Consider the following 72,089-nt stretch of genomic DNA (forward strand, 5'->3'; position numbering starts at 1 on the left):
TTTCGATCTCTCTCCCAGGTTCTTCCGAGTTCCTCGTCGAAGGAAGCATGGGCCGGATCGTGGTCTACTGGATGCGAGCGGCGGCAGTAGTTCAGGGGCTCCTCACGTCACATTACGCTCGCCGACGATGACACAAATGTCTTATTTAACACCAAGTTAACTAGTCGCTTGCCACCACGATGCTACTATAACGTAGAATTACCGGAATTAACGGTATTACAGGCATATAAAACACCGACGGAATTGATAGTGGGACATTTCACGATTAATTTTTATGGGTTTTATGATACCGGACGTTGATTCGCTTGTTTGTTTTTTCTGCGACTTAGGAGCGATTTTTAATGTTGGCGGGATATTTTAGTAGGCTATTAGAAACTCATTAATATATAATAGCCAACCAAAATTCAAATCAAATTCCACATATCTTCAGGGTGTAATCTGATTCCATTAGTTCAATAATTAGGTTATTTAAATATTTCACAACACATGAGTCATGAATATATTTTTGACCTTTGGATATGACCTGGAAAGGAAAGCTTCAAATATTTATATTTTTGTATTTCATATTCACACGAAAAGACGAAAAGTTCACCATGTTTTTTACCTTTTGTTGTTTTTATATGAATGAAATCTTGATTGTCACTATTTTTCGTGTTAGGAAACAGCTAACTATTTCATATTTTATAATAGTTTCGAAAACGTTTCGGAGAAAAAAATTGTAGCACTATTTTTTTCCAGAAATGTTTTCAATGTGTTTATAAGACAGGTATAAGTAGAAAATTGGCACCGTTTTATAAAACATTATAGTATTTATTGATATTTTGTAGGGCCTTTTGCAAATACCACAAAACAGGTTTATAAACATTTGTGCATATAATTTTTCTAACACTCCTAAAAAGTAGTTTTGTAAAGATATGAAATAATTGAAATACAATTTCATAATAGTTTTATAGTAGTCACATGCGTTATAAAATTTAATGCAGCCTAAAACGATAACGATAAAATAAAAGATACTTCAAAATGTTTTCTCAAAGGCGCAAGAAGTAATTTTGTATTGGGCACTAGAAAAATATATAGATATGTCACCAACTGAAATCTAACAAATAGAAAGGTTGAAGCCATTTTATTAATTTCACTTTTGTACTTATAAAACTGTTAAAGACATTGTTTATGCTTCGAAGATTGATATTTTTACTGCGAATGAAGTTTTATTGACAAAATTTAAGGGCGCCACTCTTTTATTAATATTTTTGTAAAACAATATTGATTATACAAAAATTCATTCTCTCGACATATTAATTTTCGGATCGCAAACTTAACTCTTTTGTAAATAATATAATCTCATAATATTTATGTACTTTTCAGTTGTAAATACGTACGGTATTTCATATTTTCAACTTATCTAATGTCAGTATTCCGAATTGCCATCATTTTAAAATGACCCCGTTCTAAAAAATAATTTATTATCAATAGCAAGCATTTCAACGTATTTTAGCTACTATGTTACTCCTATAAAACTGTTGAGAAACACTTAGTTCTGGGAGTGATTGTATTACGATAGAGCCGGACTACTTTCAAAGCTATAGATTTCTACAAAAGTGTTTGTATGATGATAGGATTTCTCACGTATAGTTTGGATGAACATTATCTGTCGGGATGTTTTGCCTAAGAAGCTTCTTTCATCGATCATGAAGGCTGGATTTCGAAGGAGTTTTGAGCTAGCAATTTGAGGGTACCTATATATACATGGCGCTCCACTTATAAAACTTATAAGAAAATATGTTTCATAAGTTAGTTTTAAAAACATTTCTGTGATAATTTCGTGACTATTTCATAACGGTTTAAAAACTTAATTTCATAAACGTTTTTATGACAAATTTATAAAACACTTTCATTGCCTACGACTGTACTGTGTTCACGTCTCGTCTTGTATAATCAACTGGCATTTTGGAAGTAATTATAAAATACTAACAAAATAAAACTGTTGCAGAACCATGAAATTATAAAACGATTTTGCTGGTTGGAAAGACCCTGGATTTTTTGAATGTCTTCCTGGCGTTTCGCTGGCGTGGGTGGCTACTTTCCTCAGAGGTTTATACATTCCGAAAATCAGCGACTCTGAAAACCTCGGCCGCGAAAACCTTAATCATTTTGTCTAAATCTTGATTAAGAGATTAGTCATTTGAAAACGGTATTTTGAACTGAAGCTACTGAATCTGTAAAACGAATATCTGAGACCCAGCAGTTGAAGATAGAAACTTTCTTATTCTCAACATTGTTTCGAAGAATACTGAGAGGTTGCTGAAAATCTAACAACAGATCAACAAAAATTATAAAATAATAGCTTTTTACTAAGGGCAGAACGGGTCAAACAAGAGTTCAAGAAAAAGAAGCGTTAGCACCCGGATTGCTCAACTGGTAGTAAGCTGTAAGAAACAAAAATAAAATAATTGCACCTTTCTAATTTTTTCGGGTAAAATAACTTTTTTAGTAAACCTTTCCTATGCTAGAACGTAATGTTCCTATTATAAAAGTATATAATTTTTTTGTGTAGTTGAAAATAAGAGAATTATGAAGGGTGAATCAATCAAATCGATTCATAACAAAATAGTTAATATTGCTTCAGTTGCTTCTCAAAGATGATAACCTCTATTGAACTTTTGTGCCCATTTTTGACATTTTAGAGCGGTCCTGTCAGCGGTAGATTGCACCCGTTGCATTATTTTTCTCTGTTCACATCAGCTTAGCGTTGCTTCCAAATCTTAATTTTTCAAATAGTCCTGCAGAAAAAATCAAAAAGAATAATGTCAGTTAGCCAATCAGTCAGTACGCATTTGTTTTACAGGCGGAAGTGTGGAAATCCTTAAATGTTCAAAGAGCAATAATTGAAGCATAACGAAATGAGAGAGTCTATTTGTTTCAAAAAGCCTGGAAGTTAATTTTCGAATCTCTCTTTCGTAACGTGTGGTCAGGTCCTGAGAAATTGGTATTCTTGAAATACTATTGAAACCGCGCGAACAACGAATGGGTTGAAGAACTTTGGATCCCTGTGCTTGATATGTGAGAATGATTGCGAATGATTTGAGCATGAACTCAAGAATACAAAATTAAGGAACCGTTCGCTCAAAAAACTTCGCAGCGTATCCGCAGCACGAGTGATTCAAGAATAAAGCCCCTGGTATGGATGAACCGAAGAGTAACATGGAGACCGATATGGGAACACTCTGAACAATTGAAGAATCTGTGACGGGCTGGAATAGATTGACTCTATACTAAGTTACTCGTCAACTCCCTAAAATGAGTCTTAAACCAGGTGTGGGGATACCAAATTGATTTGTTCGGAATTAGAAAATGAGTCAAAAAACAATACTGTGAAACATACTGAGTAATACACATGGGAACACTTTCATGAAGGGACCATCTGAAGAAGACAATAAATGAACGGATCCAACCGAGCGTGGATCAGCGTGGACACCTCAACTTTGGAGACTTTCGCTGTGAACAATGCAACAAACGGACCAAGATAGCTCGTTATGTTATGTAAAACTCTTATGCTAATGAAAGGCACCGGATCACAGAAGGTGAGCAATTTGTTAACAACAAAATCCAATTATGATTGAACAATTCCACCAAAAGTAACGGTACAGTATTGAAAGATTTAGAAAATGTGATGAGAAAGAAGTAACGTCTTTGTTTTTTTCCTTATCAAATAATTGCAAAAGATGGTGTTTACAGCACATCTGAACAAAACAATCATCAATGGTGTCCCAGTAGCAGAAGACACCTGAACTAATTGAGAATTACGTACTTATTCTTACTTATCATTTTAGAATTCGTTGGAATTTTCTAGGTGATTTACGGAACAGTTTAGGGAATATTTAAAACTTAAGAAGTATTTCGAAGGCCAATTCATAAATATTTCATTGAAATCGAATAACAATCATGAGAGCCTTTTTATTTATTTCATTTCTTATTCTTTGCATTTTGGTACGTGGTTATTAGTCATATCCTAGGACACCTGATACCTTCAACAATTGTTCACTTTATATTTTTTGTACAGAAACTTTATATGCCTGAACTCTTTTGGGTTCGTATGTAAATTTTGATTATTTGTGTACTCGGTTTCCGGTTTAACGAGAAATTCTGAAGATTGTTTGAATTCACAGAACAGTACTGGACGTCGGAATAAATAATAGAAAAGCGTTAAAACGTGCAACAACCGATACGCCACTTTACCGCAGAGAAGAGAATCAAAGTGAGCATAACAAAGTGTAAATAAAACCGTGTTCGAGCGTGTAAGTGATTGACTTGGACGATGGTTAATTCTAAAATCAAGCTCTTCTAATACCACTATTAGCCCGGTTAGTGAAAGTACATCCCGAGAAAAATCCTTTTTCAGAAATGGCTTTTGAAAATTTGAGTTATACAATTTTTATAACATTGATGGAAAACGTCCCTTAAAAGGACGATTATATTATGTAGATACAACAACTGATACAACAACAAAAGAATATCTTGCTTTGAAAAATCTTTTAAGAAATCCATAAAATAAAAAAAAATTCATTTTAGGAGCAGCTTTAGTGAGGTAAACTCAGAAATTGTTCACAAAACAGAATCAAATTTAAGGCTAACAGATATATCCGTGCCGTTTGCACAAAGAAAGGCTCGCAAGTGAGTGAGAGTGGAATATTGATAAATCCGAAACGAATGGTTATTGCGAACTTCTTTTGTTCATCTCAATCATTTTTGAAAGAGAAAGATATACTTAAAGGAAGATTGAAAATTCTAAGATACACACGTCTGCCTAACTAAGTCTAAAGACAACTTAGAGAGTCAAAAATGAAGAAAGCACAATCTGTTAACAAGTATTGCTATACTGATTCATAAGAATCAAAGATGTGCTAAGAGGTCAGAATCTATTTGAGCCTTAAAGAATTAGATCAGATAAGGTATCACTATAATATATTTTGTTGAAATAAAGTCAATGACAAAAGACTCTTTCTATCGTCAAAAAAAGAACTTGACACTGAAATAGTGCTGCAAAACATTGGGCTGAAAGATATCACTTCAATTAAATATCTCATTAAATAGATTGTCAATTTATTACTTCAGCTACTTTGCTTGTGTCAAACGTGGGTGAGAGAGACAAAGTACTGAATCATTTTTGCTGTTTCTTGTTGAATGTTGTAAATTCGGGCTTCGAATAGCTAAATCTTTTGACAGTATTGTAAGCTAGAGATCGACCATTTCACCATGGCTCATAAGAAGTATGGCTTATAAGTTCAAGCGATCCATTTGGGCTACCGATTAAAGGAACTTTCCGTTCTCTGTCTCTGTAGCACATTATCTTTCTACACATTTCAGATTTCAAGCTTGTTGAAGTCTGAATTTTCAGTATCCAAAATCAACTTCGAGAGATGACTCACTTATGCTGAATTTGGGCGCGGTCGATGTCTACATTGGATTAACTGCATTTGTTGTTATTCGTATATATGAGGTTTCTTACCGATGACTGGCAAATTGCCGAAAAGGCAGAGCCATAAAAAGAAGAAGAGGTTTCTTCAGTTTGAACCAGAGTTTCTAATTTTGCTTTAGATCTCTGGAGGTGTTGCTAAGCCCAAACGTGCTTCCTGTTTTTCTTGTTATTATTGATTCGGACATTGAATGGACTCAGTTTCACAATGTGTACTTCACAATACGAAATTGTCAAGGATAGTTGGTGACTGGATTAGGAATTCACGCATTATCCTTTGTGAGTTATTTCCGATGAAAAAAATAATTTCACCTTGTTGTTGATCTTATCAACTTTCACCTCTAATATCAGTAAATCATTTTGGGATTTTTTCTCCACTGTGAATTTTATAGAAGATGATCGCCAATCAGCTGTAACCTCTTGTCAAATTCTTCGATGATCAGCGCATCCATGTAGGTATATATTTGCCAGAACCAATGACCATGATGATCTGATTGGTGTTCAACGTCCTACTTGAAGAAATCGTAACCCACTTAAAAGTTGCAGTTACGAAACTAGTAGTCCAACTAGTCTATATTCCCTGCCACTGAAAATTTCGTGCTTGGTGCAAGATTTCTATTCTTCAACAGCTTCTTTCGGTTAATTCAAAGTGCTTCTACTTTGGCCGTCTGAACATTGGTTGTTTAATTTCTTTCTATTGTGGCTTCAATTTTCTCCACGACGTCTACGAATACTTCGAATTCTTCATGGAGGACATAGTTTTTTGTGGCGGCTGTATTAGTGGAACTGGAAATCAAGCTTATTTATGTGTTGTAGAATTTCAAGAACTGCTGATGATCTTACAAGAAGCTCTTGCTTATCGATCTTTTGTAGGTATTCCAAACAGTTGAAGCGGCTTGCTTTGGTGTGATGACAATTCTTCATCCTTACTTGTGAAGTGAAGTTGACATTTATTTGAAATTTGATACTCCTTCCTATTTTTCTACTGGTAGAGATTGTGTTTATACTAACTCTAGCGTTCCCTTTGTCACCAGATATATTCTTTATGACGTTATCTTTCTGTAGAATATACAGTTGATGTTGGTTGTTACAGGGATGATTGAAATTGTAGATTTTATAGTATTGATGATTTTCATAAGTAGCTGTGATGCACTGTTTGGAACCTTTGGTGTAGTAATGAATATTACTGGAGTTTTATCCCTATATCACGAGTGGTCATCTTCCTCTTGAAGATGATCATTTGGTGAATGAAACACGGGTTAAGGTTAAGGTGTTAAAAATAACGGTTTGGTGTTGGAATAAAACGCCAGTAATATTCACAAGTAACCTCTGTTACACAGTAACGACGAAGTTCCGTTTTTCTTTGTTATACTTCAATAACATACGTCTATTTTACCATTTCATTTAATTTATAAATGAAAAAGAAAATGTTCTTGAAAACAATAATTGGAAAATATTTGTTCATTAAAAATCAACTCAGTATATGGTGCAGTACTTGAATTTCAATTCAATAACTCAGCTATCTATAAAAGTCTGACAAAGTACGCTTATTGGCCATTCATTCAGTTGTGATAATGAAAGTTTAAATAAGGATCTAGACTGCATCATGAGGAGACATCAACAGAACGAGCACTGTGGGATGGAAATGATACAGAAATATTAGTATTAGTGCCACTATTTTTATTTGGGTTTGAAAGGCGTCGATTTCTGGAATTTCTTGCAAACGTTTCTTTGGCACGAGTAGCTAGGAGGAAATTCCAAAAATTGACGGCCTTTAAACCCAAAAAATGGTGACACTGGAAACCTCGGCTGCGAAAGCCTTAACCATTTTGTCAATATTAGTATTAGTTGGAATATTGAAATATCTTGCTAATTTTGAAGAGTGGAATAAAAAAATTCAAATTGGATTGTAGGAAATTTGGTCGGCGACTTGAAATCTGCATTGAACTGAATATATTACATTTCTGGATCTGAAGATAAATGTTACAGTGTAATGCTTATTGTTAACTTCTTCAAATAAGAAAATACTCCTTGACTTGAATGTCACCTATACATATTAATTTCACGGAGAGAGGATAGGGTTGAAGGTCACTACTTCTTATTTGATTTCAACATTGACTAGAACTGAATTCGTAATACTGATTAACATTTTTGAATTTGACTGTCTGTAAAATCAATATTTGTGCTTGATTTTTCACTTACGTGATAAGCTAAAATGACTCAGCTTAATATATTTGGAAAAACGTTCTCAGGAAGTTTATTCCACATAAACGCAGTTCTCCAAATGAAAGAGTTCTTGAACAGTGAAGTTCGAAGTGTATTGAGTTGGATCTCAAAACGATGAGTAGCCAAAACGATGAGCAGCCACAGTTCGTCTCGTATTTCTGATATGTACCGCTCTTGGTGGAATTAAAAGTGCCAAGTCACTTGAACACCTCCCGTGAGAGTATCTTTGGAAGAGAGACAACTCTCCAACCTTTCTTTGTTGTTTCAGGCTATCAAGGTTGCACGTGATGTTCGCGTCTCCAATCGGATGGCCCTTTTCTGGATAGAATCCTGCAACTTCAGGGTATGTTTTGAGGCAGAGCTCCATACATGAGAACAATACTCCAAAGAAGGTTTGATCTGAGCTTTATAAAGCATCAAAAGTTGCTGAGGTATCAATAGTTTTCTGGTTCGGAACAGTGTTCCAAGCTTTCGAGAAGCAGCTTTTGTAATTCCAGCGACATGATTGTGCCAAGACATATTGGTGTCCATTTTAACCTCCAAACAAACTCGCAGCAGAAGATGGAATTGTCTGACCTAACATTATTATATCAGGTTGGAGACATTCACCTTTTTGGGGAAAACGGATGCCTGGGTTGTTGTGGCATTGAATTGAACCTGGTTACCTTTACCCCAATTCGAAATTACTTCTAGATCCTCGTCACGATATGCAATCTCGTGCTGCCGGTGAAGATGTGTATCCGTCGCAGATGTGCTGGAATCCAAATGGAATGACGAAACAAGTATGCTGTCGTCAAAAAAGCAATCAATTGGATTCTTGGTTTTTTCCAATAAGTCGTTGATATACAATATGGATATACAAAGTTTTTCATAGGTAGTGTTTTCACGTTTTTAGTTATGAATAGTACTTTGAAACTACTAGACTGAGAGTCCAAAATAAGGACGGAATGACGGAAACTCCGATCAGTTTCGGAGTTATCCGAAAAGAACCGGAATGAGGCAAATATTGAGTTAATTTTTTCTTGTCATCATTAAAGGAGAAACCAAAAAAAAACTTTTTCATTGTTTTTCCAAGCTCCACTTACATATTTTTAATTCAACTTTTCGTCTCTGAAAAACCATCACCAATTTTTTATATGGTCTGGAAAAAAAATCACCTCTTATAAGTTGACTTTTTTGGCGACAATTTCACTGATGTAGCATACATACTAGGAATTTCCCGTTTTCAAACGTCACAAGCTACAGCATGAGCAACTTTTTCCTAATTTATCCGACTATGTTTGTCTACGGATTCCGATTTTCCCATGCTAGCCCTCCTTATCTTGGACACAGTATATTCACTAATTATCACTTTTTCATATTTCGTGATATGGCTATTATTTAGCCAGTTTTCCATTTTGGGGAATTGGAATAATCTCTTTTCAGATCGAGAATGTCAGTAGTTGTATTTGGAATATTCGCCAAAAACTAGAGTTGTCGGCTTCCGTTTTTTGCCTCTAACGCCAATACTGTTTCATATTTGTTATAACGTGATATAATTCAATTTGCAATGTGACGTTTCGTTCATTAGATTTCATGAACAACTTTACTATACAGACTTCTAGTTTTTTCAACGATTTTTGTAGCCACTGTCATAACTAATACAGCTATGTATTGCAATACATATATTTGTTTTCGAGAAAACATTGTCAATATTTGTGTAGTCTCAAACAGGTAGAAGCCAATATATCTTAGAAATCGAAAACACGTCAGCTCCACACATCTTACACAAAATCGTAAGTAGAGGTGAATGCCCATGCCTTTCAGGGTTTTTTTTTGTAACAAATGTTTGTTTCTAATGTTTTCTGGCAAACAAAAATAGTGGAGAGAAAATGGATAAGAGTACTGAAATTAATTGATTTGTTCAACGAGGGCTATGAATTAACAGAACATGTATAATCGTAAATTTTACTGTAGGTACGTTTACCTCACCTGAACCTTCTTGACTTTTCATTGTGCATTATTGAAGACAAGGTAGTCGACTCAACTTTTGAGAATATTGATGAATTGAAAGAGAAATAATAATGAGGGCTTGCATGGCTATGACTCCACAAATGCTGGATTTTTTTTTAAAATACTATTGCAAACGCGAATATGTGTTTCAGGATAGACGCCTATTTGAATATTAGCTCATAGTGAACGACGTAGATGGTTAGGAGTATTTTGGCATTTTTTTGTCTGTCACTTGGTATAATATAACATGTTCCTCAGATATGTGGAGTTTGAGTATAGCTTTAAGTTTTAGACAAAAAAAATTGGTCCCAACTTTTTTTGAGGTAGCTCTGACCGGGAATTGCATGAACATACAGTGTTTATTAGAAAAACGTCGGGAAACACATGTATTGCAATACATTGCTGTGTTTTTATTTTGTTATTACAGTGGCTACAAACATCAATGAAAAAACTAGAGGTCCGTATTTCAAAAAAAAAGTTGATGATGAATTGTAACGAACTAAACGTCGTATTACAAACTGATTTATATCAGTTTCTCTGCCTGTTTTTGTATCATCCGATATGGAGGCGGTGGAGGCAAAAAACAAAATTCGATAATTTTAGTTTTTGGCGAATATTTCAAAATCAATCATTGCTATTCTCCATATGAAAAGTGTTTATTCTAGTTTCCCATAATAGAAAAATTTTGTCCAATTTAACCGACCTCGGAGGTCTTAGTGTTTCTGAGATATCAATAGTGGAATCAGCAAAAAAATACGGCCTGTAGAATATATTAATGAATCTGATAAAAACACTTTCGCTGACCAATCAGGAAGTGACAAAAACCAATTAGCTTTAGTGTTTTCGTTAAAATCATTTGATGTCAAAGATTCCAATTCACCCATTGAAAGAATTGATGTTCATTTCACATATTTATCGAAAAAGTGTTTCTAAAATAGTCCGCTTTTTATTTTCGAGTTTCAACTTGCTGTTTTCACATGAATATTTGACCAGATATTCATTCCGTATCCCATGAGTGTCTGTTCTGAATTCTAACTTTTCGACTGAAATGACTGGTCTATAATATTCTTCAAAGAAAGAGAAGTTCATGGGTAGGCAAGGTACGGAGGCAAAAAACAGTCACGTATCACCATAGCACGTGTACCAAGTGTGCTGAGCTTGTGTTGGAATGCTCAGTTATTTTCTATACAGACTAGTTGGTTCTTTTCTAGCAATAAGATTGACGTAGACATGATGATCGTACTGCAAAATTAATTCATCGATAAATTAGTCGGTTTGGATACGGCGAGAAGAATTCAAAAGTTATTCGCACTTTACCGCATGTACATGAAATGTGGGAGTGGCTATTGATTAACATACAGGGTGGACCAATAAAAAACTAATTCGATTTGTCACAGTTGGAGTTGAAGAAAAAATCTCCCTACTCCACCCAATCGGCAGGGTGAGATAAAATCCTTAAAAAATAGGGTCAAGTGATACCTTGTCGAAAGTCAATAATTTATCTTTTCAACTCTACCTAAAGGGTACCCAGCGACTTGGAAAACCTGGAAAATATGGAATAGTCAAATAAAAATTTGTAAAAAGCTGGGGTGAAGTCAGGGAATTACGTTCCTTATACACAAGAGTTTTAAATTATTTATTATATCAGTATCAAATCGAAAGTATTTGAACTCATGATTTATTTTCTGTAATTTTTTTTTTCATCTGACTTCTGAATTCAGTCGTGAAATGTTTGGAGGCTTTGTATTCTGGTTCCACATTAGACAAAATTTTGAAGAATATTCAATATATTTTCAAATATTCTGAAGATAAAAGAGCCATGTGTAACCAGCTACTTCTTTAAAAAAAGTGTGACTCAATAGACAATGCATCTGCCACATAAAGGACCTGGAGCAATCAATATTGAAAACAAAGGGCACTGACACATAACTAAGTACAAACCAAGTGATCAAGACAATGGGCTCTGCTTTTTTTGAAACTGCGTGGTTCACATTTTCTTGTACCTGACGTTTCGTCTGCTACTGCGACATACATTATCAAAGACGAAGCGGCAACGGTGGATATGATCTACCTTACTTCGAGGCTAATCTGCAAATGGCCCAGGTGCGTTTGTAATTATAATGGGACTAGGTGTCGGACGGCCGACTACTCATGTACCTGTTTGGTCCAACCATTTTTCAATTATTGGAAGAATCTTCGTGTAATGAAATGCCGGTATCCAATGTTTGTTGATGTTTAGGCTCTCTTTCTTGCCATGCCATTGCCATTGAACGCACTTTCGTGCGTTCAGACGCAATGCATGGCTGTCCTCTGAGCAAATTGCCAAAAACGACTTTCCTCGATTGGAAAACTCAACAGATTGTCTCTGGTCTGGATTCCTAGCTGTACTGGCCTGGAAGGTATTGAGGCTGCTGACTCCTTTCCAAAGGAGGGTACTGCAAGCAGCTTCATCGGGCCAGAACCTGTCATTGGCATCGCTTTATGCTTTGCCAAACAAAGATTGAACACCTGGATGGCAAGAAGATTTATGGACTTCTGGCAGAATCTTCCAGGATTGGCCCACTCCAAGCCCACCCTTCGAAGCTTGATACCAAACAGTTGTTGGACTACAGTAGGGATGAACTACGATATCTAACAGGACTTCTTACACTGTCGTTTGAATCATCATATGCAGAGACTCGGACTGTCAAAAGACAGTGTGTGCCGCCTCTGTTTGGAAAATGATGAAACAGCAGAGTACATATTTTGTGCCTGCCCCGCTGGGGATCGAATCAGGTTTTCAGAGTTCGGCAGAGCCGTACTCTTACCATCTAACCTGAAATACCAATTACCATACAAACTAATTGGCTTCGTTAAAAAGCTGGGTTTATTTGGTCGAGTGTAAATAAGTGTGACCCACAATAAATCTTTGCGGGTTGCACTTCAGACCTACCCTAACCTAACCTCTGAGACAGCCACGAGAGCGTGTTCTGCATCTGCTAATTTACCTAATTGTCCACAGCGGCAACATCTTGTATGCTCAGTCAAGCGCGATTAACGCTTCTTTTCGTCTTTTCGTGGTTCCGATGTGGAACGAACCATGACTACACGATATTCGGTATATAGCTGAAGTACTCAATAGATCACTGGGGTATTTTGCTGACCTAAGACTATTTATTCTCTTTCGTTTTTATGTTCTCCCATTGACCGTTCGCTCCAGTATTACCGTGGAGTATCTCTGTGTGGGTCGTAAGACTCGAATGATTTCAACCTCGTAATATCCATTACCTAGTATCGCATTCTCCAGATTTGCCTTTGTACGTCTTGCGTTTTCTACCAGTGTCATACTAACCCCATTCTCTCGTCTTTTCACTAATACATCCAGAAAAGCGATTCTCTCTTCATCTTCTTTCTCAATTGTGAACTGAACTTTCGGATTCCTAGATTTCAACTCTCCTTTCATCATTAACATATCGTAGCCAGCAAGAGGGTCGGACCTAATGTTCTAGAGCACGTCGTTCGAATTTTTCCATGGAGAAGTTGGAAACTACTGGACTTAGTGGTCTTTCCATTGCAACTCCTTTCCACTGGAAGTATGTTGATGAAAAGCAATGTTCAAAAGAGGCGGTAATGTCTGCTTATGGGTTTCAAGGTTTCACTAACTGGAAACATTGTGAATAGAAATAGGACATCAATACTCACCAACACTCTTCTCAATAAAGTGAGCTGAGTCTCTAACGAATGAGTTTGTTTACCTATTAGTTGCCGTAGCGGACTTGATAAGTACTTGCGATCTCATTCGTCGGACACCCTATGGCACTGATGATCAGTCTCAGTGGGACATCTAGCAGTAGTCCATTTAAACGAGGTGGTAATGATCCCTTCACATCCTGGTTATTAGATGATGCACGAATTAACTGGTTAGTCTTTCTCAAGACGCAGTTGGTCGTATCTCGCTTGAGCACGTTATGTGTTGGGGTCCAGTAGATAAACTATATTTTTCTATAGTCGTGATCGTTCATCACAACGGTGGTATTTCCTTTGTGTCAGTACGTAAGATCAGGATATTATCATCATTGTTCAGAGCTTTCAAGACCGCTCTTTCTGTACGTGTCGTTTTGGGCTCAGAAGGTTTAACTTTCGTTTCAGGACCCTCTTTGTTTCGATACGGATTTACTCCACTACCGCGATCGGTAACCCTCGGTTTTCTTCTTCATTGGTGATAATATCCTCTTTTGGAATTATGGGTGGTGTGAGAGCGAAATATTTTCCTTTAGCTGAAATCCTGGTTTCTTCCAGGGATAGTTTTCTAATGGAGAGATTGACTTCTGTTCTCCCGATCTTTCGCTATGTTGGTGACCTGCCCGTTCTATATACTAGCAAACTTCTTTTTGTGTCTTTCAGTGGTTGATGACTTGACAGCTTGTATGTATGGTGAGTGGTCTTTCAGGTGGATGGTAAGAGTACGGCTCTGCTGAACTTTAAAAACCTGATTTGGTCCCCAGCGGGGCAGGCACAAAGTATATGCTCTGCTGTTTCATCGTTAATGGGGTAGTGCAAGATTCCCACCTTGATACCCGCGACAATCTTCCCATATGAAGGTTTTTGAATGTCAGCTACACCTGACGATGCCTTAGATTCAACCGTGCAGGGTTTTTTTGCCTCTGATTTTGGTGAATCATCACTTGAGCGCAAACGTTTGCCAATCTGCTCATGGGGGGTTTATTCCTCCACCTGAGACAGATTCTGCGTACGCCGCTCAAGAATTTGATACAAGGCGGTTTCATAAGGTACCCCGCTCTCGAGGAGACGACTCAGTCGTTTCCTGGCTGCACCACCTAACCTTTTTTTTAGGTTCAGTTATTGGATCAGGAGTTGAAGAGTTAAGAAGCTCTCGCTCCTGATCTAAATTTACAGGGAGGTCAGTTGGAGTCGTAAGCTCGACATCCATCTCCTTTGTAGACTCAGCGTCACAAATAATTTTTAAGTTTACTCTGTCCATAAAAGTCCCACAAGTAGCGAGGGAAACAAGGTCAATCACGGCAGAGCCCCGCATTACCGTGACAAGGCGATGTTACGACGAGAGGGCGCCCTGTTTCTCGAAGGTTCCGTAGAGACAGCTGATAGGCTCAGTGTCATTCATTCTCTCGGCACGAATAAACACACCTTAGGATTAAGCCACCGTTGGAATGCCATTTAGTTAGGGAATAACAGAACCACAAGTGATTCTGTCATTCCCGTATCCAGCGGGGCTACGTGGAAGCAGGCATCCGATGGCCGGTTTGCTCAACCCCCACATCCCAAGCCAATGCACTCACCAAAAACAGCATGCACAGTAGTTCAGGCGGTGAAAGAAGGACAGCCAACTCGCCGACTTGACAGCTTCTATAATGTTGTGGTTTAGATGGTCAATCTTTCCCAAATCACTCCAGTGTAATGCATTTCCTAATCTCAAATTCATATAAAAGTAGAGGGTAGTATACGAGGTTAGTCAGAGAGGCTGTAGAAATATATAAACATAAGAAGACCATTTTCAGTTGGCGCATCTACCGCAATACCTACCTACCGCAATAGCTGGCAGGTATTAAGATCTGCAGACCACAGCTAATAAACTCACAAACATCGGACAATTTGTTCAGACACCGGTCGTGAAAGTCTAAACACCATGATCACTTATAATTTCTGGTAGCTACAAGTCCACTGGTATTGGTCAAATCCTTTTTGTTAAGCTTCACATAGTCATAGTCATAAGTGTCATAATAGTTTTTGAAACGTAAATATACAATGTTATTTTACAAGATTGCCTATAGATTTAGATGATAGATGCCTATAGATCGATGAAAGCCAGTTACTTTCTTCTTGTAATTTGTTTCATAACCATATAAAGAAGATGACTTTCTATTTTCAACGAGGAAAAAATACTTATCGATCCATTATGTTTAAGAAAATCACAAGGAGTATGATTATGAGACGAACATAAAAATGATAATTTAGCTATAACAAACGAACTTTGGTCCTACCCACGATCTGAAGAAAGTTTAACTGTGGAGTATAATAAATAATTTGTGGTTTATAATGATCATCATTCGAGATTTGAAAAATGATTATGGAAAAATCGTGAAGTAAGCTAATTAGTTATCCTTCATCAATTATTGAATTTGATGAAGGCACTTAACTTTAATATTAATTGAAAACTATTACTCAATCAATTTCAACTAGGATGAAGTAAACATGTATGAGCATTCAGTGGAAGAACGTAGAAACGGTTTGAGCGGCACACCGTGATTCGGAGGCTTTGAATAAGGATACATTTTAAAAATTTCAATTAACAAACTTGCGAACATTTGTTTGATGTATCACTGATTTTACAAATTGTTAAATTTGACTGATGATTTGAACTATGATTTGTGAAACGTGGTTTTCCTTTAGATTTCTTATAACTAATCATGTCAATTAATTTTTGGAGTAAGGACATACAAAACAAATGAAAGAAGAAGAAAGAAACGATTTTAGATGAAACTGTAGGTCTACATTATCAGTTATATTACCAACATGTGAAACAACGATGAGTGAAAAAGGTATTTTGAAAATCTGTACTACGTACTTCGTCAACAGATGCCAATTTCATAATTTTTTCGGCTCAAATGAATCATCACAGAATGTATTCGAAATGCTCTTATTTTTGACCATCATGAAGGAAAACATGTCGTCCCGAATATCAGGTTTCCAACGTGAGATTCTTGTATTCGTTCTTTAAGATCGTCCACAGAGAATTTCCATGAGGAACTGAATTTGATAATACATTGCAGTATATATCAACATGATTCATCACATTCCCAATAAAAAACTATTGAAACAGGTCATTAAACCTACATCTACAAAATACTCACATATATCGAAAAAGCATAAAAAAATAAAAAAAGATTACTTGACTAGACATAACATTTAAAATAGCATACACGACTGATAACACCATGGCTAGACATATGAAGAACAACAAGTCAAACGTTGAATATTACTGGGGTTTTATCCCAACACCAAACCGTTTTTTTTAAGTGATAACTCCTTATGGGAGGGTAAATAGCTTCGTTACGTAACGCATAACGGCGCCAGTCTGTCTGGCTTCACTTTCTCCTCACTATAACCCACAGCGCTAGCCGTATTTCGGACTCTCCGCATGACTCAGTGTTCAGTGTGCGATCAACATATACTGTTGACACTGAGTATATAACTTAAAACTATCACCGTTGTAAGTGATTAGGAAAAATTTGATGAAACAAGCAGAAGGTGGTCCTCGGAACATTACAGAATCTCCTAATGAAAGGTAAGTGGCTCAAAGATGATGATACTGATTTTGTGTATGTACATTATTAGTATCATTATTTAATCCTACAAAAGGAACAATGGCCTTATGGTAACTATAATATATGTACATACACAAAATAATCAATGAAATATTTTGTCATTAAATTTAGCTAATAGCCTAAGCTTGTCTTGAGTTAAACAATGTCGATATTAAATATTAAAAGATGAATAGTTCAACTTAGATTAGTTTAAGTTATCATTTTTGTCGGGCGTCCTGAGATGCATACGTTTTTCAAACCTCGAAACGTGGTTCGAGGAAAATTAAAGTTTAATTGTCCTACTGAAGATGATCACTTGATGATTGAAACACGTCTCGAGGTTTGAAAAAAAATTACGGTTTGGTGTAGCGATAAAACTCCAGTAATATTCATTAATTACTACACCAAAGGTTCTGAACAGTGCATCAAACGTTGACAAGGTGTCTACAAGCTAACATGTGGAATGTGCTAAATAGTTTATATAGGAAGAACGTCTTGAAATTTCAAAACGATAATTTTAGAACACGAAAGGAGTTTTGAACTGAAGGACACCAATGAAATCTGCTGAAATCCCTGAAAATGAATAAACAAAAACAATCAAATTTCATATTAGAACAAGAAGTTGACTATCATTGAACTTTTTTTCATGAAATATCGAGAAAGTATCATAATTATCCACAGAATTTATATGCTTACCTATAAATAACATTGTATTGTAATTACTTTCTCCTGAAATTTAATTGTTTTCCATCGATAACTAAGTTCTGTAACTACTCTTGTATAAAATACTTTTTTGAATAGTTTAATGTATCAGTTCAACTGATGAAAGTACTATGTAATAAAAATTCAATTTAACCTGTTCCTAGTGGACTTGACAACGTAGTAGGAAATTTATTTTGGTCCATTTGGACAAGTGATTCAATGGAACCATGGTACAAGTAAAATATCACAGAAAGTCCAAGAATATTCTCACAGAAAAATTTCCAAAACTCAATAAGATTATTTGCCAGAAATTGTATAACGTTGAGTTCACTGAAACCACTTCTCATCTACATTCGATCATAGAATATTGGTTTGCAATGATACACTTGAAGAAGTAAAACAACAAGAACTTTCTCAATTGGTTCATGACAAGTGTTCTTGAAAAGTGATCCACCGGAACGTCGTTTACGGTTGTGTTAATTTTGCAAAATTTATTTATAGGTAACATAATTCGATTCTCGAAGATATTCATTACTTGGTGTAGTGGACATATTTTTTCAGTTACTTCAGTTTTAAAGTAAAAATATAAATTATTAGCTATTGCCCGCTACAATATTTTTTATCAACCCAAAATTTCAGGTTTCCAACTTCAAAACTGACAAAATTCAATACAATCTTCCACCCTTTATGGGTGGAAATTCCTGATTCCCTATCTCGATGCTTATTTGAGCTCTACAAAGAACCTACCTGCATATTTCAATATTCTAGGTTCAGTAACTTCGGCTGTACGTTAATATGAGAGTGTCAGTCAATCAATAAGGTACGTGAAAAAGTATAAAACGTAAATACATACACTACATTCATCCATCCTCACAAACTTTACGCATTTATAATATTAGTAGGAGTAGGATTACTAGTATTACCGATATACTTCATTCTGATTCATTCCGTTTTCTTTCTGTTGATGCCATTCAATATTGTATTAGTGGGTACCTATTGATTGACTGACAACCTCATATTAACGTACAGCCCAAGCTACTGAACCTATAATCTTGAAATATGCAGGTAGGTTCTTTGTATAGAGTAAATAAACATAAAAAAGGGGAATCAATGAGGAATTTCTAACTCCAAGAGGAAAAATTGGGGTTTAAAGATTGTATTGAATTTCGTCCGTTTTGAAGTTGGAAACCAAAAGTTTTGGGTTAATAAAAAATATTGTAACTATTTGTTTAAAATGGTTTGTCACGAAACTTAATGTGACGAACCAAATTCTACGCGGGCGAGCCGCGGGCAACATCTAGTTTTATATGAAACGAAATACTTATACTACTATGGATCTGCTAATATTTAATCAAAAATATATTACGAAATAATGACATTTAGCAGCTCATATTTTTTTCAACTAACAGTCGAATCAAGTCTATTTTTGACATCACTATTTATATTGAAAACCGACTCAATCATATTTCCATATTTGATGAAGGCATCACAGTTCAATTATATCCGTATTCAGTTTTTTCCAAAGCACAACAAGCGAATTCTAGTTCTGAAACGAGTTCTAGCTGAAATTGTGTTTCTCAACAATCGCTCTGACGTTTATAAAAAACGATAATTGAATTTTGAATAAAAACTGGTACTGATGGCAGTGGCGGACGTAGAATGAACTTGTAATACTTTGGTAATTTTCCGATGGAAAATGAACTTCAGTAGATTTTTTCTGAAATCGAGTCATGTTATTGTATGTTTTCGGCCGGTAGCCGGTTGGTTCGACGTGGGTGTTTTGTTCACTCACACAAATCGACCGCCGTGTAGGTCGGTGGTTGAAGCCCCAGGCTGAACGATCGATTTTCACTTGCTATCGTCCAACCTGTGTTAGGGATCACACGTTAAAAGGTAAGACCTCATTAGTCCTTAGATCGCACAAGTTTCGACTTCTGAGGGTTGTCGTTAGTACAGGTGCGACAGCTGGTTAACGGAAAAACAGATTTTTAAACTAATTTCTGAATGTCTGGTTGAACAGGTCATTTCTTATGTTAAATTCTTTTTTTTTGAATGAAATACATATATCATTGAAAATTGAACAATACCTATCACTAATGAAAGAATAAAATAATTCATTGAAACCAAAAAAAATATCAAATTCAATAAAACTAAAAATAGAAATTCCGTAAGATTCCAGACGCTGAACTCTACGTAAAAGTAGCAACCTTATTTAGATAGGATCATATCGCTTCTCCTGTAGAACAGCAAATAAGGAACTCGCGTTCTCTGGGGTTTCAATACGTCTTCTTTTTGCATGGTCTTGACCGAAGAATCGTCGTACCTGATCCAGCAATTGTAGCCGACGTGGAAGGCATCGGTCACGTAGTGTCCAATGTTGGCATTTTTGCCTTCGTGGTAAACGACGGCGAATAGCTTGTATTGTCTCTCTATTGGAGACTGTGTTTCCGACGATATCAAAGTCGAATCAAACTTCAAGTCGAATTCAAAATCAAAAGCATTGATAACCATCGTGCAACGGTCGTTGCTGTATTTGAAAAACTTCAGATGCAAAATAAGGATAACGGGAAGTTTGCAGAGCGTAATTTGCTCCCAAGCTTCGACCTTCTTGTTTGTTTTCGACGAAGTCACTCCCTCTAAAATGTTCTTGGAGACAAGTACCTTAAGCGCTTCTCTGACGGTCTTCACTTTCTCAAGTGTTGAGTGGCAGAGTGAGGAAAGGCTGGGTATTCTCGGTAATGTGGTCCACGTTGCGATGAATGTTCGACTTTAGTTGCCCTCCGAAGATGTCACTTATCGGTGTATTGGTGAAGTCGATCCTTCTGGTTGGATGTCCTTTATTTCTCGCACAGTCAACGAGAGGCTTTTCATCTTTAATATAATATTCAACCAACTCCTTTAGGTCAAACATTTCATCATTGAGTCCATTTAAAAGAAAACCTAGAAACTCTTCTGCATCTTGTTGTCTACCATCGATCCAGTCAGTCTGCATGTTATGCAACATTTTTGTCTTGCCATAGTTTTATATGCAAAACTGGCACTGTTGTTTATAGATGTCAATCTAGTCAATTCCAACAAAATGTCATTTTGACGGTATTCATATACCTACAAACAACATAATTATCCTATTTTGTTATTCAATTGGATGAATTATGTTATTAGTTTGACAAGTATACATTAGATCTTGCATTAACAATGCTGATATATGGTGATAGATCTCGATAATTACAAAAAAAAACTAGTGTCGATCGGTTCAAAACACAATCTTGTTATCTTGAAAGTGAAATATATCATCTGCACTGGTAGATTACTTCCTCTGAAGACATAACTGTTTGAGTTCACCCATTAAAAAAGTACTCTAGATAGATCGTTTTCTAAATTTGAAAGTGTCCAATAAAATGTAATTTTGACTGTACTCATATACCTACGAACATTATACTTATGCTATTTTGTTATTCAATTGGATGCATTATTATATTAGTTTGACAAGTATACGTTAGATCTTGCATTAACAGTTGATATATGGTGATGGATTCCGATAATTACAAAAAATACTAGTGTCTATCGGTTCAAAATACAATATTGTTATCTTAAAAGTGGAATATATCATTTAGCCTGATAGAGTACTTTCTCTGAAGTCGGAACTCCATTGAGTTCACCCATTGAAAAAGTACTCTAAATAGAGAGCCTTCTTAATTTGAAAGTGTCCATTTATCGACCACTTGGACCACATATCAATTTATCACGGAGGTTTGGGAAAGAAACTTCACTGAATCTAGTATACCTCCAGTTTCAGCCCCAAACTTGGATAGTTCTTTCAGAACTTCAATCTTCAGCCAATTCAAATTGTTATCATTCTTCCGCATTTCAGTACAATGCAGAAATCAAAAGATTGTAACTATGAGTTATGATTGTAGGCTGACCTGGGAGTTTTGACTTCCTTCGGTGTAAATAATTCTTTGAAAATAGATCTCGTAGAATATCAATTTTTTCCAGCAGAATAATTGAAGAGAGTTGTTACCATAGCTATAGAATTTTAATCGTTCTTCATTTCCAGGGATGCACTTAGTGATTGCTGATATAAAGCTGTGTATCTTATTCAACAAAATTTTGGGATGTAGAATACATGTTGAAAGATTGGTGTATGTTATTTTTGCCTAATAACTCATGTTCCGAATGCTTCTTCATCAGGTTATCCAAAAAAACAGCTCTGAATTTTCAACTAGCCCAATCAATCTATCAGGATTTGCACTCCGATATGTTTGATCAATAGCTGTGGTATTCAGTGGTAGAACAGTTCTGCTGTAGGAAAATCTCAGCCCCTAATATTGATTTTTTTGCGAAAGATGATTGAATATTCTTTTTCATCTTATATACTACCTAGCCATCCAACTTGGATACTTTATGTTGTAAATCTTATATTTCTCCAACACCCAGAATTTCACAATTTATACTCTACAACAAATTACCTGAAATTCATCAGACCTCTGCTATTTTCTCAAATGAATCATTGACATCTAGTCAAATTCTATATTGTTTATTTTGGTTATTTTTATTCATTTTACCGTTAGGTATACAAATATAAGTATATGTTCGAAGCGATTGATGGAATAGGTGGAGTTCTGAACTAAAACCGATTCATTTGGTGAAATTTTGAAAGGATTCTTTCTGTGCCTGGTTTCATATAGAGAGCGCGCAGTGGTGATTTAATTAGAAATTTCTAGAATCATCCATCAGAATAAATTCCAACGTACAAGGTATATAAAGATATTAATTCGAAAGCGGGTTACATAAAATTATATTAACAATTTGTTAATTGTAAATAGTTATACAGTTGTTAGGAATGTTTACAACATTTTTTTATATTATTGTTCTGCCAGGTGAAAGCATAAAAACCAGTGAAACATAAAAACCAAAGCATAAAAACAACTAATTGCATGAAAACGGGAATAAACTTATTACATTGAACACAACGAGATAATCGTCTTGGACGTGTTTGGCTGCACTGTAAAACCTGGCTCTGAGGAGGCTACTGCTGGGGACTACCAGAATGCCGGAATCTCAAAAATCAGAGTAAAACAAAAGCCATGAGTTTTCTTGATGGTTTGTGGAAATAGGATTTCAATGAGGAGTTGTAAGGTTTGGTGCATTAAACCCTAGGGTATTTTTTTTCTTTTCCTATTGAAGGAACCGTTCAAAGGTGTAAAACATTTCAGAACTTGGACACTAAAATTTCTTGAACGATCATGTAGAGTCAAGAGCTGTTGCCCTTGATATTTCTAAGGCCTTTGACCGTGTGTGTCATGAGGATTTGCTGGCCAAACTTCGATGCTATGGCTTGTCGTATCGTTTTTGTGAATGGTTCTTCAACTTCCTGAAAACACTTTCTCTGCAAGTGGCTGTCGATGTATCCCTGTTTCCCAGGGATCCATATTGTCTCCAACTCTCTGTTTTTATTATATATCAACGAATTATTGGAAAAACCAAGAATCCAATATATTGCTTTTCCGACGACGGCACACTTATCTCGTCAATACATTTGGATCTCAGGACATCGGCTGCGGAAGCTCATCTTCACCGGCAGCAGGAGGTTGAATATCTCAATGAGGATCTAGAAGTAATTTCGAATGGGGGTGAAAGTAACCAGGTTCAAATCAATGCCACAAAACCCAGGCATCGGCTTTCTCCAAATGGACTTGATCTCCAGCTTGTGAAATAATGAGTCCATTGGATAAACAAGTTTCAAAATTTCATTGGCGTGCTTGAAGTGTCCAATATCCTAGTGTAACTGAGTTGGTCCATAGTGACAAGTATTGAAAAGAGGTACAGTGTTTCTAGAAACTTCTGTATATAGCGTCCGAATAAGAGCTTTCAATTTGATATTTCTTTTAAGCATTTATAATTGAATGTATATGAAAAATCAAGACCTGGTCTATGCCCTTGTCTACGCAAGTCAAGAGCTAGTCTTTCCAACTGGGCACAGGTACTGCTTTCTTGCTCTAAATCAAGAAACAAGAAAGTACGGAAACGTTACAAGGTCAACATATGAAAAACAGTTTGCAGAGATCACAGCAGGTACCAGGTAAGCTCATTTGAAACTCAATAACGATTCGTTCCCAAAATTTTCATCTGTTTGGCTTAGTGAAAAAAAGAGAAAAGCAAAGAGTTTTAATTAAGTAAATAAAGCTGAATAGATTATCGTCTCGCATTTGGAGAATAAATTATTTGAATAGACGCCATCTATGGCATCGAGAGAGAACCCACTCGTCGAATATCAAAAATAAACTAGGATCCAAAAGGCGATCCCATAGATGGGGACTTCGTAAGGGGTGATGTCATCGCCCTGAATTACTTAGGCTTTTCCTTCAAGGACAGTTGAGTCCAACAAAGCATTTATGGTTCAGCCTAGCACCAGTGATGAGACCTACGGCGGGTTAAAATAGCGCTGTCTAGCGTTGAATCATTGACGCGTCAAGATTGGGTTCTGGTTCTCAGCTGATTTGAATAAGTTTGAATTGGGAAACATCACGCAAAAATTGAAGATACTGTTTCGTATTTCAAGTTATATTGTCCAACCATGGAAAAATATTATGTGTTTTCATATTATTGATTTTCTCTTCGTTTTGTTTCGCAAAACTGCTGTTCCTCCTACGGCATACAATTCTCGAGGGCCTAAAGCCTTGCTTATAAAGCGCCACTGACCAGAAAGTTCTACCGAACAACTTAGTTATGTGTTACATACTCCAACGTCAAATTGTTTTCTGTAGATATGCTATATGTTAAATTTTAAATACAAAACGAATTTCCTTTTTTAAAATCGACAACAATATGGAAATTTGAATGCCAGTTTCATATTTTATTGTATGCAAATTCGTTGAATATATTAACCGAGCTGGGTAACGAATTTCTAAACTCGAATTAACATATTTTATATATTATAAATCGCATATAACGCTTTGGTAATACAGGGGACATGGAAGATGTAGACTGACTGACAATTCCAAATGAACCCGGTAATACGAGGCGGTATGAATACTGATGATTCTATATCGGTTACTTATTCGCAAAATTACAGTAATTATTACATTCAGGCTCGACTCTGATATTTCAATAAAATGTTCTGAATGAACTCATTGTTTATACGACTATTTATTTATGGAACGAGTTGATAATTTTCGAGTAAACCTCAAACTTTCCTCCTAACTCGATAAAAAACTTCCGTTTCACTAAAAAAATATGTTGCTGGCCCCAAACATATTAGTCGAATATAACTTTTAATTTTGAATAGTAAGCCAACAATGAATCTATTGAAAAAGCTTCTCTCCCACCAGAACATAAATGCTATCTCACGACGCGCGTTTCGTTAATCAAGTTGGTATCATCAGGTGTTGACTAAAACTATTTCTTGCAAGCTATGTTGAAGTTTTCGTATTCATTTGTACGAATCATGCAAAACATTACCATAGCTCATATAAGAATTAGTTTCGGTCATCTTATGATGATGCTAACTTGGTTTGCGAAACTCGCGTCGAAAGATGGCATTTTTGTTACGATGAGGAAAAATTATTTTCAAAATATCTCTTTCACGTCATATATTCCAAATTCTACTCATCACGCGAACAATGGTTATTCCTTGATTTTCATCAATATAATTGGTTTATACTTGATGGTTTTGTTTTTAGAAATGATTGAATATTGGATATGATTAGTATATTCAATCTAAATGAAAACTTTTTATGGTTCAGTTCTAATTCATCAACCAACTAGATTTTTATTTCGAATAATCGTTGATCCGGTTGTAGAATGAAAATGATCATAGAAGAGATGTAGGTAATACTGGTCTTGGAGTAGAACCTTGAAGAACACATACAACATTTTTGGGAAGAGTTTTGATCATCGACATTCAGACCCGAGCTTGTGAAGTTTCTGTTGTTATACTTTTGGGGTCTTTAATGAATGGTATACATATCAAATAATGACATCAATCAGTCACTTATGTAATTACTACTCTATTGACAGCAGTGTCTCTGCTAAAGTAGTGCATTCAAACGGATCCGTGGAGTTTATTCTACAAATACGCTCCATACGAAAAGTTTCTTAAAACGTGTGATAAGTTGAATCTTTAAACAATGGGCAGCTGTATTTTGCTGCGAACTTCTAACATATAGAGCACTAGATAGAATCAAGCAGGCTTACTGTTTCTATGGTAAACATACAAGTCTTCCATAGATGTTGTGACGCCTGAGAGTACAATCAGGCGAATGGTTCCTTTTCTAAACACATTCTAGCAGCCCCAGGAAATTATTGTGTGGAACTCTATATATGAGCTATATTGTTACGAACTTGAGATTCTATTAGGTTTGGTCTAGGTGTAGTTTATCATTCGAATTCAATAACTTTATTCAATCATACAAATTACATCTAATAAACTCTTAATAATCGCCCTGTATCGCTAGGTTAGGTTAGGTCCAAAGTGAGTGGGTCCATTCGACCCTCCACCGCAACCCGCAAGGATTTATTGTGGATCACACTTATTCCCACTCGACCAAATAAACCCAGCTTCTTAACGAAGCCGATTAATTTGTATGGTGAGTGGTCTTTCAGGTCAGATGGTAAGACTACGGCTCTGCCGAACTCTAAAAACCTGATTGGGTTCCTAGTGGGGCAGGCACAAAGTATGTGCTCTGCTGTTTCATCATTTTCCAAATATAGGCGACACTCTTTGTCTTTCGACAGTCCGAGTCTCTGCATATGATGATTCAAATGATAGTGACCTGTAAGAAGGCCTGTTAGACATCGTAGTTCATCCCTACTCTAGTCCAACAACTGTTTGGTATCAAGGTTCGAAGCCAATCCATAAATCTTCTTGCCATCCAGGTATTGAATTTTTGTTTGGCAAAGCCTAAAGCGATGTCAATGACAGGTTCTGGTCCGATGAAGCTGCTTGCAGCACCCTCCTTTGCGAAGGAGTCAGCAGCCTCATTGCCTTCCAGGAATCCAGACCAGAGACAAGCTGTTAAATCTTCTTATCGAGGAGAGTCGTTCTTGGCAATTTGCTACCAGTTTAGACGTTGCTCGGTAGGAGCCAAGAGCTTTCAACGCGGCTTGACTGTCCGAGAATATTTTCATTGACTTGTGTATGAGGTTGGATTCTTTCAATCTCTCTGCACACAATTCAATAGCGTAAATTTCCGTAAGACATACAGCCGCGTAGGTTATTAGGCAGGTTGATATATCTGTCTTGGGTCTGCGACTGAAAACACCTGCACCAGAACCGGAAGGTTTTTTTGATCCATCTGTAAACTAACAACTATATGCTCCTAATATTTCCTTCTCCCGGAAGATCCAGCTCTTTCTACTCGGAAACAGTACTTTATAAGGCAGTTCGTAGTTAACAGTTGGAGGCATAAATTCAGAGGTCATTTCCAGAATGCTGTGACTTCCAGTGCCAACCAACAGTCTGTTGCACTCTGCATTAAATTGATTCGTGCAATTGGCAATGTGTACAAGTCTATATGCAGTCCAACTAGCCTCTCTCCAGAAACATTTGGGAGAGGAGGTAGATCTAGAAGGATCTCTATGGCCGCTGACGGTGTAGTACTGATGACACAACTGATGGCCTGTATCGCTAACTTCTTTTTCAAATTGCGGGCTCTGGTTGGAACTGGTTCCAAGTGTCTTGCACTGCAATGCCATCCGGTTGATATACTACATTCGTAAGTTGTCTGTCTTCCGATAATTTCTTGAGTTCCATGAGATTTTTTGTTGTGCTGGCAAAAATATCAGCAAAGCATCTCCGGTGACTCCACTCGTGGCACAGTGGCGTAGTATTTCGCTGCATTGACATGGGCATAGATAGCGGTAACATGACAGTATTTCAAAGGTCTAATTTGTATTTTCTACAGCATCAAAACTAGCTGAGGTTTCAAAACCCTTTTGAGAAACTTGGAAAGAAGAGGTAAGTGTTCTGTTATCAGCTGAGCAAATTATTGGATTTGTGATCTTTTTCAATAGATTATTGGTGTACAATAGAAATGGAGTTGGAAGTAGCATGGATCCCTAGGGATAACAGTGTTACTGCTGAATGTATTTAAGAGATGACCCTTGATATATGTAACTTCTTTTGAGAAAGGAAAGCTACCACTGGAAATGACCTGATTAGCCATAATTACTCATTAGAGACACGGTCAAAGATCTTTAAAATATCAAACGGGATAGTCCGGGACCCTCCATGTATCTTGATTGTTGCAAGAGAAAGTTGTCTATTAATATTTGCTTACAGAAACCATATTGATGGTCGCTTAAGATATTGAAGCATTTCAAATATTGAGGAACGTGATGATGATCAATTTTTTTGTAATTATCCTTTCAAGGTATAAGCTGTACTAGAACAGTCTTTCAGCAAAACCCATATCCGCAAACATCAGCTGTCACGGTACATATTTGCTAATAATGAAGCGAACGTGAAACTTAGACGAAACTTCAGCTTCTAGTGATAGTAAAAAAGTAGAACCAACGGAAAACACTTTCAAGAAGTTCAAAAATATTTGATTTGAAAGGGTTATATTTTTAGGTGTCTGAAAGTTACTTCTTTGCATGATCTACACATCCATGTATAGAGTTACTTATTTTCAAATTGAATAATCCTTCCTTTCTTTGGAAGATTCTCTCATCCATTTTTTTGCATCAGATGAAGTAGTAGAAAGCCAAAAACTTTCTTTTTCAAAAATATCAACACGAACTAACCCCAACATCGTTGATTCGACGACTAACACGACTACGTAGGCATCAATTGACTACAAAATATTTAGGGTTCTTTATAATGAAGGCTTCAATAGATATGAAATATTAATACTGAAAATGTCAGTTATTACAATCAAATCTGATCAAAAAAATTGATACACTGACATAATAAGGTGTACTTCAGAAGCTTTTATGAGTAAAATATTTTCTGAGTGAAGTCACAAATGTACGGTTTGGCTTCGCTTGACTCCCCTTGTATTGTCACTATTCAAACTTGGCGCTAAACTAAACTGATGCATCCTGTTTTGGAAAGCTGAGTTGCTAAAACCAAATTATTGCTTCATATGATTTTCCTACAGTAATAATTTGAAACGGCTCTTGAAAAAATATATTTCATTCATGCAGAAACCGCTGTTATTTTTATTCATAAAATTCATAATAATTTGGAAACCTACGAATCAAATACAGTAAGGTATAAATCTATCGTGAAATCTCTTATTACTATTTGGCTACCCCCGATATACTTCGATAGTGGTGGTAACTATGCCTGCTTCCATATAATCCTTTTTTCGCTATCATGGAGAATAATTCGGAAAGGGATATTCAAATTTTTTATGCCCTTATGCTACTGTGATTGATTGGATATTTGAATAGGGGTTGAAATTCAGAAACCCAATTGAAGTTCGTAGGGTGGCCTCGCATTTGCATAATTTCTATATCAGCCCTTTAATTTTTATGTTTGTTACAATGAAATCTTATATTTATTTTAAGGATCAGAGAGAACAGATATGGGGGAAATGAGACAGGCGATATTTCGGACGATTATTTTTCATTATTTCTATGCAGAGTCATAAATCGTTCTGGATTCCAATTCTTTATTTCGGTATGTTCTATATTTGATCATTGGGAATGAGATTATACTATCGCCGGTGGCTAATACAAATAATAATTGAAAGAGCTATGAAAGATGATACCTTTTTGAATAATTTTACACGTTGGTAAAATTACTCTGATTGTTGAAAGGAGCAGCAGAAAATTATCAAATATCGCAAAATTTTATCATTGAAAGTGTGTGATAGACTGGTAAATATATTTACTGTATTCTTCAAAATGAAGTTTTTGGTGACCATGATAAATTTTTCATTGCATAAATTTTACATTTGATCATTTTTTAAAATTGATCAATTTTTAGACTTCCCAGTGTATAGGAAAAGTTTGAAACTGTTTCAAAATAAAAATTGATTTTTTTTTAAATTTTATCATAAATAATCTGTAGATAATAATGTTCATTATTTTACGATACTTCATTCATGATAGATTGTTGATGAAATAAAAAAACATTCAGATCTTTTCATCGTATTTTTTTAATACACTCACCCTCACTTGGTGAAAGTCAGTAACACTACTCATGATAATATTGTAAAAATTTATTAATATCATGGATAGTTTTTCATTGTTTGTTTTCTAATTCAAGAATACATATTCAGAGAATTGTGATAGTGTTATTTCATTTTATTTACCGGAATTCATCGAAGGAATCAGAAAAAACTTTCAGAAACTGTCACACTTTATTTCATACCAGTCGTGTAACGTCATTCAATAAAATCTACGAAAAAATGAACAAAAAAGCTCTTCTCAGATATGAATCTTGGTGAATGCGTCATGCATTGTTTCTTATTAAAATTAAAATTTTCAAACCTGGGCTCACGAGTATTTCTGGAAAGTAAATGTATAAAAATAACAAAGTCAATTGTATTGTTATTTAATGTTTTTTTTCTGGTATTACAATTCACTGCAAATTATTTCAAAACACTGAAGAAATCATCCAACTATTTGTTTCATTCCTTTATGCTCTAAGTTTTTTTTATTCAATTTGATTTTCCATTTTTTAAATTAAATATTATATCGGTTGTTTCAAATCTTTTGTCCGTTTTAATGGCATGGGTTTTTTAACTCTCAATATCTCAATAAATATGTAATCTACTGTGCGGTGATATATACTGATCCTTAGAGAAGTTTGTATTCTATTATACATTAATATATAAAAAAAGAAAGCAATACAAATTAAGGAATTACAAAACAGCAACAAACAATTTTTAGCTGCAGGAAAACCTGAAAAAAAGTCGCAGCATCACATCAACTGAAGATCTTGATCTGCCAATGTCCTCTCTCTCATAAAACATAATAGATTCAATATATCGCCAGAACTTCGTGACACGACTATCGTCAAACTCAAAATAGTCCGTTTCGTCTTTGACCAATGCGTAATAATTACCAGATTCAACGCCAGAACCACAGTGAACAATGACTGCATGAAGATTATAATAGTGGTCTGCTAGAATGAAGTGTTCATCTATTTCAAACATTCGTAAGAGTTTGATGCCTCTGACAGAGCTTGAGTCATGTTTGAAGATCATCAGTGTTATTATTAGATTGACTGGTGCCTCAGCTATACTTGTCATATAATAGTTTAGCGCATATTTAGCAATACAGTTGAACATCACCTGTTAAAAGTTCTTTTTACAGATGATTTAACAATAAGCTTTGCACGGACTGGTTATTAGTCGTATTAAGAAACGCTAGTTGAAGTTCCAGAAAATCACATATGTTTTGGTACCTCTTAAACATTTACTACAAAGTAAACTAGTTAGGATTTTTTCCAGCAAAAGATCTACAAACACAAGACGAGATAGATTGTACGGAATCATTCAATCCAAATTTCATTTCTTTGTCTCTTTTCAGCTTATTGTTATTAGATAACGTTAAGCGATTTTCGGCGAATTTTTCTTTACGAATTCAAAGTGAACCAAAGCGTTGCCGAAACAGCCCAAAAATCAACCAGGTCTTTGACAATAATGGTGTTATTGAACGGGGACTGTTCGACGTTAGTTTGCAAAATTCAGTTCCGAAGATTCTATATTCGAAGATAAGCCTCGAAGTGGTCGACATATAGTAATATAGGACGAGGATATGAGGACCCTGGTGGAAACTGACCTATCCGAAACGATGCGTCGGATAGCAGAAGAACTGGGCTTCGGCTCTCATGCGGATTTTGATGGTGCAAAAGGTCAAGAAGCTCGAAAAGTGGCTGCCCCACAATTCAAACGATCGACAAAAGACGTCACGTTTCGAGGCTCTGTTCTTCTTTGCTTTTGCGCGACCAAAACGATTCTTTTTTGGATCGGATCGTCACACGTGTGATGGATAGTGGTTGGACATCGAGCTATCCAGACACTTTCCAAAAGTGAAAACACACCAAAAAAAGACCATGGTTATTGTATGGTGTTCAGCGGATGGTGTTATTTACTATAACTTTCTGCAACCGTGCCAAACCATCATAGGAAAGTCCTATTATGAGGAAATTGATGAAATGTAGTAAGAGAACGCTTCATAGAACGCAAGCCTATATTAAATGTTGGGGAGGGGTCATATGATACCTCCCAAAAGTGTATGATATTCAGAGTTATGAAATTAAAAATGCGTATCAGCTTCATGTCGTCAGATAAAGTAGGTGCACTTGAAAATATTAGAAAAGTTGAACAACCCAAATGGGAGGGGAGTAATTCGAAAAAACTTTTTGTACGATCTTTCCTTACTGAACGCCACGCCGTAATAAAGATATGGGACATGAAAAAACTAAAATTTTCATTTTTGGAAATGTGATTTCCATATGCAAAGTTGATTTTTTTCTGCACGGCTTTTGTGAACTTAGTTTTTTATGTTAAAAATTGGCAGTGATATTGTCATGCCGTTTCAATTTGTGGGATTATTGGACGGTAAACATGAGATCAAACACCTATACTTGAATCATCTCCTAAGGTCATTTATTTTACGGCTACGGCTACGTCTACGGCCTCCTAATTTGTAACGAATTCAGGAATTTATCACCTAAATTTATGAACGTCGTACAGAAACTTTTGGTGAATTCATTCATACATTTACTACAAACACAAATAAATACATGTTTACATAGAACACATGAAAGTTCATGAATGTCATGAAAGTTCATGACAACACGACAAAAAATATTTCACCATACAATACAAATATTAGTATTTAAAACAGAGGCTATCTAGTGACAAAAATATATTCACACAAATTTAAATGATGGCTACCAAGATATGTGTATAGTAAATACATACACAAATGTAACAAAACTTCAAGCCAGTTGATTTCGACCGGAAAATATTTGTAATATAAGTTTTTACGATATCGTAATCAAGTATTGACCAATTCCATCATGATACAATAATAATTTCGAAAGAAAATAAGATTCGCTTGCTGAGCAATTTGCATCCCACTATATATTCAGTTTTCAGGAAAGAATTTTACCCATCATAACCACAGTAAACTTTTCAAATGTGTTGAGTTTTTTTTTATTATCTTCACTATGATAATGATCAGTAAATCAGTTGGAAATTAATGAACAAAAGTCAGATAATAACCAATTAAGGTAAATTTTCATACCTTCGTTTATCAATAGCTAACTTTAATAATGAATATTCTGAAATATCATGTCCATAACTTTTTCATTTCGAAAACATTTTCCCTATGGAAAATACTCTATGAGACCGCCCTTTCACGTGAATATAATCTAGAGCATTCGATTTCAACGATCTCAATAATAAATAAATCCACATCAATAAACTGAAAATGTCTTTCAAAAATATTTAAGTAGTGCTTGTGCATTTTTATAAATCAAAAAGTGGGAGAAGTTTCGATTTCTAAGTTAGAAAGATCATCGTTTATCATTTCCATCAAGGTGAATATACCTTGTAGATGGTATAGGTACCTATGTAGAATTAAAAAAATATCTGGTACTTTTTTGGCAAAGTTTCAAATACTTCCAAAGACAGAAAGAGAGAAAATAAGTTAGAACAAAGAAACTATGCATGCGTAGATTATGTACAAAATATTCTTTTGGATATGAACTGGAAGAAAAATTCTATCTGAAACAAATACTTTGATAAATAACGAACATTGAATTACTTTTTTCTGTTCAGTTAGAACTCCGAATATAGGTAATGAAATTGATGTGGTAGTTCGAAGACCAAACAAAAGAACCACAGGAAAATCCGTGAGGCGCTCTAAGAACGGTGCCAGTGCGAAAGTGGCCATTCACATTGGATTCAAATCACTGGAGATTAAATCTATTTGGAAAACGTTTTAAGGAAGTTTAAACGCAGTTCTCCAAATGAAAGAGTTCTTAAATAGTGAAGTTCGAGGTGTAATGAGTTGAACCTCGAAGTGATGAGCAGCCACTTTTTTTCGCGTATTTCTGATATGTACCGCTCTTGGTGGAATCAAATGTATCTCACTTGAACACTTTCCGTGAAAGTATCTATATAAGAGAAACGAATCTCTCTTGAATATATTTTTCCTTCTCGATTGAAATCTTCTTCTATTAACCTGGTATATTGCCGTGTACGTTTCCAAATAACTTTAAGTGGAAGATTAATGGTTTTCCTAATCGAAAATTTGAATGTAATAAGTACATATTATAACTGTGCAAAAAATTAACGAATTGAAATAATCTTTTTATGCTTAGAGAAAACTCATCATGAACGAAACGGGAAAAAAATCTAGTCCAGTTTCAGCTAATAACAAGACTATCTAATACTAAAATTCTAATTGGTTTATAATAGTTGCTGGTCGGCCTGGCGGACATTAACCCAAAGATTTGCAACCTTATTCAGTGAATCAGTTACACTAGAAACGAGGTGTGCTCTTGTTATTGAACTCTATTAAGGACAACATTTGGCGAATAACAGACCAATTGTTGATAATTCGTTTGGCCGTGGGCTATACAGACTCGAGATTATATCACTCGAAGAATGTGATGGAGTCGACACGTCTTGAGCGAAAACATCTGTAGATGTGTGTGTGTTGTTTGGATATTTGAACCTTGAAAGTGCTCGATAAATTTGTTTATGGGGTCAGAAACGTTTGAGGAACCACTGGTTGTAGCGTGAAGTGGGTCAGGAGCAAGTATTGAACGAATTCGATTAATTGAGATTCAGTTTTTGATGCGACATAAACGTTCGTTGGAAGAAATATATTATTTGAAATACATTTATATTATCTGCAGGTTTTTATGTTTGACATTTCGTCTACTACTGCGGTAGACATTATCAAAGGCGATAAGCAAACAGTCGAAGTGCTCGAGTTGTGTTCAACGCAGAAAGTCCAATGTTGTATTTGACTCCGATTTTATATTATCATCGGTGGCCTGGCTTCGTTTCTCTGAATTGGATTGAATGACCTTGTTTGTGTATAATGAAGGACAGGTAGCCAGATTTTATTAATGTTCATTGCCTCTACCTTCCTATTGAAATTATCCCTGTGTTTCTGAATTTCTATTGTCTCTCTATATGTTTGACAGCAATTCTGAATTTTATCGTGTATTTGTGCCAGTATAATTTTTAAATTAATTTGGTGGCAGAAAGGATAATTTTCCGGGCTGTTGGAGGAAAAAGTAATCTTACTGTGATTTTCAATAAATCACTCTCTCTATGTTATTCACTCTATGCACACTTAACTTTGTTAAGCTGGATGGTGAAAAAGGGAATTAAAAAAAATGAACAGAGTGACAACTAGCAACTTTCTTGCATTTCATTAGTTCGGATTGTCTAATATGATATAAATTGATTTGAAATCCCTGAAAAAATCTGTGAAAATTAAAAAGATTAGCTGAAAAAAAAAACAATTATATTACGATTAAGTAAAATACAAGCAACAACCAAAAAATCAAATAATTTAAATAAAAACACGAGATAAAAGTTAAAAAATCATTGAAAAGAAATGAAAATTAAAATATTCCAAATCAAGTTACTTCGCAACGTTTCGGTCGTTAATATCCACAGTCGTCTTCGGGTGATAACAGGAGATCTGACTACTTATAGTTCATTCTAGTGCTTTCACCTATCCCCTCTTCCCTCTCTCCGCTTCAATGATTTTGAGAGTTGGTCGTGTTCCGCTTGATTAGAGGTTTCCATATGTTGCGTATCTCTACTTTATCTTGTCTAAATGCGTTGTTGTACAACGGCTTCTTTGAATTTTCTTCTAAACCAGTGTTCCTCCTTGTGGATGATTTCAGTATGAGTCTACTTGATGTTATGTTGATGATTCCAAACATGCTCTGCTATTTCTGTACTTCTGGTTTCTCCGCACCATGTGTGTTTCTTTTGCTTGGCAATGCGAATTTTCAATGGCCTCTTAGTTTCACCGATGTATGATTCTCCGCACTCGCAGGATATCCAGTAAATGCAATTCTGGGAATCGCTGTCTGCGTTTGGTGACCTGATTTTCGTGAGGCAGCTACGGATAGTATTTCTAGATCTGAAGCAGGTTCTGATGTTGTACTTGGACCCAATTCTTCTTATCCTTTCTGACAATCCTCTGATGTAGGGAAGTACAAGTACTGGTTGTGGCGGCTTCTCTTCCTTGTGAGGCTTTTGCTGTCTTCTAGCTAAAGTCTGTTCCACCATCACTTTGGAGTAACTATTTCGTTGAACATCATTTTTGATGATGTCTAGTTCGGTATACAGATGTTTTCCATTTAGATGTCGGTCCTAGGTTCACCAATTTGCTAAAAATGAAATGAACCACGAATTATTGTCAACCGCCTTCAAACAAATAGCAACTCTCTATTTAAATTAATCTCACAAAATTCTAAAAAGCTGCTTTTCACATTGTAACAGCGTCATTGAACCTGGACAATAAAACACACAAGTTGTCATACTCCTGTAATCACTTTTATTTTGACTATTTTGACCATATAGTCTGAACGTATCATCGCCTGAATTTTGTTACTTCAGCTACTACTAGCTGGCCCGGTGAACTTCACACTGCCTGAGATAAATGGCCACACTAACAAGGTCAGTACGTTGCCAGCTCATGTTTACACTTAGCCACAAATAATAGCAGTGGCAACACTGAATACGGCGCTCCTCACATCGATATTTTCTTCATCTACAGAAGGTTGACTCTCAACATACCGCACTTTGTTGTGAAACGTTCGATCTTCTCGATCGTGGCATTGTAGTTTACACTGTGATTAATATTACTTTTGTTATGACATGACAGTTATTAATTATGACATTTATATCACAACCTTACAAACCGAACGTCGTCGTCTATTTGTTTATTTTTAATTTTTTTTCCTGATTTTTTGAATGTTCTTATAGTTATTTTCCTATTGCGAGTAGAGATGAATTTAATAAACCAAAAATCATGAAAATCGGTTCAGTCGTTCTAAAAATTTTCCAACGGTGTAACTGACCCGATTTTGTTACATTGTTTTATATATTAGATTTATTGAAAATAATGAATAGAAATATTTTTTAGGAATGAACCAAAGCAATCCCAACACTTGTAACTGATCTTAAACTTACACTAAGACATTTTTATGAGGAAGCTAGAACTAATCTTGAAGTACTGATTCTCTAGAAATACCACTTTTTATTACCTTCAATGAATGGAAGTACATCAGTTCACTACCAAGTCAAAATGTAAGTAAATAGGGTTTTGTAAGATGGCACCCTATTGATTATCCAATTTCATACCTGTTTTCTCAGTATCAGATGCTAGAGTGGAAAACAGAGAGCGAGAGACAGATAGAGTGATATAAAGGAATAGAGGAATGTAGAGGAATAAGGAAAAACGGAAGGAGATATGAAAACGAGGAGATCGAGTATAGAAGAAGAGATAGAACTAAAAAATGGCATGTTTTTTCAGGACTATGTTTCAATTTTAAATAATGCATTCTTCGATTTCTTTTAACGAAAATAAAGAAGATTATCATTGAAGAATATGTACACAATTTCTTGCAATGGCTTTGAATATATCTAAAAGCATTTGACCTTATGTAACAACACAAACTTACTTTCTATGACATCTGATCCAACCAATACGACTTCTTGTTCAATTCACTCCTCTGAAGATGACAGTATTGTACTGCCTAATCTAACCAAGCGAAACAACTAAGTAAATGCCATCGGCAAGGATCTGATAGCAAATATTAGTAATTTAGGATAATCGTAACATTCAACTCTACTAATGCCTAGTGCTGCTATGTATCTGATTTATCATTATTCATGTTAGGTTAATGATCAGCAGTTCTTTTTCGTGAATAAATAGCACTTTAAAAAGTTGACTCACTTTTCCAGGACATATGTTATTTTACTTCACAGATACTGGGGTACTACTCCTACATTGGTAACTCCACAGCCAAAAATGAAACTTTTACACTATATAGAAGGTAAAACAATTTTTTCTATTGACCATCCCTCTTTCCTCCATGTAGAATTGGAACCTATATAGGTAATGATCATTTTTCCCATACCATTTATATTTACTGTAATAATGAGGGACTACTATATTTTGACACTTCTGGTGAAATCGTTTCTTTTTGTTTTTTTGCTGACTCACGTTTCCACTTGAGCATACTAGCCGTTGTAAGTGAATAATTAGGTGAAAGTAAAACCAAACCCCCTGAGGATTATTTTGCATTGTTACACCGACAGTGAAAAGTGCAATTCACAATTTAAATCAATTGAAACGAGCCCCAGCTCTTCACACATCCAAAACCCAAAAGTAATGCCGGCATATATATCTTGCTCGTCGAATAACCAACAAAAGCTTTTGATTTCGCCAATAACCGATATGCAAATCTCTTAAAAATCGATCCTTAATAGCCAAAACGCATGAAGGGGTTACCCGAAAACCATTTCCAATATGCAAATATGCTAACAAGGAGCATATTCATATTCAAATTAACATCTTGGCATATAATACGATCCGATCGGTTTTATTTTTAATGGCGACATAATTTATTGCTAATTTTTGAAGCTTGTTCACAGTTTGAAGGTCTTTTTGTATGGTTTAACATGATGTAGGTTGGCATATTGGGCATGAGATTTGTGAAATGCATATTGAACGGTGAAATTAGGTGTACTGATTTCGGTTACAAAATTTCACATGGGGTTTAATCACAATATTATATTCAGGTTTGAAATGCTATGCATTATGTGAATGTTATATTAATCCACTGGTCAAAAAAAAAATTTGAAAATGTTTCAGTTTTTCAGTAGTTTCGAATGTGTTGAAAGGCACATTATTCTTAAATTCTTAAATACACACATCGGAAAAGTCTAGGGAAATTTTTAAAAATGGCAATATTTTTTTTTTAGATCGCTTTAGGGAAAAAAATTTTGACAGGTGGTTATTAAACGAATGTAACTTACAACAGAATTTATTAAATGGTCAAAAATACTGAGTGCGCATATAAGCAAAACTAAAAAAAAATATGGCTCTTCTTTGGCACCCCGAAAAAAAATCATAATACAAAAAAAATTAGAATCAGTACAAAGTATGGCCTCCGCGCCATACTCACTCCGCGCTGGTTTATTACGGCCCTACATCTATCGTGCATCGACAAAATGAGATTGTCAATGTCTTGTTGAGGTACATTTGCCCATTCAGCGATTAAAAGCTCTCTCAATTGAAACGTTGTGTGAATGTTCCCCATATGCGGAGTAATTCTTCGTTGAAGCATGTCCCACACATGCTCGATGGGATTCAGGTTCGGTGATTGTGCTGGCCATGGCAATACATCAACTCCTTCGTTGGTGAGCCAGTCAGTCACTAGACGCGCGACATGTGGACGAGCATTATCGTGCATTAGGTGGAAGTTTTCACCAACAGCACCAGCAAACGGACGGACGATAGGTAGAAGAATGGTGTCGAGGTACTGTCGAGCTGTGAGGGAGCGATTTGGAAAAACGAGATCGGTTCTGCCGCCGATCATAATTCCGCCCCATAGCATTACTGTACCACCTCTGTATGTGTGGACTTCCTGGACGTGTCTCAAACGTTCATTATTTCCAGGTCGTCTCCACAGTCTTACTCTACGAGAATCTGGATGAAATCCAAATCTGGATTCGTCTCTAAACAAAACTGTAGCCCAATCATTTGCATCCCAGTTTTGATGTTCTTGACACCACTCTATCTTCTACCGCGATTGCCTCTCGACAAAGGTGGACATCTAAGTGGCCTTCTGTTGTGGAGATCTGCTTCATGCAGATTTCTGACAGTATCACGACCAATGGTTACCTGGTGCGTCTGCTGCAACACGTTAGCCAACTCAGGTGCTGTGATTGTCGGTTGTCTTCTTGCGGTTATGACCAAAAATCGGTCTTGAACTGCAGTTGTAGTGCGTCCTCGCCCTGTATGTTGTTCGGCTGGACTGCCAGTTTCAAGGAAACGCCGCCACAATCGACTGATAACACTTTGGGAGACCCCCAAACGAAGAGCTATATCATTTTGTCGCATGCCACCTTGAAGAAGCCCTACAGCTCTATTCATCTCAGCCAATGGTAAGTGATGGCGTTCCATGTTAAAGCACAATAATTCCAGTTTAATTGCTGAGCAAGAACTGCATAGAATGTACAAACTTGACATACTTTCAGATTATTCATTTTAGCCGAAAACCTACAGTTTGTAAAAAACTTGATAAAAGATTAGTTACCGTTTTTGCAGGCTTTGTTCAACCCATAGAAATCTACAGGGTGGTCGAGTGTACCAATTTAATCGAAATTAAACGACCTCATGCATTTTATTTTTATGATATTTAGTATGTTATAAAAATATCCCTAGACTTTTCCGATGTGTGTAGTTATGTATATAAAATATTTCTAAATTTCTGGGAAAGAAAGATTTCGGCTTTCTACTTCTCCATCTTCATACAAAAATAAACTTTTTTCAAAGATGGCATTTGTTGTAGTGATAAAAGGTTGAATAGCCAAAGGGTTGAATAGCCTACTAGATTAACAGCAAAGACGCAAACTATAATGAATCAATGTCTTTACAAAATTGCCGAACACCGTGATATGTGTTATAGATAATACAGTGTCTGATCATAGATTAATACTAATTGAAACTAATCTTCCTGAAAAATCCATGCATCATCATTCAATACATACAAGAGATTCTTTAGTTCACAAAAACAAGAATTTTGTCAACTCTCTCTGATGAAACCTGGCAGAATGTCACTGAAAATCCAAATATGGATGAAGCTTTCCTAACCTTTTATAGTACTTACCGTTATCATTTATCAAGCTTTTCCTCTGAAGAAGTGTCATCTCAATCTGTCGAAGAATTGGATTTCAGATGAAGTAAAAACTTCAAGTTGAAATTTTAAGGATATGAATATATCCTTGAAAATTCTCACCCAGAGCTAAGCGTAATTATTATCAGAACAAAATATGTAATGTCATCTGATAGCCCTATAAAACAGCTTGGCAAGTGATGATATTAACAGTTCATCAAACATGGAAGGAAATATAACTATTCTCCATAACAGAGTGTATGTCACGAATCCACAAGAAATTTCAGATCTCTTCAATGAAAACTCTATATCCAAGAAAATCACTGGTGATATCAAATGTAATACCCTAGTAAACAATTATAAAAATCCTCCTAATATTCGAGAAACTATATTTCTCGAACTTTTTGTAGAAACAGAACTCTTATCACTCTTAACCAACAAACTTAAAAATAGAGGATCATTTGGACCTGATGATGTTCATGTGTTTCTAATCAAAAACAATTACCATGTATTATATATCCACTCACTTACTTGGTTAATCTGTCCTTTAAATCCGCTTATCTTTTAGAAAATTATAAGCCTATCTGGTTTCTCAAAAATCTTCGAGTATGAATATTTAAAAGGAGTCATGACTTTTTTTGAGAGTCATAAAATTATTTCTTCCACTCAACACGGTTTCCGGAACTCAAATTTTTTGAAAATTGGGGTCCCTCAAGGGTCTGTTTTGGCACCATTATTATTTATATTATATTATTATGATATGAATACAGCAGTCGCTGTGATGATACATACATTATGTACGCGGATGATACTTCATTATTGTTATCTAATAAATGCTATATTTCCTTGGAGAAGTGTAACCAGACACTTAATGTCAATGAATGAAAATTTTTAGGGCTCACATTAGACCACTGTCTGAACTGGAAAGGACATTGTAGCCAGCTCACCTCAAAATTATCATCTATTACATATCTGATGAGAAATCTCAAAATGATTTTAACCGGTGAAAAAATAATGAATTATTACCAATACTCACGTAGAATCACGAACTAGATACGACATTTGTCTATGGGACGGTTTTTCATCAGTGATAAGTGTTTTTATCGAACAAAAAAAGATTCTCCGAATCTTTGCTGGAGTTGATTCATCATGTAGAGACTTATTCAAGCAATACAAAATAATAACTCTTGTGGAAATATTCATACTTGAACTATGTGTTCATATTCCTAATAATCAATTAAAGTTTACACCACATAGCTCCTATCATAGTATTGACACCAGAAATCGTGATAACTTTTACGTTTAACCCTATAAAAACAACCTAAGCTAAGTCTCCTTTTTATTTGGGATTAAAAATGTTTAACGAGTCACCCCTTTCTCTTAAAGAGATTTATAGAATCCATGTTTTCAAATGCAATATGAAAAAGTTTTTACTGAATCATAGTGTGCAAGATATGTGCAAGAATTTTTCAATGTGACTGTATGATTTCTTTTTTGTATTCACATACCTGACCATTCCAATACATGTTTGTTTTATGGAAAATAAATGTTACTTCTAGATACAATCTGACAGAGAAACACCCTCTCGAATCAACTACTTTCATGAAAAGATTGAATTACACCAGAGAAACAAGTAGATATTTTTATATGAACATTGAATCATACAATAATCTACCATATCTTTGTGGAGAGTTAATTATGAAATGAATTGCTTCCTTCCTGTGAAAGTTTTCCACATTTTTGTATGAAAATTGAGAAGCAGTAATAATGAGTAATAATCATATTGTAATTTTATCCAGATTGATGCGGAAGAGGCAATAACGCAAGTGTTTTATCTAAAGCAAAAGAACTGACGCCTATCAGAAAACAACTACTCCAAAGTGTACCCGTTTCATAATTAAAGGTCGACTCTTTCAGTTGTATTGGCAATTGCATATGCAGTGAATTTTCTGTGAAGATTCCTGCACTGACGCCTGGTGGATATGATCCAACGCCCTTCGTGGTATTAGCAGGAGAGTAGTTGTTTTCTGATAGGCGTCAGTCCATTAAATCTACTGTGTAGGTATATAGAGACTGGCTTGAACGTTAAAAGTTCATTTGCTTTAGATTTGTTTACTACCAGTCTTCAAGCCTAGCCCACTAACTAATAAGAAAGTGTTTTGTTCTGAAGCATCGGAGGTCGCCGCGGTCTTGCACGAAGTAATGCTGCCACCCATTTTTTTCCAACTTTTTTTTTCATTATAAAATTAATTCCAATAATAAAAACAATTTGGTTCCGCCCACTACCACGGCCACCACAGAACTCCGAAAAAGTGTTTTTATATAATTGTTCAATTTAATATTCATACATAAGTAGTTGTTTCGAAGGATCTTTTTCTTCCGGTTTGTATCATAAAGTTACTTCTATGTATACTCTACTCATCTTTGTAGAGTTCATTTAGAAATTAATTAGTTTCTTTCTCCCTTTGAAAGCAGATGGAGAAGCAGAAAACCAGTAGTTTTTTTCCCAAAAAATTAATCTTTCCTTAGAATAACCCGTTCAATTTATCTGAAAATTTCAACTTGTTGTTACACGTAGTAGGTTAGGTTAGGTTAGGTAAGGTAAAAAGTGAGTGGGTCTATTCGACCTTCCACCGCAACCCGCAAAGGTTTATTGTGGCTCGCACTCATTCACACTCGACCAAATAAACCTAGCTTCTTAACGAAGCCGTTTAGTTTATATATAATGTTTTGCTTGCGTTCTTATGTACTAGAGAAGTTTTGTCTATACGCCCGTACATGCCAACAACTTCAAACCAAAACTTTCTACCCGACTTGTACCTAATAACAATGTATTGTATGTTCTGGAGCACGTTTGGCTGTGCGCCAATAGACAAGCCTACCGCTCGTTTGGGCGGTCGCCTTTGAAACTTCAGCCAATCCGCGTCTCGCTCGTGTACAATCCGCGCAATAGCCAGGAATAAATTAGCTATTAAGCATATTAGAGAACGCACTCGTTCATTGTAATAAACGATTAGATCACTTGGATAAGGACAGAAATATACAAAACGAGTTGCAATGGAATATATGAGAATGTGTTATGGCTCGGCTGCCTGTTAGTCACATTATCCATATCATTATTAGATGCAGTGTCGTTGGAAAATAAATTAACAAGCCGCGTTACATTATGTTCATTAAGAATCTTAGGTGTTAAATGAAAACACGTTAACACTCTGATCAGCTGTAATAAATGTTATGTCATCGTAATTAAAACTAGTTTTGTAAAGACGATCACATCGTCGGATATTATCTTTATGTCGGCTCGTTATTAGAATGTAGAAAAAATAATCTAGTTACGAATAAAAAGGTACTCTTGTAAGGAAAAACAAGTTTAAAATCTAGGATAAGCTTAACTAAACAACATTTTTAGATAGTGCTTTTTCGATAAGGATCGTTTAAACCAGCAATGATCAACGAATCGGGTGCTGTGGGGTTTATCTATTTGTGTGCCTCATACTTGTGTTTGCGGTAGTATAGTTGATGAGAAAGGTAAACATAGTTTGAGTTGCAGGAGAAGTGCAGGGCGTAGGTACATCTCGACATCACCAGATGAACGACATATTGAAACGAGCTATGGTGTCACCGGATGTTCCTGCAATTCTGGAACCGTTACGTACCAGTCGAGATGATGGTAAACGACCAGATGGTATGTCTCTCATACCATGGAATTACGGTAGATAAACCTGTGGTATGGGACTTCACTTGGGTTGACACGGTTGCGGTTTCCCATCTAGCCGAAAGTTCGGAGTCTGCTGGAACCGCAGCATTGTCTGGTGAAAAATTGAAACGAAAAAAATACTAAAATCTTGGTAATAACTATCTATTCCATCCAGTAGCGGTTGAAACTTTTGGTGTTTATGGCCCGGACTCTCTGTTATTCGTTCATGAACTCAGAAGGAGAATAGGTCAAGCAACGAAAGATCACCGTTTTACCCCTTTTTTGATAGAAATAATTAGTATTGCTATTCAACGTGGTAATGGTGCTTCGGTCCTTAGAACTATTCCTCCTTCACATAATTTTTATGAAATCATGCATTGCCCTCATTTCAGTACGGAAGTAAAATCTTTTCGAAACAAGCCGAGATATGTGGATATTCATCAGTCCCCTATCAAAGTTGATTCGCAAGTGATTGATCCACCTTCTTCTTTTTCAGTGCAGTCCCCCCAAATATGAGTTGCAGTTCTCGTGGTTCTGGTTCCTTTTCAGTGGAAGAGCTTCATGAAACAAGAGCCGAATCTTTCCCTCTACGAAACCCTTCATTACTTGGAAGGATCGATTGCAGCTTGAGAAATGTTTCTTATTCAGATTATGTGAAACATGTTCTTCCTTACGAATCAGTAGAGAGTTGTCCTGAAAATTTTGACAAGAAAATTGGATTAGAAAATTTAGGAAACACTTGCTACATGAATAGCATTTTGCAAGTGTTTTTCATTTCAAGAATTTCAAGAACGAGGCTTTAATGATGAACGAGAACGTGAATGTTTCCTACCTATTCACCAAACTCAAACAATTCTTCATGCAGTTGCAGTTTCGTAAGAATGTGTCATCTTTCCCTCCAACCGATTTCCTGGAGTCTTTGAAATATACTAAGATACTCGTTAGGACAACAAGAGGCTTGTTCCTAATTCTTGAGGTTCTTGTTGAATACTCTTCGTGAGAAAGAAAATAACAGAATCAATACTCCTGACCGCTCTGGATTGTGTCTATCTTGTCTATCTCGTCTTGTGTTTGTAGATCTTTTGCTGGAGAAATCCTCACTTGTTCATTCTGTAGTAAATGATCCAGAGATAGCAAAAACGTGTGTGATTTTCTGGAACTTCAATTGGTGGAGCTTCTGGAGACACCCTACATCTTGTTTTATGGTAGGAAGGATATTGGCAGATCAAGATCTTCAGATGATGTGGTGCTGCAGGTTTTTCCGGGTTTTCCTGCAGCTGAAAAAGCAAATGCGACACTGGAATCAATGAAGTCGCCCTGGAGCGCCAATTAATTTTTATTGTTGTTTTATAATTTCATGATTTGTATTTTAAAATTATCAAAAGTTTCTGTTTCAATTCCGAATATAAATAATAATCTTCACCTGATTACACTATCAATGAGTTTTTATAACAATAGGAAAAGCATTAATGAAAACACGAATTTGATAACACCAACAGCCTAGGGGAAGCCAGGCAAAGCGGACGCTTCAGGTATAGCGGATATATAGGCTTATTCACCGAAAATTTCACTAGATGGCGCTGTAAGTTTCTAGCACCTTGCCATGACGCCATGACAGTTCTGAAAAATATGTCAATACAACAAGAATCAAATTTCGAGTGTTTTCTCACGAATTTTGCTAAGGTACGTTGGTTATTAGTAGCAATGTTGCCTTATCGCTGTGTTTTTGTGTAAGAATTCTATTGTTTTAATGAATTTTGGAGAATAAGGTATTTGTTAAAATGATCGCACTTATCTCATTGATTGCAAGTTTATGCCAAAACATTTATTTGGTATGCCCGCACCGGGAAAAATGATTGAAATTTACCTCGGAATTTTCATTTCGAACGAAGAAAATTACTTCAGTTTTATTGAAAATATACTCTCTCTATTGAATAATTCACATCCCCGAGCGTAATTTCAGTAGGCAATGTACTTTTCTTTGGGAATTGAATATTCATCTAATATATGTGTGAAATCATAACGTATTATTTCATGTGAAGAGAATTACTAACTGGACGATGGGTATTCCCCCTTAGTGAAATATAAATTTTCGCCATCTCTTTATCGAATGTAAAATTACGCTTGTATTTGTGAGTGATTATTGTATTGTTCATTCTTGTCTACAGAAGCGCATCGGTTTGTCTAACGTGTGCATTAGAATATTTTTGTTGTTGGTGAAAATAAGTAAAGAAGGTGAGTACATTTCTTGTAAAATTTCAGTAACTAGTCCAATAAACAGATGAATTCATTGAGTTTTCTCGTTATGCATTATAGAGTGTTTTATTTATTACAAGTATATCCTAACCTCACATCGCGAATTATTTCATACTATATGGAATAGTACAACATATTTTAACTGATTTTCAAATAATTACAGAACATATATTTGGAAATGTTTGTGATAATTACTGAATGGTATTGAGAAAAAGAGAAAAAGAGATATACTCGATAGCAGTGGCGTGACTCATCAGTGACGCCGTATGCACGATCCATTTTAAAAATGAATTTCGATGAGGAATAAAGTTTCGTATTGGTGGTTGCAATTATCGGACAATGTTAAATCGTAATGTCATTCACCTAAAAAATATCTGAACGTTTTATTCGTATCTCTCATATATTTGGATAAATTTGAGGATTTGTGATTCTTATTATTGAACTTGAAAACATTTTTGCGATGGGAGGCAAGTTGGAACTCAAAATTGAAGGAATCGAGAAACACTTTAGGACCTTTTTGTTTCTATTGAAGAGGTGAACAAAACACTTCATCACCACTTCATATTATATCATTATAGCTATATTTGCTATATTTCAGAAAATGTTGGAAAACATTTGGAAAAATCTAATTTTTTATTTAAACGGTTGAATAGGTATCAAAAATTTTTGAGAAATATTAATATTGAAGTCAAACTAGTAGTAGTTTTTCTCTAGGAATGTGCGTTCGTCAACTTACTGTGTTTTTAGATTTCTAAACCTATTCATTTGATGATGATATTTCATTTCTCTTTTAGGATAATAACAGCAATTGGGGAAAAAAGAAATGTTACTTACATTTCTCTTTCCGAATAATACAACCATGAGCAAGAAAGAAAACGTGTTAATTTGAAGAATATTTTTTTATTTTGTACTGTTTTTTGAAAATGAAAAAAAAACTGTTTTGTAGAATTTCATTTTAAGAATGTATATGAACTTATTTTGTATATACATATTTTTTAAATATATCAATGTGTAATATGTCTTGTGCATTCAATTATATAAATTATGAGGAAAAATGGCCACTTAAGAGTCAAGAGTCAACATCCGATTGAGGTATCATTGTCTTCAAAACTACTCTGAATACGGACCTTCTTACAACGGAATATCCCAAGGTAATATAACCCGTAAATGAAAAATTACACCGTGAAATTTTATCAGAGTATAGAATTCTACTGTGAAATTATATAAGAGTGTAAAATTCTACTGTAAAATTCTGTCAAGAGTGTAATATCTCGATATAAATTTATATCGCAAATTTACCCTATAAAGTTTTATTTCAACACAAAAGTACACTCAAAATGAAAAATTACTCTGAAAAATTCCACACTTGTCTTCGGGCTAGAATTACAAAATAATATTCCGCATGGAATGTGAGATCACAAACGAAAGTAATTTCTCGCTAATATGGGCGGTAATTAAATTGCCACCGGTACCGGTGGAAAAATTTTTACCAGTGCGGCCATATTTTAATTGCCATCTGTGTTTGTTTCAGAATGGTTTTTCGGTACAAATGAAAAACAAACCAGGCAAAATGAACAGAGGTCGATTTGGATGAATGCTGTCAATCAGAAAAACGAGTTTATCACATCGGCAGCAAAAAGATATATCTAGGTTTCGTACACAAAACTTCACAACGTCATCTGGAATCTATAAAAAGAAGTTGAAAAGGTTTCCTTCTGTTTTCACCAGAGATCAAGAAGATCAGTTATGTAACTACCTGAAAGAGTTGGATAGTTTATTCTCTGGCTTATAACTCGCACTGACTTCGTACCAGCTAGTTTATGACTTTGCAACACAAAATAACATAGGCAACCTATTCAAAAAGGGAAAGGCAGGCGAAGATTGGTCTGGTGGATTCAAGCAAAAACATCCTGATATTGTGCCCTGAGCTCATTTCTATCGCCAGAGTGAAATATTTTAATAGACCACAGGTAGAATTATTTTTTTCAGTATTATGTGGGGAGATTGAGAAGTTTATTGCAACAACTATTTTCCACATTAACGAGACTGGTTAAAAACTTCTAATTCTCCAAAGAGTTTAGGCACAAAAGGAAATAAACAAATGGGAGTTATCAACAGTGCTGATAGAGGCCAGCTGACAACTAAGTATCAAATGTTGTTGTAATGCTGCTGGAACACAGTGTCCGCATTTGTTATCTTTGCACGAAAGCGAATGGAAGATCGGCTATTAGACAATGCCCCTCCTGGTTCTCAGGCTACTGTGAGTGACAATGGGCCAGTTTTCAAGACATAGCTTCGATCAAATGGATATCGTTACTGCTCGATAACCATGAAACTCATAAATTTTATCAAGCCTTAGAACCAGCATCGGCAAACCACGCACACAATATAACAAACAAAATGCAGCCACTAGATGTTGAATTTTATGGACCCATGAAGAAGATCTTTGAACAAGAGATTACTACTTTTGATGACAGATCAAACTTTTTGGAGGGGCTTACAGCAAAGGTGCTGCTGTCCAAAATACTGTTCAAGGGTTTAAAAAGTCAGGAATTGGGCCCTATATCCACATGTGTCTGATGATGAAAATTATGCTCCATTATCAATGACAGATCGTCTACTAGAGGAGAATTTGTCACTGCACGATAACGTCTCTCCATCTCGTCTCAATGTCACACCCCCTTGCATTAATGTTCCACCAGTTGACGTGTCAGCTTCTTGCATCAGTATTATAACTCAAGAGACTGAACATCTTGCGATTAGACTAGAAGGAAAAGCTGGAGCTCATAGCGTTTTCCTGTTTCAAGTAACACAAATACCCGCTATAGCTGCACCTAAAACAGTTCGCAAAATAAAAGGTTGAACGCAAAAGTGTTGACGTCTACTCTCATAAAGAACCAGCAACTTGCAAATTTCAAAAGGTTAACGACAAGACGACAAAGATTGCTGAAATAGCAACTAGTCCAAGCACTGGTAAAATTTTTTCCACCGGTACCGGTGGCAATTTAATTACCGCCCATATTAGCGAGAAATTACTTTCGTGTGTGATCTCACATTCCATGCGGAATATTATTTTGTAATTCTACCCCGAAGACAAGTGTGGAATTTTTCAGTGTAATTTTTCATTTTGAGTGTACTTTTGTGTTGAAATAAAACTTTATAGGGTAAATTTGCGATATAAATTTATATCGAGATATTACACTCTTCACAGAATTTTACAGTAGAATTTTACACTCTTATATAATTTCACAGTGGAATTCTATAGTCTGATAAAATTTTACATTGTAATTTTTCATTTACGGGTTATATTACCTTGGGATATTCCGTATTCAGAGTAGTTTTGAATACACTATATATACCTATATATACCTCAATCGGATGTTAACTCTTGACTCTTAAGTGACCATTTTTCCTCATAATTTAGATAATTGAATGCACAAGACATATTATACATTGATATATTAAAAAAATATGTATATACAAAATAAGTTCATGTACATTCTTGAAATGAAATTCTACAAAACATTTTTTTTTCATTTTCAAAAAAGTCAAATAACAGTACAAAATAAAAAACCATTCTTCAAATTAACACATTTTCTTTCTTGCTCATGGTGGTATTATCCTAAAAGAGAAATGAAATATCATCAAATGAATAGGTTTAGAAATCTAAAAACACAGTAAGTTAACGAAAACACATTCCTAGAGAAAAACTACTACTAGTTTGAATTCAATATTAATATTTCTCAAAAAATTTTGATACATATTCAACCGTTTGAATAAAATAAAATTTTGGAATAAAATAATTAGAATAATAATATTTGAATTATTTGGAATAATAAAAATTTGATTTTTCCAAATGTTTTCCAACATTTTCTGAAATATAGCAAATATAGCTAAAATGATATGGTATGAAGTGGTGATGAAGTGTTTTGTTCAACAGAAACAAAAAGGTCCTAAAGTGTTTCTCGATTCCTTCAATTTCAACTTGCCTTCCATCGCAAAAATGTTTTCAAGTTCAATAATAAGAATCACAAATCCTCAAATTTATCCAAAAATATGAGAGATACGAATAAAACGTTCAGATATTTTTTAGGTGAATGAAATTACGATTTAACATTGTCCGATATTTGCAACCACCAATACGAAACTTTATTCCTCATCGAAATTCATTTTTAAAATGGATAGTGCATACGGCGTCACTGATGATTCACGCCACTGCTATCGAGTATATCTCTTTTTCTCTTTTTCTCAATACCATTCAGTAATTATCACAAACATTTTCAAATATATGTTCTGTAATTATTTGAAAATCAGTTAAAATATGTTGTACTATTCCATACAGTATGAAATAATTCGCGATGTGAGGTTAGGATATACTTGTAATAAAAAAACACTCTATAATGCATAACGAGAAAACTCAATGAATTCATCTGTTTATTGGACTAGTTATTGAAATTTTACAAGAAATGTACTCACCTTCTTTACTTATTTTCACCAACAACAAAAATATTCTAATGCACACGTCAGACAAACCGATGCGCTTCTGTAGACAAGAATGAACAATACAATAATCACTCACAAATACAAGCGTAATTTTACATTCGATAAAGAGATGGCGAAAATTTACATTTCACTAAGGGGGAATACCCATCGTCCAGTTAGTTCTTCTCTTCACATGAAATAATACGTTATGATTTCACACATATATTAGATGAATATTTAATTCTCAATGAAAAGTACATTGCCTACTGAAATTACGCTCGGGGATGTGAATTACTCTATAGAGAGAGTATATTTTCAATAAAACTGAAGTAATTTTCTTCGTTCGAAATGAAAATTCCGAGGTAAATTTCAATCATTTTTCCCGGTGAGCTGCAGCGGTCAAGCTAAAAAAAAACAGAACAAAGAAAAAAGTTGAAGAAAACGAGAAGTGTCGTTGTTTAGTGTGCTAGGAACAGTGCATTATTCTACCATCTGAAGACTGGATTCAGTGCAGCCAATGTACCAAAAGGACTCATGAAGGTTGCACCGGCTACGTAGGATTAGGTAGCTACTTTTGTGATTTATCCTCAGATTAATGTCGACTTGTTTGACACCATTCGCTTTGTCCAGATTGGGCATCCGTTTTCACTCGACCATATCGCGTAAAGCGGATAGTTTCTCTCGTTTTAGCTTTTTGCCATTCTCAGACGTATTGGTGGAGGAAACCGACTGTACCTATACCAAAAACCCGGGACAATATCTGAGTCAGGAATCTCACCACCATCAATTAACTTAGAAAGAAAACATCGAAACTCTAGTAGACCGTGCTTTCGGGGTCTGTAATACAAAGAAAAGTCTCAAAAAGGAACTAGGCATCATCAAAAATGACCTTCAACGAAATGGTTACTCCAGAGTGATGGTAGAACAGGCTAGATTACAGCAAGTGCTCCACAAGGAAGAGAAGCCGCCACAACCAGTACTTGTTCTTTTCTACATCAGAGGATTGTCGGAAAGGATAAGAAGAATTAGGTCCATCAGAACCTGCTTCAAATCTGGGAAAAATTTCAAGCTCCACAAGGAAGAGAAGCCGCCACAACCAGTACTTGTACTTCTCTACATCAGAGGATTGTCTGAAAGGATAAAAAGAATTGGGTTCATAAGAACCTGCTTCAAATCTGGGAACAATTTCCGTAGCAGCCTCCCGAAAACGAAACGTGGACTGCTATTCCAGGAATTGCAAATACCGGATATATACCCTGCGAGTGCGGAGAATCATACATCGTTGAAACTAAGAGGCCATTGAAAGTTCGCATTACCAAGCACAAGAAACACACACAGCGAGGAGAAACCAGGGATAGCAGAGCATGTTTGGACTCATCAACATAACATCAAGTGAGCTCAAGCTGAAATCATCCACAAGGAGGAACACTGGTTTGGAACAAAAGTCAAAGAAGCCGCATCTACCTAAATTAATAGGGGAGCCCAAGCGGGGATCTCGGGATTTACTAAAGCGTGGCAGATTAATATACAGGGGGATACCTTGTACCCGGTTAAGTACCTCCACCAAATATGAGCCCCATATATAAGGATCAGATTAGTAAAAAAAAATTATCATCAAAAATTCTCGAGCGCGTCAGATTAAGGTAGGGTGAGTTAATTACCTGCTAAAAAGTATATATTCCAGTAATCCGTCAATTTGAGAGTGACGTAAAGAAAGGGGAGGAGAGCAAATTTGAAAAAAATAAGGTCATTTCGACATTCTCGAGCGTAGCTAATTTTTTTTATTTTGAAGGAAATAATTCAAGGATAACGAAAAATATATAATCTGACGATTTCCGCAAGCCGAAATAACAAAAATTCGTCGATAAAGTTTAATCAGTGCAGCTGTGTGATACCTATACTTCTATTCTATTTCTATTCCTCTATTCTCTCTATCTATTACTCTCTCACTCCGTCCCCACTCTGAATTCTGTTGCCATTACGCCATCACAGCTGATCACAGAGACTCGTTCATGATGAAGATGAAGATGATGATTAATTAATCAATTAATTGATGGATGCAGCCGTTACTACGTGGTAGGAAATCATAATGAAGAAAAGAGAAATTAAACTTTCAAACTTATACAATATATAAGGACATTTTCAAACATAAGGACATAAGTTTGAAAATGTCCTTATAGGACGAAACTGCAGTAACGTTAGTTACAAATAAAAGTGGTAAAAAACATAGAAGGTTTCATTTCTCTTTTGTTCATTAATTAATCAATTGATTATGGAAAATTTAATTTTTTTGAACATTTTTTAAAATTATTTTCTTATAAATACAAGTATTCTACTTAAAAACATACACTTATCTATTTGCATGCTATTTCCTGAGTTTTTCAATTAATTAGTTCGATGAATTGAAAATTAAAAAAAAAAAAATATTGTTTATGTCAGATTAAGCAAATCCCTCTAAAAGCGAATCCCTCTAAAAACTTTATACAGGTTGTTGATCTCAGAGATTCATTGTGAAAAATTGAAAGTGATGTTATGTAGAATCCGAGGAGAATATGCAAATTCAATACAAACTGTGTTATTTACATTAACGATTAGTCTGTTTTTCAAACACCACTCATCGGATTCTTACAATACAGTGTTTATTTGGGTTTATTTGGTGATTTTATATACAGCAAATTCATGGGATGAAGTTAAGAGAAATGCAGAGCAAGATATGCAAAAAATAACAACATGGTTTAAAAGTAATTTATTGACGGTAAATGTGGATAAAACACATATATTACCATTCAAATCTCACGAATCATATTTACCCAGATACAGAACAATAAGTTTGAACAACTACGATGTAGAACTCATAACATCTGTAAATTATCTAGGGATCTTTTTAGATTCCTTCTTGAAATGGAATATTCATATTGAAAATCTGAAAAGGAGAATAAGATTAATGGTCTATAAATTTTACTTATGTCGTCAAATACTTACTATCAATAAGCTAAAGACCATATATTTTGCTCTGGTCGAATCTCTGTTGAGTTACGGAATAGTGGGGTGGGGCGGTGTTAGGAAGATTTACCTAAAACAATTGGAAGTTGTACAAAAAGCAATACTCAAAATAATGTTATCTAAAAAAAGAACCTTTCCAACCGATCAATTATATAAGGATTTATCGACCTTTTTTTGGGTAATTGTTACCTTCTGATTTTTTCCTCCACAAAAAATGACTTTCGTTGAATATAAGGATTTAGTAATCATGGATATTCGACAATTATATGTAAAATATATTTTGAATTTCACATTAAATAACCAGACATATTTCGAAAAAGTACATCATACTCACCGAACAAGGGCATTAATTTCAGATTATTTCAAAATTCCAAGAGCACAGAAAGTTGTTGGGCAGAGAACTTTTACCTATCTAGTACCTAAAATATACAACACATTGCCAGAAAGTATAAGAATTATTTATAGCAAACATATATTTAAGAAGAACATTAAAGAGTAGATTCTCAAAACGGATAGAACCTTTTTTATGTGATAATTGATCCTTAGTAAAGAAAACAATTGAGTTGACGCAATTAACACATATCTCAGATAGAACAGTGTTTCGAACTGATTATTAAAATTCCATTTCTATTTATTTTATTTATATTTATAGTTTCTTTTTCTGTTGTATTTCTTTTCAAAATTTGATTCGCTAGCAGTATTCATTAATTAAATTATCTAATTATACTCGTTCTGCTTGTAAGTAGTTGTCATAGATAGGTTCGCCAGAACCATGACTGAACTATTTTATTTGCAAATCCGTAAATGATTGAAATTTAGTACATGTATTTTGTTATTGCGAATAAATTATTATTATTATTTATTTGCAAAAATCTGTATTTATTTCATCCAGTGTTCTGCTCGATAACATGATAGGCGTATCATCTGCATAAAGGTACACTTTACCATAACTCATGTTATCAGGAAGACCAGTGTGTTTGGAAGTGGTTTTGTATAACTCAGTGTTCATATAAAAGTACTTAGTTGTTTCAGAAGTATTTCACATTCGTGTAATTCAATGTTTATATAAATGTAGTTGTTTCGGGAGGGCTTTTTTTCTTTCAGTTTGTGTGTGAAACTCACTTCTTTGGATGATCTACACATCTTTGTATTGAGTTAATTTTTTGAAATTGATTGGTTTCTTCTTTTCTTCTGAAGGTTTCCACATTTCTTTGGTATGAACTTGGTGAAGTAGAAAGCCACAACATTTTTTTTCCAAAGATCCATTGCTCTTTCTCTTTGGAAAACTACATTGTTGAAAAATTTTCCATTTTCATGTATCTTTAATTGACTTGATTATCGCAAAACATCTCATATTTCTGTAGTGAATTCCACCTATTTTCAAGTGTTGCAAAAGTTGTTAGCCGACCTCTGAAACATACCTACTCGTATATATGATTTCATTACATATTTCATCACGTTATCGTGATAACTGCTTTCATTTATTCAATAAATTATCAAACGACTCGAGAAGAACTTCGTTCCCGAACTTCAGTGGGTAAAAAAATAATCAACTTTTATTACTTGAAATAACCGTCTTAAGTCTACCATAAACCCATCATCAGAATGTATTAACACCAAATATTATAAATCTAGCACGTTTCAAGCTCTCATTTCCCTAAAATCAAGTAACAGAACAGAAAACTGAATGAAATGTTTATTTATTTCTCTCAGTCATTGACATTTTGTTTATTTTACATGTCGTGTTGCCGTCATTCACGCAATTGAAGACTTATTTACTACCAGTTCTAAATTTTCTCGTTTCAGTTAGTTTGAATTCGTTAGGGGTGACTGGGGACATTAATAACTTCTTGATTATTATACGAAAAGTTGAATTGATCTTTTTTCAGAAGAAAGGAGGAAGTCAGACAATGGTAGATATGAATTATAGTGAGTTCCTGGATTTCTTTGTCGAACATGAATTTTGTTTTTGTTGAAAATGCAAGAGCAAAAATCTATTTTCCATATCATTGCAGAAAAAATATTTGATCAGTTCAGGTACCATAAAACTCACTTTAGTGAACAGTCTCACATTCACTTCTCATTCCAAAAATGATGTCTTCATCTAATTTTAAGAATATATGAAAAAAAAATCTTTGCTTCCGGAAAACATAGTAGAAGTGGTTCTGAGAATCTGTGACGTTACCAGATATACGAAATGCCGGCTAGGAATCGCCATTAGTTGTAGACTTTTTTGTGTAAGCGATGTGAAATTTCAATTATTTTTTGTTTGTATTCTCCTGTCTATGTTCTGGACGTATGGAAGATGAAAAATTTCGAAAAAAATGTTTGAATACGAATAGTACAGAGGCACACCTATCCAACACTAAATGCACCAATTTTTTTTTGGAACTTTTACCACAAATGAAAAAGTGAACAAAGCCTTGCCAGTAGCTATGTGCAAAAGGAATTTGGTGAACAAAATTGTTTTTGTTGCAAGGTGTGATTTGAAGTAAGTAATTACATTACATTTATTCAGTTTGGATTTGATTAATTGAACTCATTAAACACTTTCAATCATTCAACTTGACGAAAAACTTAGGAACAGCAAAACATATTTCATTCAATCTGATGTGTAGAGAATATACAAGTACAATAATAATAGTAATTCTGTCGAAAAGTATCTTCATCAATCCTCAAAAGGATGTTGGAAGAGTACAGGCCTACTATCGGTATGAAATTCGGGATGGATAAATGTGCAACTGTCCATCTGAAAAGAGGACGATGCGGGGATCCCGAAGAGGATGTGCAACTATACCATGTAGATACCGGAGAGACGTATATTTACTTCAGAGTTGAACAATGCCACTTACGAGAGGTAACAGCAGTGAAGAACTCTCTCCGCGACAAGTATCATCACAAACTCCGACAGATCTGGTCATCGGATCTTTCGCGGGGATGAACAAGTTGCTGCTACGAATATGTTTGCCGTTCCCATTTTACTCTACTTAGGAGTTGTGAAATGGACTGTATCATCTCCATCAACTCATGAGTTTGTTCCATGGTTGTACTTCTACCGACAACAGGAGGGCTGTAGACATTTGAGTTAGAAATGTCTACATGACAGAAAGGTACTGGATGGAGCCTGTAAAGTCATCAGAAGTTCAGATCCCCTTCTCTAGATAGTCCGCGACCATGAAAGAGCAGGATTTGGAGCATTTCCCTTTGGGTTAGCTGCTTGAGTGGTTTAGTTTTCAAAACCGAACGAGGTGATCACAACTCACCGAGTTGGAACCTGTTTAGCAAAATCCCACATGAAAGCCGCAGCGTTTACTTCATTCCATCGCCAACACAAGGACAAACCAATGCATGGGGTGTTCTTCAACAACATTGAAGACTTCGGCTTATCAAAATATCTGCCTTTTGCTTTCCTCAACGTGAGTGGCCTGAAGTCGGAAACTGAGGGGTTTATCATGGCCTCCCAGGATGGTGTCTTCAACATCTTAGTATACGGTAGTCAAGTGATGGTAAAGAGGTTTCTAACACAAGGCGCCTGGTACCCTTATACACTTGCTAACAACATATCTTGCCGAGCGGTCTGAGCCTATATCCATCGGTATAATGCGACCCTAGAGGGCTTTATCACCATTAACGGCAGTATAAAGGTATTGACGAGACACTGGTGATGCTCTACACTCCTCCAGGAATATTGAATGTGTTGCGGAGAATGATAACAGCCGAATTTATTGGATTTATTCATTTTCCATCCTCAGGCTCATAGAAGTTAATGAGTTTGATGTAGTTCTTCTCGATCATTAGAGGAAGATAATATTCGTTGTGGAGTCTTCTGCTCCCGATGAGATGACTATCGTACGGAAAAATGTGCAGAAACGAACGAGTTCGAACTCCGCACGCAGAATTTATCCAGACCACTCTGTTGAGATTGTTGTTATAATTATTGGAATCCTTGGTGAAATGATGCCAGCTCTACTCTCGAGTTTTAAGATCATGATGCCTTGCCTCACGAAGGCACAAACGGACAAATGCATAAGGCTGTCATTCTTGGCCCACTGAGTCTTCCTTGAGTACATGATTCTGAGACCCAATGATCACTTAACCCACGGTGTGGGATGTGGTTGGCGCGCCTTACCTGATATGTCGAAGCTTTTTCTTTTTCCAAACTTTTCGAATATACCATAGTTTTCCACTTTTTTCAGCTTAGAATGACTACCTGAGTGGGAAAAATTGCTTTAAAACCGTTTACGACAGTGACTAGATATATAATACGTTATTTTATATACCAATTTCAGTTTTAACTTGAGTCGGTTATGAAGCCATCTTCATTTCGATACCGAAACGTTTTCCAGAAGAAAGTGTTTGCAATTGATGTATTGAGGAAATTGAGGGATCATCATTCTTGCAGCTAGCTAGACTGCCAATAGGGCATTGAGACTGATCTGGCAATGTAAATAACTGAAGAAACTGGCGGACAGGAATAGGTAATGATTGTGATACTATAATGGGTGCTAAATTACTTAAGAATCACAGGCAATGGTTAGTCGTATATTGGTAACTCTTCTAGACACGGATCACCAACTCCTTAATGACCACTGAACCAGGTACGAATCACTGGTACGAATCTCGATTAAGAAATAAGAATTTAATTGCGAATTTGGGGTACCTACTATACACCACAAGAAAAGCACTGAATTTGTGGACGATCACCATAAGGTTTGGAAGCATATGATAAAGAAGACCACCTCTACAAACTGATAATGGAATAAGTTCATTATTTCGGTTATTGTACATATTTAAAAAAAACCGGAAACACGTCAAATGTAAATCATAATTTGACATTATTCAACGTAAAAAGCCCCAAGTTTTTAAATGGGAAGTATACGTTTGTGATGAATTGTTTGAAAGTTCTCTTTATTGTCTATTCAAAAATGTTATCGCTTTCAAGTTTATTGCAGTAATTAAGATAAAATAAATTAAAATCACGTGGTTACTGAAATTCCATGAAATACATTCAAATACTAAAATGTAATGCAATGAAGTAGATGTTCAAAATGTTTATCACGAACGTCTTGGCAACATCCTAATTTCAAATAATACTGTGTTTTAACATTATTTACCATGTCAGGCGTTACCGCCCTAATCGCAAGCGTTATTCGTTCATTTGAGTCATTCAAATCTGAAGGTTTAGTTTTGTACACATTGCTTTTCACATGTTCCCCTAAAGAGAAATCTAATGATGAAAGATCAGATAATCCCGATTGGGAAATGTTGTATCGAGGTATTCCCGGTCATTAACTTGGTAATGTTATTGTGCTCCATCCTGCTGAAAGTATATTGTATTCACTGGAACTTGAGAGTTTCCTGGATCAGGATATAAATTTGCTAAACTTGAAATGACAACATTTTGAAGTAGTGCCAAATAATTATCGCCAATGAAAAAGGGACCATTGATATAGTTTCCTACAATCCCTGCCTAAACATTAATCTTTTGAGGGTATTGCGTGTGTTCTTCTTCCATTCAGTTAGGATTTTCCGTTGACCAGTAGCGGCAATGTTGCCCGTTAAGAGACAACGTACACTCATCAGAAAACAACGTCTTCTAATTGGATGAAATTGTTATCCAACATATCCATCATTTGCTCACAAAAATAGGTTTTTTTATCAAAATCGTCTTTCATGAGCTCCTGATTAGAAATTATTTTATAGGTATTCTTTTAACATGTTTCCTATAGATGTGTGGCTAATATTGAATGTACTGGATGCCTGTCTTCTCGATGTATGTAGGTTTTCCTCAAACTCAAGCATCACATCTAATTTGAGTTCATCTCTCATTGCATTGGCAGTTGCTTTTTTATCTGCCCCACATGACCAAGCTCGCGAAACCGCTTCTCTATTTTGCTTAATGTTTCATGAGATATGGGCGGTAAATTAGTAAATTTCTCATGAAATAGGCGAGCTACTTCTTGTTGTGTTCGGGTTTTATCTCCGTAACCAATCATTTGTAAAACTGCTATTATGCATTTCCGTAAATCCAACCATTTGTCAGACTTGAAGTTAACGAACTTCAAACTTAAATTAAAAGACAACTAACGTTGCAACATACAAAACAAGTTGGCAAGGCGTTTTAAATTATATAACGTTACCATGGAAATTATTTACAGTTTTTTAAAGGATACCATATAAAAATAACATTGCTATGGTGTTTGCTTACTTTCTTATTATCGATACCTCAACATGAAATAAGTTTTGAGTATATTGCAATAAGTTTTGAGTATATTTTATCGAATTTCGGTAACCACATGATTTTAATTTATTTTATCTTAATTGCAATAAAGTTGAAAGTAATAACATTTTTGAATAGAGAATTTCAAACGATATATCACAAGCCTATACTGTGTACCTGTCATTCGACGGGGGTTGAAGGTAGGGGTAGCATTTTTCCGTTGAAGTATGTCAAATTATAATTTAAATTTGACGTGTTTCGGGATTTAGTTGAAAAATGTACCGTAACCGAAATAATGAATTTATACTATTTGGCTTTCACACACTGTATATTGGTGCACATACGGGGGTGTTCTGAAAAGTTTCCGATCGACCTCAACATGAACATCAAAGTTTCAGCCATTTTGGATACGCAGTTGTTATGTAACAGTCGTTTGAGTTAGTTGATGTGAGTGTTTTTATGAAAATGGACAAAATCGAGTATCGAGCTGTCATTAAATATTTGTTTTTGAAAGGAAATACGCCTACACGAATCAACGATGAGTTGGATTCTGCGTATGGGGACTATGCACCATCATTTACCACTGTGAAATTTTCAGCAGCTGAATTTGAATGTGGCCGTAAGAGTTTGAGGAAACCCACAAATTAGGGTTCAAACTGCTTGACCAAACGCCTTACTACCTGATCTGGCCTCAAACGACTTTTTTCTCTTCCCTCATGTAAACATTGCGATCGGAAGACAGAGATTTTCGTCAAATGAAGAGGCAATCACCTGCGTTAACAATTATTTTGCAGAGAAAATCGTCGAGTACTATTTGGACGGGTTACAGACATGGGAGCATAGCTATCAGAAATATGTAGAGTTGAAAGGGGACTGTGTTGAAAAATAAAAGAAAATCTGAAAAATAGTATTGTATTTTTGCTAGTCTAACATATACATATATATTATACTTTTTTTCATTTTGTATGTGACGTATACTATACTATTCATTGTGATCGTGAAGGTTTCATTATTGTTATACCACACACATCCGCCTCTGTATGATTCAATAATATTCTAGAATAACTGAGTTGTGCTCCGATCTATTCATCAGCGTTTCCTCTTGAAGTGAAAAGACGTGAAGCACTTCAGACGTATTTCGAGTTGACTTACTAATAGTATACTAAAATAACATTTTATCGAGAAATTCACGTCAGCCACGTGTTATGTTAGCTTTCATTTACTTATTTTCGTTAGTTTTATTCTAATAATGCGTTATCGGATATTTTCCATTAGACGGACCATTCTGAAGAACTGTTTCCTTTCTTCATGTACGAACTATTTTTATAACGGTGGTTTTAGAAATCATTACTCAAAACATGTACGAGTACTTAATATATCAAGAAACTTCAAGTTGATTCTTTTTTATGTAAATGAGAATAGTTTGACTGCTTGTCATAAGTATCATCGGTCAAACAATTAAGTGTTTGTTGCTTTCAATGGTATCTACATAATGCACAATATGTTCATAACTGGCTAGTTTTTCAATAGGTAGATTTTTGTGGATGTTTAAACGAATGTGTAGAATGCTGGTAAATTTAGAGATTTCATCATTTTGATTGATAATGTAGATACAAATCGATCAGATTGAGTTGAATATGGTGTTACAGTTACGAATTCTAAATAACGCTTTGATTGGAGTTGAATTACATTTTCTATGACAGTTTCCTGGGTAAGTTGATGATTTACATTCGAAACAACTATCTTGCTCTCGAGCTCTCACCGCAAACAGGCAACTGAATGAAAGCATAGCCTCAAATCAAAAAGATCTCATTAGTGGTAGTCAAAGTAAACGATATTGTGCACATTTAAAGTTGGCGGCACTCTTAAAGGCCGAAAAAAAACAATACATAGAAATGAACCGGCAGCGAACTAGTCCACGTGGACTGTAGAGTTGGCAGTTCGTATTGGATAATTTTTACAAACCGAGTTTTATGATTGGCTGAAGAGTCATAAAATTAAATTTGGAGTCATGTTACGGTGACGAATAGAAATCGGGGAATGCGGAATTGGTTATCGCCGTAGTGTTCAGTTCAGGAACTGATCGCGATTTGATTGTTGAAATTCAATATTGGTGCGATTATATTTACTTGAAATTTTTATTATCTCTTTGAAATGTGGCGTCCTAGAACAAGAAGTAATAGTAATAACGAGTGTGATAACAACGCAGTGTAGTGATTCCAATAGCGATGGTGAATAATGCGAAAAAAAATTCAAATAAGATCCAAATGCATTTGAATATTAAAACACAGAGAGTATGTTTCAAGGTATATGATAATCTACATATTTAGTTTGGTTTCTAGGGAAACAAACTATTACAAGCAACAACAGATTGTGGTAACCAACAGGTGTGTAAATTCATGAGTGAAAAATGAACCTTCCATTCTCGTTGTATACTATATATTCTCTTTAACTCCAGTATTATTTCTCCTCACGAATAATGGGTTCCAGATACAATATTCAAAACATCACATTTTTTGTTGTTATTTCGATAATGAATTTTCTTGATTCAATATTGGATGTGCATATATCTTTGTAATATTTGAATCAGTGAAAAATTCAAATGATTTGAAAGTAATCCATTTGGAAAAAGTATCATATCCACATAGATACTTTTGATTCCTTTGGTCAATAAATATATGATTTTCACTGATTGAATTCTTTGAATTTTATTCACTATTTACAGTAGTGGACGTAAAAAAATTAATACTATCTATTACAACTGATCGATATGGTTTCCATTATTTCGTGCTTGTGCCCAACAGTTACTATATTCAATACTATTACAGAAATATTGGTGAAGGTACATTTTGAATATTTATTACATATATCAAATACACTTTTATCTCAACAAGATTATCTGGGTATAATTTCATATACTGAGTCACTGGTCAAGTTTCAGCTGATGTAAGATTGTGTGTAAGTTTTGGCAGGTACTGTTTTATATAAAAATCTTCTAGCAGCGATAAGTTTTCTGCCCACAGTGGATCGTATTCAATAACAAATGCTGTGCCTTCTGTCAATGTCCATATACACAAGTAACATTTGGATCGTTTTAAGATGCGTAGATTTCCTTGGATCTGATGGTAGTAGTTGTGGTCTTTGTTGACAACAATTTCGTTATCGGTATTATAATAAATAATATATTTGTTGCTACTCTTCAATGTCTGAAGTAAATAGTCATTTCTGAATGAATACGGACATTTCACCTCCACAATGGAATCATCTCCTACTAATCCGTCAGGACTAACCTCCAAAAATCCTGATTTTGCTAGCCAAATACCTGTTGATTGTATATCCAAGTTCAATGAAGTTTTGAGAAATTCTATTCCATCTTTTTCATGAGTTCTTCCCCACTGAATGGCTTTTATTCCATCCAAATTATAAGCTCCTGAAACCAAAATAATTTTGTTAGAAAGACATTTTTCTATTTGAGAAAAATCACTTCTCATCATTGAAAAAACCGTAGAAATGAAGTCTCACCAATTAGTAATTTGAATAAGCTCTCTGGAAATTTGTTTCGCTTACAAGATGAACTGACTGCCCCAAATTTGCTGGATGGAAGTCGAAACTTCCTCACGAGGTACCACTCTTCATTGTGAGTTTGTCCTTTTGTAAGTATTGATATTTTTTGTACCGTTTCATCGTCAACAGTACATTTTTGTTTGAAAAAGTCTATTGGTTTTGTAGCCTCTGTGACCTCATTTGATGATACAATATCTTCAATAATCGGTAGGTCACAATTACCAGATTCCTCATCTTTTTCTTGCAGAAGCCAAGTAAAACCCACAGTGTTACCAAAATCATTCAGCTTCTTTTTCAAATTATTCTTTTGTTCTTCAGTTACTACTTGTTTGATAGCTGAATATGGTTTTGGGGGATATAGTTCTTCAGCTGTTTAACTGGTGCATTTTTCGATTTTGGCACATTCCAAGTACATTCCTTGTCCGTCACAGATATATTGTTGTGTCCAAAAAGAGGTAATGTGGCGATATGATGACATTTTATTCCTCTGAGACGAGCACAATTTGCAGATATGATATCTACAGATTTATTCAGTGTAATCTGCAACAAAGATACTGTTCAATAAAAATTGAAAACTTATACATGATATACGACTCACTTCAACATGATAGAAGTTATCTTTCATGCTTGCATGAACTTCTCTTCTTATTATCATCAAGTCAGCATCAAACTGCATACTTTTCACATGATTCGATTCCAAGGCAGTTTCAGCCTTTTCATGATTTTATTATCATTGTCGAGGAACTCATTTATAGAGGATAGCTTTAAAACATGTTTTGAAGCAATTCTATATCTGAATCAATGGATGTTAAGTAACTACGTGTAACTATATTTCAATTGAAAAAATAACATAACCTCAACAAACAACAATTCTTGGATTTTCATTAAAAAACGTACCTACCTATGGGGATTTTTTCAAATTATGTTAAACTAACTGACACCAAATCAAAAATGTACGCGAATATCCTTATTAGCAATGAAAGCACATACAATAAATATATAAATAATTTCTTATGGCGTTTTGACATGTAAAATCAATTTGTTTGGAAAAGTTCGCTAAGCTCCGCCTACTTGTGACGTCAGGACTAGGAAGTCTATTGCTTAACAAATACTTAGAACAAATAGCTAGACATAGACAAAAACAACAGCAAATTTTCTATTTGAACGAAATTTGGTATGACACTCACGACACAGTTACTAATGAATGGTTCGAGAATGTGTACGCCTAATATGCCTGCAAACAAAGGATCGCGACTAATAATTGTGCATTGCGGAGGAAGTAAAGAATGGGTTCCGTATTCTTTGAAATTATGTGGAAAAAACTTGAGGACTGCAATGTTGACTATCGAATATGGAAGCTGATATTTTCGAAGAAAACACATTGATCCCAAATTTTGATGCGAATAGTGTAATAGTTCTTAACAACGCTTCCTATCATTCGCGACAGCTCATCAAAGTACCGAATAAAAATACGAGGAAAAATGAAATACAAAGTTTTTTGTTTAATAACAATTTGTATTTGAAGATTACTATACCAAAAACCAACTAGTTAAAGTTTTACAGACAAAAACATTTGAATAAGTGTATGCCCTTGAGAGTATTGCTGAAAAATATGGACATAGCATACTGAGATTTCCCCTCTATTTTTGTGTTTTCAATCCCATCGAGTTGAATTGGGGGAAATCGAAACAAATCATCAGGCGTAAAAACAATTTTCCAAAATTTGATAAGAAGTTAATAGAGCTAATTGAAGAAGAAGTATTTAATACTACCGAAGACGACTGACAGAAAAGGATTAAAAAAGTAATTTTAGCTGAAAAAGACTATATGGAGATTGGACACATCCATGTTAATGGTGGAAATATATTCATTATTGATTTAAATAACAACAGTGATAGTGAAAGAGAGAATATGGGAGAGGAATTATCAAAAGCTTTCGAAGAAAGTTAGTCAAGTGTTTTTGAAGCAATCGATTGTATATATATATATATATATATATATATATATATATATATATATATATATATATATATATATATATATATATATGTGAGTGAGTAGTATTCAGGAGTATTTTCAATTATCACCCTGTTATTTGAATTCCTACTTTTTCGCTATCTTATATAAACGAAATATTTATTATGTATATTATTATATATATTTTTATTATATATATATATATACATATATATATATATATATATATATATATATATATATATATTTATATATATATATATATATATATATATATAAATATATATATATATATATATATATATATATTTGTTCATTGCATATTGGTGAGCCCGGTATATGAACGGGGCGTTGGTCCACCCAGCACTTCCCGAATATATTTAGGTATATACTTTTCGGAATACTCTTCAGTGGTATGATTTTATTAATAGGCCCATCAGAGGGGTAGATTTTTTCTGAAAATAAAAATTTTACATATCCTTTAAACCTTTGTCAGCCCCATGCTGTTGGTCAGCCCATAGTTATACAAATCGCTATATAAAGAGCATCTTGGTCAGCCCTACAATGCTGCCACATCGAAGGGCTGACCAGGAACGCGATCCATTTCAGTGTATCATTGGATTTCATCGTGAGGGTATCAAGTGTTTTTAAAATCCTGGCAAATCCAGTTTTTCTATGTGTTAGTTTACCGGAAAAATATACTAGGAAAAGAAAAAGATGCCGTAACTATTGACTATTTATGTTTCATATAGTTTCTGTATTATGTATGATTGATTACTTGTTTATTTTGTGGTAATTCATGATCACTTTAATGAAATGAATAAAAACACTTTTGTCTAAGTACCACTAGTTGATTTTATGTATACGACCAGTTTCGGGTTTGACCCCGCATTATTAAGTATTTTTTCAATACTTCAAATCAAATAAAAAATCTTTATTTCCGTAGACCTAGGGACGGCATGGAAAAAGTCACATAACTCAGTACAATTACAATGAGGTCACAATCATAAAACAACATAATTATATGATATATTACATAACATTCAGACCATAAAAGGGGTACAAAAATTAAAATTTAAAATTCCAAATCAGACTGAAAAAATTCATCAAGCGAATAAAATACCTTTTCACATAATACTTTCCGAACTTTTTGTTTAGAGAGCTTTACACTAGTTATTTTTTAATGGATATTGAGAGCTTGTTGTACAGTTTTTTTGACATGATATGAGGTCCATTAGTCACCTTGGCTAACTTATGACTAGGAATTGAAATGTTATAGTTTTTTCTCAGGGTGAAGCCCGAAAGAAGACATGTATCATCTCTGTTCTAAAACTTGGAGCAATTTGATTTAACGTAGATTACGCAATTAGTGGTTTACAGGAATCGAGTTTTTTTTTAAAACAAATTGTTCTAATATTTTTTTTCTGGAAAATTAATAAGACACTGAATCTATTGCAGTTGCCAAAACAAATAATACAGTAATTGAGGGCAGAGTAAATATATGCATAATAGTAACTTTTAAGAATTTCAATAGACACAAAATTACGCAGATTCCATATAACGAAACAATGTGTCACTAATTTCTTCAGTATGAAATCAACATGATGATTCCAATTGAGTTGGGAATCAATAAAAACTCCTAAAAATTTTTTATAGTTTACCTGTTCAATATTTTTAATCTCAGACCTAACCAATACACTACAATCAGTTTCCTGAATTGTAAAGAAAATGGTGCTGGTTTTGAGATTATTTAGAATCAAGCCATTCTTAGAACAATAATTTTGCATGTTGAATACATCATCATTTGCTCTTACTGACAATGTTTCACATTCCGAACCACTGACAGTAAAAGATGTGTCATCAGTAAATTGTATAGAGCACTGTGGATGATTAATTTTTGAAAGGTCATTAACAAATAAAATAAATAGTGTAGGCCCCAAAACACTACCTTGGGGCACACCTGTAACAACGTTTCGAAATTCAGAGAAAAATGACCCAGTCTGAAGCCTAACTTTAACAACCTGTGTACGACCAGTTGAATAGGTTTCAATCCATTTCAGACTTGGACCACGAACGCCTATGCCAAACAGTTCATCAAGAAGAAGACCATGATGACTGATATCAAACGCTCGTGTCAAGTCGAAAAGAACACTAAGTGATTTTTCATTGTTGTCGAAGTTTGATAATACATGATTATGTAGAGAAAGGATGGCATCCTGGGTTGACAAGCCCACTTGAAACCCATATTGGTTGTCAGATACGATATTGTATTTATTTAAAAAGGACACAAGTTTTGATATGATTCTTCAAATATTTTCGAAAATGGAGATAGTAAAGCAATACCTCTGTAGTTCGACATTACATGCTTATCGCTTTCTTTATAGACTGGAACGACCATTGCTTGCTTAAGTTGGGAAGAAAAATACCTTCAGAGAAAGATAAATTGATTAGATAAATCAGAGGTTCCATTATTTTCAAAGCAGCCTTCATTAAAACATTGCCTGGCAATTCATCAACCCCACTGGTTCAGTTCAGTTTCATCTATTAGATAGAGGAAAAGACTCTCAGTTTTTACACAACGATTTTCAATGCCACCAGGTGCAGTATTTTTTACTAACGACTCCACTGAATCGACAAAATAACTACTAAATGCTTGAGATATACCGGGACCATCGTCAACATGTTTACCATCGCCAATGTCTTAGATGAATCGTTTATAATAGTATTTTTCCTGATGATAGACCAGGCAGCTTCAGATTTATGTTGAGCCTTGAGGAATTGATTATTAAAGTATTGACTTTTTGATAGCACAATTTTTTGTCTATGATTTTTCAAGAGTTGCTTATATTGACCCAATAAATGTACATTGGTTTGGCTCTTGTTCAAATTATAAATATCTCTGAGTAATATACCTTCTTCAACGATATCCTTAGTAATCCATGGTTTGTGTCTACTTGAATTTTGATTTTGTTTAATTTTTTGAAACTGTTTAGGAAAGGATATATCAAAAGCTTGAAGAAAAACATCATGAAAATGGGAAAATTTAGTATCGAAGTCAAATTCAGTGAAGTATAGAAAATTGCATTTTTCATCCGATAATAAATTTATGAAATGGAGGATTTTATGATCATCAAAATTTCTCTTCAAAAAATAATGGTATATATCAGCGACGACGAAATTTATTGGTGAGGTAATACTTGGTAATGGGGTCAAACCCGAAAACGGTCATATAAATAAAATCAAATATAGGTAATTAGACAAAAGTGTTTTTATTCATTTCATTAAAGTTTCAGTATTCCTACGAAATCTGCAATTGTTTGACACGCGTTAACTATTTTGGCGCAAAACTCTTTGAGAACCGTTACGATCTTTGCAATGGTCCTAATGCTATTTTGTTAATTGGCTTGCCAATATTTTGGTATACTTAGAGAATAATTAGAGAATATATAGGTATATGACGATTACAAATAAATATCATAGAATCTACTTAATTTTAAGTAATTCACTGTTTTCCAATTCCTAACTCAAATGAAATATTATTTTCCTGTGTTTTCATTTTTAGTTCGAATGGATGTTCCAAATTTGGTATATCGATTTGATGTGAATGTGTGTAGAAAGTAGCAAGTATTAGAATAAATATGATACTTCACGGAAGCTCATCAATTTTTTTTTATCAAATAGACGTTACAGTTTGTTCAGGACTGTTGTGTTAAATATTCATTATGCATGTATTTCTTCAACCATTACGATATCCATTTAGCACTAGTGAATAATGAAATCATTACATAAAAGCAAGTAGGCAAGTTCATTGAATATGTCAATTCCATCCACCCGTCAATAAAATTCACCACTGAGAGGAAGGTAAATAATTCATTAAATTACCTTGACTCAACCATTACAAAAAATAACATGAATTTGCAATTTTCCACAAACCATCTTACACGGACATTATCATACATAATTCCTCTACGCACTCTTACCAGCATAAAGTTGCTGCATTCAATACTATTCTTCATAGAATATTGAATAATTTCCAGAGAGAGCTGAGTTTGATCAAACAAATCAAACAAAAACTACAAAAGCAAGCCATGGACCATATCTACCCAAATTCAAGATGCGATAACGTCAGTTATGAGACATTGTCATTTTTGGCTGAACCAACCAATAATATTTTTTTGAAGAAAGACTGCGTAAACTTAGCTCACAGAAATAGTAATAGTCCGAATAATAGTGTAAGTGCATTTATTAAAAACAATAAAGACAAAACTTCGGTATCGGATAGATCAGGAGTATATCAGCTGAGTTGTGGCTCTTGCCCAAAACTGTGTAATGGCCAAACAGGGAGATTATTTTCCAAAGAATTGAAAGCTTAGATGTAATTTTGTGAATAGAAAGACCAATTTCACATTTGCAAACCACCTTTTAGCAGAAGTACATGAGTTCAGTCATGAATATGACATGTTATATTTAGAAGAGAAGAGTTTGAAATTCAATCTTCTAAAATGTCAAGCAATCAATAGATTCAAGAATTCGGGTAACTAACTAAATGATCAATTAGAATTGAATAACCGTTACTAAATATTTTTCAAATGTGGGGACTGGGACATAAGCTCAGGTCATTTAATCCATTACAATCTCAAGTACTTGAAATGTAGGTACTTTAAATTTTAAAATTAGGTATACCAAGCATTAAATTTGTAAAATATAGTAGATAAAGATACGCCCGAAGAAGCCATTGTATGGCGAAACACGTGTCGCGTTTTTATAAAACTGTTTAGTGGAACATTTTTGGCTGTGAGTTTTAGAAAGTATTTGGAAGTGTTTTGTGTGAGAAACTTTGCCAAAAATCCGACAGATATAATTCAACGCGACAAAAGTTGTTTTCTGTTAGGAACTTGACAATAGAAATAATTGTTGTATACGTTTTTGTGAGAGATTGTATCAATTAATCTAAAAAGTCGTTCACTTATACTTCAAGGTCCTTCTTCACAGTAAATTAGAAATCAACCCTGAAAAATCGTCGTTGAATTCCTGATAAAATCACTTATCCAATAGATGGCATATATGGGGTTATTTTGTTTGATATTTTGAAGAGGAGTGTGTACGCATCTTAGCGATACCTTATATTATTTCACAAAAATTAGGTGTTTCGGGAAATTTACATTACTGTCTTATATATGGAGATATTGAACGTGGTTCCTTTTGTAAAAAATTCCCTATATGCAATAAATTATTTATATTTTGAGCTGTTTTGGAATCATCCGTATCTCTGAGTATAGGTTGGAAATGAGTCAAATCACTTTTCAGTATCGTCCTTCCATTTTTTATTTTTATCATTCATTTTTGGATCCATTTTCAACCCGTTTGATATCTTGATAGAGTTTTTCAACACACTGATCTCATTTCAGATCATCAGACACGCACAGTTTTGAAAACAATGAAACCTTCTCAAAAACAAACTTGGTCTAAGGAGCAAAACGAAATATAGTCAAAAAGTTTTTCGCTCCGAAAAAAAAAGAAGTGCTAGAATTGAATTAGTTCTTGTTTGTATCTAAAATATAAGGAAAAGAAATATTCATCATTATTAAAAAATAGAAACTGGGCTGCAATCAAAGAATACGTTTACTGTTGTTATAGAAAGAAGAAATAATATTGATAATTTTCATTTGATATTTTTTTACCCATGTTGTAGTTTCATTTCATTAGAAATTATGTTATTTTTTCATACTACGTGTTTATTAGTTTACCGAACAATTTTTGTCAGCAGTTCTCAAATTGAAGAATACTACTCCATTCAAATAAATGTTTATTCAACCTGATCAAATTTTTTCTGTGCTGAAATATTCCAAGTCTTTTTTATTTTGATTGAAATGTCTGCTGCAGGTTATAATCGATGATGATATGACGTATTCATCGTCATGAACAGTCAACATAATAAAAAAACATTGGTTTAATCTCCACTTCATTATGTTCAACCTGAACAACATCATACCTCCAAAAACTGAAAGGGAGTTTTCGAAAAAACTATTGCTAAGGAAAAGAGAATTGAAACTTATTACTAATATCTGTTTCACAAATTATATCTTACCTTATGCTAGTCACTCAGAATTTCGTTTCGTCATAGAAAACATACTTAGTGCGATTTTTACCTAATTTTTGAACTAAATTATATATCGGAAATCCGTAGTGCTGCTGCGGATTTTTATATAGAATTTATTGAAACTGTAGACATTCTGGATATTCACTATTCAATTCTCACTAAATTCATTACCAGATCATTCATCACATTTTAGATTTTTCGTTTGTGAAAAAAATGTCATTTTTCA

Source organism: Leptinotarsa decemlineata, unplaced genomic scaffold (genome assembly GCF_025532065.1).
Source record: "Leptinotarsa decemlineata unplaced genomic scaffold, Ldec_3_MD MMD2_tig00026354_RagTag_RagTag, whole genome shotgun sequence".
In the NCBI taxonomy this organism is placed as follows: domain Eukaryota; kingdom Metazoa; phylum Arthropoda; class Insecta; order Coleoptera; family Chrysomelidae; genus Leptinotarsa; species Leptinotarsa decemlineata.